This window comes from Myripristis murdjan, chromosome 8 (genome assembly GCF_902150065.1).
Source record: "Myripristis murdjan chromosome 8, fMyrMur1.1, whole genome shotgun sequence".
NCBI classification, from domain to species: domain Eukaryota; kingdom Metazoa; phylum Chordata; class Actinopteri; order Holocentriformes; family Holocentridae; genus Myripristis; species Myripristis murdjan.
In genome coordinates this window covers 35,034,704-35,106,792 of record NC_043987.1, presented here as the reverse complement: position 1 = coordinate 35,106,792, position 72,089 = coordinate 35,034,704, and the positions used below count along the sequence as shown (strand labels likewise).

At 40.9% G+C, this 72,089-nt stretch overlaps 2 protein-coding genes and 1 gene segment (V, D, J or C); 2 read left to right on the top strand and 1 right to left on the bottom strand.

The window, feature by feature from the left end:
* The first annotated feature begins 29,009 nt into the window (after positions 1 to 29,009).
* On the top strand, positions 29,010 to 54,478 carry LOC115363725 (uncharacterized). The gene is made up of 6 exons (XM_030057993.1): positions 29,010 to 29,024; positions 29,119 to 29,201; positions 30,742 to 30,853; positions 32,238 to 32,355; positions 34,190 to 34,647; positions 54,419 to 54,478. Exons 1-6 carry the CDS (start codon positions 29,010 to 29,012, stop codon positions 54,476 to 54,478), a joined length of 846 nt encoding a protein of 281 aa, XP_029913853.1.
* Positions 54,479 to 54,942: 464 nt separating this feature from the next.
* Positions 54,943 to 56,705, bottom strand: coa3b (cytochrome C oxidase assembly factor 3b). The gene is made up of 2 exons (XM_030057848.1): positions 56,502 to 56,705; positions 54,943 to 55,634 (listed from the first exon to the last, which is right to left on the bottom strand). The coding sequence occupies exons 1-2, from the start codon at positions 56,659 to 56,661 to the stop codon at positions 55,528 to 55,530; spliced, it is 267 nt and encodes an 88-aa protein (XP_029913708.1). The 5' UTR covers positions 56,662 to 56,705; the 3' UTR covers positions 54,943 to 55,527.
* Positions 56,706 to 66,880: 10,175 nt separating this feature from the next.
* Positions 66,881 to 68,182, top strand: LOC115363535 (Ig heavy chain C region-like). The segment is given in 3 exon segments: positions 66,881 to 67,172; positions 67,267 to 67,575; positions 67,774 to 68,182. Coding segments are annotated over 3 exon segments (948 nt in total).
* The last annotated feature ends 3,907 nt before the right edge of the window (positions 68,183 to 72,089 follow it).

Below are 72,089 nucleotides of genomic sequence, written 5' to 3'. Positions count from 1 at the left end.
TTCACAACAAGTTAGAAAAAAAAGTTATTTAAAAAAAAAAGACAATACATAAAAAACAAGAGAAAATTATTATGCATTTAAAAAATAATCCAGAAAACAGATTTTTCTAAAAATTATATAACTATATATTCAAAAATATGTTACCAGAAAAAAATATGTATATATTTTGGGCTAATTTTCAGGTCTTTTTTGTTTGTTTGTTTGTTTGTTTTTTGTTTGAATATTTTCAAGTTAGAATATTTTCATTGTTTGTTTTTTTCCTATTTTTTGGGTCATTTTCTTGTATTTTTAAGCTAATTTTGCTCATTTTGGGGTTGTTTCTTGTTCTGTCGCTCGTTGTTTCTGAACAAAATCAAATGAATTGGCTCAGGGGTCAAAGGGTTTGATCACAGAAAGTAAAAACCTGAAGCAGTTGGCTCCTCAGGTGAAACCGTTTCCTCTCTCAGTTTGGACGCCGTGATCTTGCTGTGATCTTTGCGGCATGAGAGTTTAGCCGTCCTGAACTTCTTCCACCTGTAGACGGTTTCACACAGTTTTGCCTGCACACTAAAATGCAAAACTGGATCCTTTCCTCTATAATAAAAATGAGCACATTTAATGTTTTGGTGTCGTTTGTTGAATCCGGTTGCCTTGATCGGGTTTCAGGTCGTATCTCTGCAGAAACACAGAAACAGGCTCGGCTGTGTGTGAAATTTAAAAATTAATCGATCCCGGATCCTGATCCAGGGTCAGTTTCAGGATCCGGGATTCTGTGCTTTCACTTTCCATCTCGGGACAGATTTGCATATGACCTCTCGTCCAATAACAGCTGGATGCACAGGAACAGATAAAAGTGTGGAGGTGGGTGAAGGTTGCATTAGCAGCAGAGCTCTCCTCGCCTCGTCCAGCCTCTCAGCAAGGTAAGAGCTCCAGAGCTTCACATTTTACAGGACAGTTTAAAGGAAAGGAAGAAGGAAAGTTTCACACATGCATCATCTCTTTTCACACAGTTTGTTTTCTTTTTCTCCTTTTTTCTTGTTGCTGCTCGTTTCCTAAGCTGAGAGGACATTACAGAGTCAGTTTGTGTGAGTTTAGGTTTTAAACCCGTGTTTAAACATTAATGTGTTTTCATTTAGTGCTGCTTTTCAACCACAAGCTCTCACACAGTAACAGAGAACACAGTGAACTGGGTGTAACTGCTTTATATCACACCTACACCCACACCCACACACACACACACACACACACACACACACACACACACATCTCTTGCCGTTTAGATGAAATCACATGGCACAGACAGACAGGAGGGGGCTTTAGGGCTTCACTTCCTGCAGACGTTGAAAGGAAATGGTCAGGAAAACACTTCCATTGTGAAGGAAAGCTGCCGGCACTTTTGGTTCTGGCGGGTCAAATTTGACCTGTGATTAAACTCAGCCCAAAATAGTCAAAAAACAACGATTACCATCCAGTACTGTTTTTCATCTCATCAGCGAACTTATTTTTCATTCATATTCATGTAAACAGTGTTTTCAGTTTCATATTTGTTAGCCCCTTGGACCTTTCATCTTACAATACCACTCGTTTTCAATTATAAAAATATTTAAATTCACTCCATTATATTTCATACAATGAAGACAATGGATAATTATGTTATCTGACTATTATAGACTAATATTAGAACATACCTTATTAATTAATTAATTAATTGTATTTAATATTATTAACCATTGTGACATCTGTGGTGATATGGGTCAAAATTGACCCGTATAGATTTACGTCAGGAGGAAGGTAAAAAGTCCTTTTTTTTCATAAAACTAAACTTTATTTTGCTCAAAATAGCAAATGCAAATTGACAATGAAGAAGAAAATGAACAAGGGCAAGTTTCTCTCTCTCAAACAATACAATGTGTGTGTGTGTGTGTGTGTGTGTGTGTGTGTCTGTGTCTGTGTCTGTGTGTGTGTGTGTGTGTGTGTGTGTGTGTGTGTGTGTGTGTGTGTGTCTGTGTGTGTGTGTGTTCAGAAAGATGTATGTAACCTAGGAAGTGACTCATGTCTTCATTTTCACACAGCCAATCAGAGCAGACCTCCTCTGCACTCAGCTCAACCCCCTTCTCACACACACGCGCACACACACACACACACACACGCACGCACGCACGCACGCACGCACGCACGCACGCACGCACGCACGCACGCACGCACGCACGCACGCACGCACACACACACACACACACACACACACACACACACACACACTCCCCTGTCTGCTCAGGATGGAAAAAGCAGACTCAGACGTTTAAGAGCAGAAACAAACTTCAGCCACGTCTGAATCCTGGAATCTGATTGGTTGTTGATTCAGTGACACGGCGTTTCACTTGGTCTTAGAAAACTGTCTCTGTGTCATTCTTCTCTGCCGGGTCATATTTGACCTGTAACACCAAACTTTTGACAGTTTATTTTGCGTTAAAACAGCTGTTTCTGAGGATATCATGAACCCTTGTTTCAATAAGAAAAAGGTAGGCCTACTTTTTACATATCTAGAGTTGAAAACAGGTCAAAATGATCCTAAACACAATAGAAGGGTTAAATTAGTAAAATAAAATAACAAGAAGGTATAAAAGTGTACTGTTTTCTTAGTTTTGATATATCATTAATATGTGTCTTGCCTTTTATCTGTCTAGCTGGTCTTATTGATTAATTATTGCAGAGCTGCTGTTTACCAGCTCACGTGTCATGTGACCATGCAACCAGCAGACAGTAAAGCACAACAATCATACAGCAAAATAATAAAAGAAAAACAAACAAGAACAACATGAAGGAAAAATCAAGAGGTAAACAAAAGATGCAAAACAGTGGAGAGGAAAACAGAAGGCTGCTGAAAGATAAAGATGGTAAAAACAATAAAACAGCAGCAGAAAAGAAAAAAATATATAATAAAATAAAAAACTAATAACTACAACTGCAAGAATAACAGCAATAATAAATAAATAAAAATATACTGTATATTGCTATGGAGACTATGAATCAATGACTTGTCCCTAATGATAAATTTAAAAAATAATACTTCGAAAAGTTAAATTTTAAATAATTCCTAATTGTTAATAATGGTTTTTCAGCCTTGTCACCTCCCTGCAGAACGATGTCAGCCGAAGAGAAGCTGTATGACTACATCATCTCCTGGCTGGATCACAGACAAAAATATGCCGATCATCTGAGAAAGTGCGCAAGGGAGCTGGAGTCCATCAACAAGTTCTGCAACGCCGGCCGGGCGGTGGGCAACAGTGTCAGCGTGGTCGGTGGAGTGGTGATGGTGGGAGCCGGCGTTGCCACGCTGTGTACCGCAGGAGCAGCGGGTTTCCTCTTAGGACTCGCAGGCGCCTACGGGACAACCGGGACAGCCATCACTTACACATCCAAAAGCATCGAATGGCTTCTAGAACGTGACATACTCTTAGATGCAAAGAAGATTTCTGAGGAGCATAAGGAGCTCGGAGAAAAAATCCAGAAATGCATGCAGGAGATGATGCAGGAAAACATGGGAGGCTCTGGTCCACCTGTGGGGGGGGATTACATGGTAGAGTGCATCCTGCGCACCATTGCAAGACGCCTTGAATTACCTTGGATGAAAGTTGTGAGTTGGATGAAGAGCGCAGAATTTGACTTAATCAAGTTTATCATTGATACTTTAAAAAAAGAATTGATATATTTGGGTGTACAGTTCGCTTGCCAATGTGCAAGTGAAGTTGTCAGAATCACGCAGCAAGTGGCAAAACAAGGAGCATTCCAGGTAAGAATTTAAGGAGAAGCTTTAGTTGAACCCTGGTTTATGTCAGTCCATCCATCCCTTTTCCTGCCCATTACCACCGGGTCGCTGAGGCCGAGGTGGCCACCACATCCAGCAGCTCCTCCTGGGGGGTCCCAAGGCGTTCCCAGGCCAGCTGAATCCTCCCAGCATGTCCTGGGTCTGTCCCAGGGTCTCTTCCCCTCAGCATGAAGGGGAAGTAGATCCCGGCGGGCCTGGGAACACCTTGGGACGCCCCAGGAAGAGCTGCTGGATGTGGCCGTGGAAAGGTTTGCCCACCCGAGTAGGCCGACACCATGATCCTCAATAACCTGCAGAAAATCCATGGATGGATATATGGATACTTCATCAAAGGTTGTTTTTGATGGAAATTTTGATATCTCATTTATTTTCAGATTGGGAAAGGAGTTTTTACAGTGGTGATGACTCTTCCAGATACAATTGACAATTACAAGAGGGCCATTGAAAACAACAATGTGACTGGAGCAAGTAAAGAACTGAGAGATGCTGCAGGCAAATTAGAGGAGACAACAAAAAACTTCAGAAAAGCCCTGAATGATATAAAGTAAGTCTTTCTCTCTCAAGTTTACACATACTGAATATTCATTGGCAACTGGAAATGTCCATTTTTACTTGATAAAAAAAATAATGCTGCTGCACAGGATGTGGTGTATTATGTGATGTATTGTTTGTCATAAACAGAATATGAAGAAATAGGCAGTTAGTATGAGCAACGATAGCCACCATGGCTAAGCCACCTGCAGAAATTCAGACTTCATTGACAGAAAGTCCAAGAAAGAGAAAGAACATCCACATCCAAGTGCAGTCGCCCTCTAGAAAGAGCAGTGGAAAAAAGGGAAAAATCTTGTAAGTTACCCATTGGATATTTATTGCTTCAGCTGAATGCGTCTGTTGCCCTGAATCACAGAGCTATATTCATGTCAAAAATGTAAGTTCAAAGAACTAAATCACTAGTATCTGTAGCCCATCTATTTCCATCTGTTCTCTGCTACTTATCCGATACTGGTTCTCGGTCGCTGCAGACTGAGGTCAGCCCAGATGATCTTTTCCAGGGCCACATCCACCAGCACCATTCCCAGGCCAGCCGGGGGAGGGGGCTGTGCGGGTGTAGATGTCCTGGAGGCCGGGCGGTGCTGTGCGGGTGTAGATGTCCTGGAGGCCGGGCGGTGCCGTGCGGGTGTAGATGTCCTGGAGGCCGTGTGGGTGTAGATGTCCTGGAGGCCGGGCGGTGCTGTGCGGGTGATGTGTTCAGCACATCGGATCACTCTGAGCAGGGCCTTCCTGTCCTGGGAGCTGCAGCTGCCGTACCAGGCGGTGATGCTCACAGAGAGCACAGACCCCACTGTGGCGGTGTAGAAGGTTTTCAGCAGCGTGGTGGAGATCTTAAATTTCCTCAGCCGCCTGAGGTGGTACAGGCGCTGCCTAGCCTTCTTCACCAGGGTGGAGGTGTGTGTGGTCCATGTCAGGTCCTCAGAGATGTGAACCCCGAGGTACCTGTAGCTGCTCACTCTCTCCACCGGGGTCCCGTAGATCCTGAGCGGCGCATAGTGGATCCTCTGCCTCTCTCTCCTGAAGTCGACCACCACCTCATTGGTCTTGGCGACGTTCAGGTCCAGGTTGTTGTCCTTACACCATGAAGACAGCAGCTCCACCTCCTCCAGATAGGCCGTCTCATTGTTGTTGGAGATCAGGCCTACCACCACTGTGTCATCCGCGAATTTCACAATGATGTTGGATTGGTGTGTTGCCGTGCAGTCATGGGTGTACAGGGAGTACAGCAGAGGGCTCAGTACGCAGCCTTGGGGGGCACCAGTGTTGAGGGTACGGGAGCTGGAGGTGAGGGCTCCAACCTTCACCACCTGTGGTCTGCCAGTCAGGAAACTCTGAACCCAGGAGCAGAGTGAGGGACTCAGCCCCAGGTCCCTGAGCTTGGTGACCAGTCTGTGGGGAACTATGGTGTTAAATGCTGAGCTGTAATCAATAAACAGCAGACGCACATAATTCCCCTTACCGGTGTCCAGGTGGGAGAGGGTGGAGTGGAGGACATGGGTGATGGCGTCGTCAGTACTCCTATTGGGGCGATAGGCGAACTGAAGGGGGTCCAGGGAGTCCGGCAGTGATGAACAGATGAAGTGATTTGATGAGTCTCTCAAAGCACTTCATCACCACAGAGGTCAGAGCTACAGGGCGGAAGTCATTTAGACCGGCTGGGTTGGTCTTTTTGGGCACAGGGATGATGGTGGACTTTTTAAACACAAATAAAATTAAAGAAATGATCTTTGTCCCCAGGGCGACAGAATGTCACAGCTGTGTTGTAATTGGTGACTGCACTATTGAGCAGGCTGAGTCATACAACTATCTGGGTGTTATTATGGACAATTCTCTTAAATGGAGTGTGCATGTTGATTTTTTATGCTCTAAACTTTCTCAAAGACTGTACTTTCTCCGCAGGCTCAGCCTGTTCGGAGTCAGCCCCAAAATTCTGTTGACTTTGTATAACGTTGTCTTTGATAGCTTGATCAGATACGGTCTTGTTGCTTGGTTCAGCACCCTTTCCATTCAGAACAAAATGGTGATTGAGAAGCTGACCAAATCTGCTGGACAAAAAAACTACTCATCCCTTCAGTCTGTTTTTGAGAAGGTCACTGTAAATCAGGCCCAAAAAATCCTTAAAGACCCTTCTCACATCCTTCACTGTGAATATGAGTTTCTACCTTCTGGGAGGCGTTACAGAGCATGTAAACATAAAACTAATTGTTACAAGATAGATAGATAGATAGATAGATAGATAGATAGATTACTTTATTAATCCCCAAGGGAAAATGTCACAAGCAGCAGCAAAGGGAAGGAATACATGACAATGGAGAGAAAACAACACAAATCATGGGCCACAGAACAACGGGGGAGTCTGTGTCTGTGGCTGAATGTACTCTTGAGACCGTCCAGTGTCCAACGTCACTCTTCTCAACAAAAAAGTCACTTAAACTTTTATTCAGTTTTATATGGGACTGAGCCTTTATTTGGTTTTACTGGTTTCACTGGTTTTATTTGGTTTTATCTGGTTAATATTAATTTCTTATCTTGATTTTATTCAGTCCTTTTATCTCACTGTTGCTTTTCATTTATTCATTGATTTTACTTTATTGTAACCTTGTTTTTACTTGACTATTTGCTGTTGGGACCTTTGTTGTTGGCACTTTAGCACTATCACACTTTATTGTGGACTTTTAAGGTGCCATGATTCTGGATATGTGCAATATTGTGCATCACTGTGACCATTTGACCTTCCTTTTTTGCTATTATTTTTTGTGTCTGTTCAACTCCTGTTCAACTCCTGTCAGTCTGTTTAAATTGTTATGTGTTTGGCAGCTCATGTAGCACTATTGTCTAAAACAAATTTCAAGGGACAATAAAGTTTATCCTGATCCTGACATCTTTTCTCAGTCTGGGTAAGTCAGAAAAGGGGGCTTTGCCCAAAATGTTGGAGTATTCCTTTAAACTTGTCCATTTTTGTGGATGCAGTCTGACGCAGAGATAGCCCTCTGATTGGTCCAGGGTCCTTCTTGACAGCTTTATGATTGACAGGAGAAAGTTTGTGTGTGTGTCTGCATTTACACACACACACACACACACACACACACACACACACACACACACACACACACACACACTGACTGTTATACCAACATCACAATGTTCTGAAGGAATCCAAACTGATGTTTCTGCGGTTTGTCTGCTCCATATTTCTGGTTCTTGCAGGAGACGCATGGAGGAGCAGCGGCGCATGGAGCAGCAGCGCATGGAGCAGCGGCGCGTGGAGCAGCGGCGCATGGAGCAGCAGCGCATGGAGCAGCAGCGCATGAGGGAGCTGCGTTACAGGTGGTGGTGGTGCTTCTTGGTGGTCCTGCTTCCTTTGGCGCTTTCTCTTCTTTTTTATTGGTGGTTTTTGTACTAAATGGTTAAACAGGCAACCTGCATTGTGTCATATCAACATCAGCTCTCTTTAAAGAAGCAAATAGTTAAAACAACAATCAACGCTCTTGCACAATGTGATGCACTTCCGCTTTAAAACCTTCAAACCTGTTTATTTCCAGTCACCTACTGCTTTATTGCTATTGCTATGCACTTTTTTTTTTTTTTACACCTGTCTGTTATTCAGATGAAGATTGTTCTTTTTACAAACAGTATTGATTATATTTAGTGGTAATACATTTAATTTTAGTGTTATATAATGTTTTTGCATATTTGCATAGTTGTCAGCAAGTCGCCATTTTAGCGATGGTATACTGATGTTAGCTTGTGGTTTGGTTGTTTTTTATAAAGTATGAATCATGAGGAAAAGCTCTGTCAAATTGAGGGCAATCAGCATCCAGAGTTTTATTCAACGCTATGATAATTATGTTCTTGTATTCATATAAATGCTTTTCCTTAAAGTCTCTTGTACCCCTTTTTTCCTACTGGCTGTAACCCAAATTGGCCCACAGTGTCATTAAAATTTTACCTTACCTAACATCCACCAACAAGAACCTGTGGTGCTTTCATGGTGCTGGTGCTGGTGCCAGTTCAAGGTTACATAACAGACAAACGTCTTTGGAAGCAGCTTCTGTCCTGCAGGCAGAATGACGGACAGCTGCCCGCCACTAGCATGAGGAAAAACCCTGAAAACACTGTAAAAAGTGTCAGAGGTCGATATCATCTGTCAACAAGAGGAGACAAATGCTGTAGAATCAGAAAAACTTTATTGATCCCTGAGGATGAGTTGTTTCAGGTGCAGTTGCTTAAATCCTAAAGAGAAGAACTGAATGATAAGAAATAGAAAAAGAAATAAGAAATAGAAACATATGTGCCTTAGAAATCTGTAGATAAAAGTGTGTGCATTAAGTCTCAGTGTGTGCCTTAATTCTCCAAGAAATGATAACAATAAACAGAAATAAGAAACTGAGCATTTATTAAAAAAACAAACAAACAAACAAACAAACAGAAAAACCTCTATACACTTTGTATACACAGGGATAGTTCCTCTGTCCTCTGGACCAGAACCAGAGCTTCATGGCTCTTGATGTCCTTGTTGGTGTATGAAAATCTCATATTTATGGATAAAACTATCTGCTCAGTGTGAGCTGTGATTGTAGACCAGCAGAGCTGCTGCAGCTAAGGAGCTGCTTTTCCTGGCCAACAGTCCCCTCTTTGGCTGTCGAAACGTAAAGAACAGACTCCAAACCAACTCCAAACCAACTTCAAACCGACTCCAAATCGACTCCAAATCGACTCCGGACCGGTACCCGACCTCTTAACTTTTTGTTTTTAAGCAGCCAGAACTCATCTCACTTCCTAACTCACTCTATCTCCTGTTTATGATTATAAATGTTGTTATTCCCTGTATTTTGCTGTCATCGCCGTGTGTACATCCTGTCACATTAATAAAGTCATTACAACTGGACTCTGACTGATGTCATTCATTAGATCCTTTGTCTTAAAAGTCCATTCAGTTGCAAACCTGTTATGCTAAATGAAAGATGCTGCACTCCCACAACCACACTGAGCTCCTCAAGTGCAACTTTTTGCAGCTTTTTATTATTGTTTTGCTGTTGCTGCTTTGCTGATATTTTACTTAAATACAGGTAAAAATAACGGTGCAGAAATCAACTTCAATAAAAGTAAAAAGCAGTTTCTTTTTAAATTTATCCTCATGTGCTTCTTAGCCTTGTGTCTGTGCATAAACTGAACAATCAAATCTGACACAACAACTTCATATAATATTCTATTTCAGCAGTTTTCTACTTTTTTTTTTCAACTTCTGCGTCCATATTCACAAAACATCTTATCTTATCACTAGGAGTTCTCTTAAATGTCAATAAAACTTCCTAACTAAGAGTTTCTAGCTGAGACCAATTTTTACTGAGGAACTAAGTGAACTCTTCAGCTCAGAGAATGGGGCGGGGTCGAGCCCGTTGCTATGGGTGATGTCATGTTTCAGGAACAGGTTGCTTTGCTCTGCCTGCAGTGATTGGTTGAGAGGGAATGGGCCTTTGTGAGCGATATGATCTCAGAAATACTGCACACAGAGGAGTTATGATGCTCTTGGAATATTTTAATAAAGCCTCTTATGCATCTGCATCTTGTTAAACAATGAGAAAATATGTATATCAGCAGCCTTTCAATTATTATGTAGATCCCACAGTGATCAAGGCTGATAAAACATCTGAAGCTTTGAGAAAGTCAAACTGGATGCAGGAACAGCGCCTCCTTCTGGCACAACTTGTGCATCAAAGGATATCATTAAAGGGAAATGTGGAGCAGGGCTGACATCAAGATGCAGAAAAGAAGCCTGGGAACAGATCTGAGTTCAGATCAGTGCAGCTTCCCCACTCATCAGCCAGACTGATGACTGAGAAAACAAGATTCAAGATTCAAGATCAATTTTACTGTCATTCAGACACCAACAAGGATACAGTGCAGAACGAAATTACGTTGCATTGACTTCACCGAAAAAAAAAAACAATAAAAATAAAAACACTTTCAGTAACCAGAGTTAAATAAAGTGCAGCAGTTTCTTAAGAGCAATAAAAAAAAGAATAAAAAATATATAAAAACAGGTGGTGAGCTCTTCAGTCTGAGGTGAGGACAGAGATTACAGAGTTCAAACACCAAACACCTGCAACAGGTAACACATCAGTGTATTACTCTCTATCATTCAGTCTATTTAGCATATGGAACAATTAACAAATGCTAAACTGAACTTTGATGCACATCATCAAATTATATTAACTATTAACAAATTATATAAATTTGATATATAAATTAAAAGAAATGTAGGAGTCCTAAAATTAAGACTGACATGCCCATTAAGAGTTTCTCCTAAATATACACGTTAGGAGCAGCTTTAACCTTAGCATGTTTAGTGAATCCGGGCCCAGGACCCCAGGTTGACTCTCAGAGAGCCATGGGCCCCTGTGAGACGGGACCCGGGCCTCGCCCCGTAGGGAGCCTGGTATCAAGACATATTTGGTTTTGTTTTCAGGATGAACTACTTGTGAAAAGTTTATGCCATTTTTTTTTTAAAGCAAAGGTTCCTGTATTTTGTAATTTTGGACTATTTTGTCTTTTTTTCCATGTTTTTAAAGCCAGGATGTGGATACTGAAAAGTACTCTATAAAAACTACTAATAATATCATTATTATTATTCTTCTGGGAGGTAAATGTCAAACGTGTCTCTTCTGCTTGATGTGATTCTACATTCTGTCCTATTTTCATGAATCAACATGCAGCTTCTCACTCATTGGTCAGATATAAATTTAAAACAATAAATCAGAAAGCAGTCCAAAATATAAGTATGTGTGACATAATAATGCAGCCCCGGTGAAGGCCTCATTTATGTGACAGGCCAAATGTTTTTTTTTTTTTTTTTTTTTTGGAGAGATAAACTCATCCAGTGCACTCACACGCCAAAGTCATGTTTACATTTTTATTGTTCTCAACAGGCGACAAATAACACACTTTACAGATAATACATACAAATCTATATTTCACAAACTTCAACATGAGTTTGTGACTTTTCTGTCCATGTCCTCTGCTCCTCCTGCAGGTTGGGGATGAAGGGATGAAGGGATGGGAGCGGGCGGGTCCACTCCAAGAAGAAAAAAAATCTGAATTTCCAAGATTAGATTTGTAAATTTACTAGAAAAAAAAAAACTCGGATATTCTCTGTGAGACTGGTTTGCCCTCTGTGAGAAAAACTCTGAGACTAAATAAAAATTAAATTAAACATTTAAATAATAGTTTTTCTTCTTCCACAGTGGCCTTGACACGCCACATATGTGCTGTTTTTTTTATTTATTTTTTTTTTATTTTTTTATTTTACACACTTTATGGATGTTCATGTGAATAAAACTGTCCTCGGATCAGCCGGGTCAGCGGCAGGTGACGAGGCTGGGTGTGATGTCAGCAGTGAAGCCCCGCCCCCTCCGCGGCTCGGTGTGATGTCAGCAGTGAAGCCCCGCCCCCTCCGCGGCTCTAGGAGTTGGCCCCGGTGCGCGGCCCTCTGAGGATGTGGATCCTCGCCTCGTCGTCGATCTCTTCATGATCTTCTCCTGCCGGACAGACAGGATGGTGTAGCCGACTGACCGCTGAGGTTAAAGGAAACAGCCACCATGACATGACCTCACATGACCTCCAGTGACATCATCATCCTGCTCTAATGGCTGTCAATTAACATTTCAACCAATGAAACCTTCACAAATCTGTAAACATCCTCTCTCATCCTCCTGTCCCTTCAAAATAATATATATATTTTTTTAATCTTAGGGTAAATTTCCGGAAACCTTCCAGGAATTTTCCTTTCTCTGTGTGTGTTTGTGTGTGTGTGTGTGAGTGTGTGTGTGTTTAACAATTACACCCAGTCTCCCCTACATAACTGACATTAGGTAATAAACTGACAGGAGCTGTTAACAGAGATAGAGATACAGTAGAGTGTTAATACAGATGCACCAAGACGCTCTATTACACACACACTGCGCAAACCAGCACGTAAAGTCGGTTAATTAAATTAGGCACTGGCTTGGTGCAATTATGATAATGCCGAATTGAGGATTGGGTCCTGATTAATCATTAAAATATAGGCTACTGAATTTTGTACAGTGAGTAGGTTGAGCATTAGACAGGGACATGCACAGAAAGACACTAGGTGGTGCTAGAGCACCTGCCCTTGCCCTAGTCTGGACCAGCAAGTGCCCTTTTGAGCAGCACTCTGTCTTTCTGGATCATCGACCAGCAGCGAGGAGGAGGAGGAGGAGGCAGAACCCAGAGATGAAGAAAAAAGCTCAGAGTCAACACCAGAGTCATGTTAGGGGACAACTGTCTGGGGAATTTCAAGCTCAGATTTGAAACTGTTCAGTTAGTTAGTTAGTTAGTTAGTTAGATACTTTATTCATCCCGAAGGAAATTCACAGTTTCCAGCAGTATCCACAGAGTACAAGATTAAGTAAATCAAAAATAAAGAATAAGTAAATCAAAAATAAAGAATAAAGATGACCCTCGAGATCTAAAGATCTAAGTACCAATGTGCAAAAAAACAATGTGCAAAAAACCAATAAAACCAGTGTGCATCGATGTATACAGTGTATTTACAGTATAAACAGATGATAAATAAATAAATAGCGCCCAGATGATAAATAGATGATAAAAAGCCATCATGTTCATCTAATTTTATTGAAATATCTTATTAGCAGTCCAATTTATTTTAACTACACAAAATGGTTTGGACATTCTAAATCAAGCATGAAGCTATATTAGCTGAATATTATTTCTGTGTTACAACACTTGCAGTAATTTTGTATTTACCTAAATAGGCTATTATTAAAACATTGCCAATGACAAATAGCCCATTAAAATGTGTCTGCAGAACACAGCTATGTGGCAGGGAATTGAAGTGAGGCCATGGCAGTTACAGTCTGCTGTTATGACACCAAGCAGTCTTCCCCAAATAAACATCATATTCTATTGTGGGTCAGGGTTAATAAAAATGAGCACATTTAATGTTTTGGTGTCATTTGTTGAATCCGGTTGCCTTGATCAGGTTTCAGATCGTATCTCTGCAGAAACACAGCAACAGGCTCGGCTGTGTGTGAAAATTAGAAATTGCCGATCCTGAGTCAGTTTCAGGAGTATTCTGTACTTTCACTTTCTGTGAAAGTATATATCGCCTCTCGTCCAATCACACTGCTGGATGCACAGGAACAGATAAAGGTGGATTGCTGGCTTGATGTTCTGGTGTGAATGTTGTATAAGCACACTCTGAAAACACTTGGGTTATTTCTTTAACCCAATTTCTGCGTTACTTGCGTTGGGTTACATTTCTGGGTTATTTTTCCAGAGCCATAACCATTTCTTGGGTTAACTATAAAATTACACAAGGTGGCAACAGCAGCACAGGCAATGAGACCTCACAGCAACACAGACAGAGGTATACTGGCGCCTTATATACTCTGTCCCTAGTAGACTCAATCGGATAGAATTGAATAGCCTTTATTGTCATTGTACTACAAGTAGTTCCAATGAAATTGCATTTGCTATATGCACCTTATAAAACCATCAATAACAAAAAGATCACAAAGAGGTATAAAATAAAAAAACAATAAATAGATATGAGGCAGTGCTAATTTATAAAAAGTCCGTATTGTAAAGTGCTATAAGTGCTGAGAGGTCAGAGGAGGTCTGAGGTAGCCAGTTTTTTGGGGCAAGTTGATAAAGGTGGTGGTCCGGTGGGATGGTTATGGCAGACTGTCTGCATGTGAGTGTGTGTGTATGAGTCCGTGGGTGTTGGCAGTGAGTATGGTCCAGGGGAAGCAGCTGTTTGTCAGTCTGCTGGTGCGAGATTTGATCGACCTGTAGCGTCTACCAGAGGGCAGCAGGTCGAACCATCACAACTCCTGTGATGGCCTTGATCTTCCTGAGGCAGCAGGATGTGGCCAGTTGTTCCAGGGTGGGCAAAGAGTGGCCGATGATCTTTTGGGCAGTTTTAATGACCCTCTGCACCGTGGTTTTGTCCTCAACTGTGGAGCCTGAGAACCACAGATTCAGACCATACATCAGGACGCTCTCCACCAACGAGCGATAGAAGGCCAGCAGCAGCTTCTGGTCCAGGTTGTTTTTCCTCAGGACACGGAGGAAGTGAAGCCGCTGCTGAGCCTTCTTTACTAGGGCCTTGGTGTTTGGGGTCCAGGAGAGGTCAGCTGAGATGTGCATGCCCAGAAACTTAAAGGTGGAGACAGTTTCCACCTGCTGTCCATTTATAAGGAGGGGGGTATGTGCCGGTCTGTGTTTCCTGAAGTCCAGGATCAGTTCTTTAGTCTTCTGGACGTTCAGGCTCAGGTTGTTGTGTGAGCACCGGGATGACAGCCTTTCCACCTTATCCCTGTAGGGGAGAGTGGGGTAATTTGTGCCAAGGGGCAAGTGGTGCCACCCCTGTTATCTAGAAAACCATAGAAGAAGTTGGTCATGTGACCACATATTTTTGAAGAGGCATCCATTTCACTCATCTTATAAAGAAGGGAGACACATGGCTTGAGAGGTAAGCACATTTCAGTTCAAAAAACATTTTTTTGCCCTCCAAAGTAAAATTTCCATGATCAAGGTTTTTTGATTGCTGTGTTTGAACAATTATAGAAAACTTTGAAAACAGTTCACACAGGTTTTAGTACTTTAGTAAGCTACACCATGAGTCTATACAGTTAGCATGATGTTAGCTCAAAACAGCTGGGGGAGGCATTTTTTTCAAAATGGTGGGCTTGGGGTAATTTGTGCCAAAGGGCCTTGGGGTAAGTTGTGCCAGTGCACAGCTTGTGATTATATACTATATATTACTTTATTGTATTTTATTGTTATTGTACGTTGTCTTCTTATACCTTTGATCACTAAAACTATTCAGATTCAGATGAAGATGATTTGCAGGTGCTCATTTTGGAAGTTTTATTTTGTTCTGGGTATGTGTTCATGGCTCTAGGCCTTGTTATAGAAAAGTGGCCTGTGATCTTGTTAAAATAATAAATAAACGTTAAATAAATAATTTTGTATTGAATTTGTTTTACTTTTATATAGCATTATCATTTGTGAGATTAAAATGATCTGTTTTACTTCAATTATCAATGGCACAATTTACCCCAGTGTATTCTCTCTAATGGCACAATTTACCCCACACCGGGGGCAAGTTGTGCCACAAAAACACTTTTTTTTTCGAAAGCTATATTTCTCAAACAGTTTATATAAGATCCAAAGTGATTGTTCCCAGGGATGCACAACATCCTAAACTATATGTGCATATTTTAGTTGGAGGCATTACTGTAATCCCCTCGCTTTAAAGGCACTTTAAGTAAAAATTGGCACTATTTACCCCACTCTCCCCTACGCTGTTTCATTCCCATTTTGTATAAGTCCAACCATGGTGGTGTCGTCAGCATATTTTATGATGCTGTTGGTTGGATGGGTCGGAGAGCAGTCGTGGGTGTACAGGGCGTACAGTAGAGGGCTCAGAACACAGCCTTGGGGGGAACCGGTGCTTCTACACCCAGGTATGGTTAATAAATTAGGCTATAATAAATTCTTATAAAATCAATGAAGATAATTCAAATGAACCAACATTACAACAAAAAAAATAAATAAATAAACCTAACTACCGGCTCCCCCTATCGTATCCTGCCACTTGGTCCCTCCCGGAACGTTAATCTTGGTGCTCGTACCACCCGGGATTATTTTGGCCGAACACCCTGGAGCAGACACAGAACATGACATGTACCCTGCGTTCCAAATCGCATACTTATACTTTTTACTTTTAGTAGGTACTGCAGCTGCCCTTACAAAGTATATAGTTTAGTATGAAATATGCATGCATATGCATACTACTGGGACACACTACATACGTCCTCCCTGAGCTCCGCCCCTCTCGCTCACTTCCGCCGCCGTCCGTAGCGGCAAATTTGAATGTTGTTGTCAAAATGCCGGTGCTGTTTTATACTGCACTGTCCTCTGTCATATTTATTATCTTCTGTCTTCCTGTCGCTTCTGCTGTCACTGAGCGAGTTTTGTGCGATATGTGTGTTTTGTTGTCGTCCGTATGTGGGCGTGGCCTGTACACGCAACTCAGTCAGTGCGACGTAACGTTCGCTGCACAAAGGATTGTGGGTCAGAATGGCCAGAGCAGCATGCTGACATGCATACTGCGAAATCTGACCGGATGTAGTAGAACATCCTGGTACTCTTGGCATACTGCATCTGACATACTATGTATTGGGACACACTAAATCTTTTTTTCCCTACTAAATAGTATGGTAGTATGAGTATTGGAACGCAGGGCCAGGGACGGGTTACAGACAACTTTCACACAGCATTCTTACTAGGTAAGCACTCTCACATTTATATAATTTTACTGCACGTTTCCACACAGTGGCGTAGTCACTAGCACACATAACGCTATTCAATAATGAATATGCAATCACACGCAACTGCGGTGTCAGCAGCTAATTCAATTGTACATTCACAGGTGGAGCCAAGCCCTGACTACAAGCCAAGCCCAAACACACACATCACTCACGGTTTTACACTGATAAATGATCAAGTCGTAAATTATTCAATAAATAGACGATAAATAGTCCGTATAAAATGTGCAAATATGCAATGTGCAAAGATTTCTGTGCAAACAATAATAAAGTGCGAATATTACAACTAAAGTGCCAAGTGCCATTATTAAAGTGCATAATTAAGTTGTCTGTTTAAAGTGCATTCTCTACCCACCATGTTGTGCAATATTTACAAAGCAGTCACTAGTAAAGAAGTGCTCTTCGTTACAAATTTGAAAAAAAAAAAAAAAAAAATCAACAACAGAGAGGTACAGTTTCATACAAAAGGATGCTAGAATGATAAACCTAAGCACTATGGCTTGTTTCCATTGGGTCCTGTGTATTAAATTGCCCGAAACTTAATTTAGCCTATATATATTTTTTCTTGTCATATTCATGTTTTCTTGTATTTTACTGAGTCATAGAAATATATTTTATAACATGAGCTAATATCACACACTGTCCAATGTGTACACTATAATAACATTGGTGGCGTAGTGGTTATGTGGCTGGACCATCAACCAGAGGGTTGCAGGATCAATTCCTACCCCACCCAAGATGTGGCTGGATCAACAACCAGAGGCAGGATCAAGTCCCACCCAAGACCTCGGAGACGCCATACCCAAGACCCTGCACCCAAAACAACGCAGGATCAATTCCCACCCAAGATGCCAATGAGGTGCCCTTGAGTGAGGCACCTGGAATACCCCTCATGGCTCCCTGAGCGCCGCTCAGTGGCTGCTCGCTGCTCCGGGTATAGCAGTACTACTAGTAATAGTAGTACTCCCTGGATGGGTCAAATGCAGTGGAAGAATTTCCCCAAGGGGACTAATAAAGGCCGGCATGGCTCTGAACATCACCAGTTGGGTGTATATATTGTGTATATATATATATATATAGATTGTAATGCAATACAACACAAATTCTAGCTATAAATAAGTGGTTCTTTAATATAGACTACATTTTGGGTAGGGGTTATATTGACTACAATCCTGGGTTTAATATAACCCAACTTTTGGGTTGTGTGGGCTAAATGAATATGACCTATAAGTTGGGTTATATTGACTACAATCCTGGGTCATGTTAAACAAAAAAATGGGTTATTTATTTAACCCAGATTATGGGTCAAAATGCATAACCCAGTTTCTTGAGTCAAAATAACACAGCAAGTAGTTGGACCCTTCTTGACCCGGGGGTTAAAGTTGGGTTATTTTTTAACCCAGCAGTTTTTAGTGCGTAAACTTTAATCTACAACATTTATTGGCCAGTGCTAATTTATGTCTATTCATTCAGGAGTTATCGTTAGACTTCAATCTATGACATTTCATGGCCAGTGCTGATTTTTGTCTATTCATTTATGAGATATCTTTAGACTTTAATCCATGACATTTCTTGGCTAGTGCTGATTTATGTTTTGTCTTATCTTTATTACCTTCTACAGTGTTGGTATTTTTGGTTTCAGAATTACCTCTACACTTCGCTTGTATCACTTTCAGTCTCATTCTTTCAGTCACTACCCAGAGCTTGTGACCTTAGGTGAGGGTTGGAACAAAGATCATCCAGTAAACTGAGAGCTTTGCCTTGTCAGTCTCCCGCTCCATTCTACCCTCACCCATGAGCAAGACCCAGAGATACTTGAACTCTTCCACTTGGAGCAGTGACTCTCTCCCAACTCGGAGAGGACAAACCACGTTTTTCCTGCAGGGAACCATGGCCTCAGACTTAGAAGTACTGATCCTCATCCCAACTGCTTCACACTTGGCTGTGAACTACCCAGTGCATGCTGGGTAGTCACAGCTTCTTGAGGCCAGCAGAACCACATCATCTGCAAAGAGCAGAGATGCAGTCCTCAGTCAGGAACCAACGAGTAACCTCACACCTGCCAGCCGCCTCTCACCCCAGGAAACTCTGGAAAAGCAGAGTCCATATATATATATATATATATATATATATATATATATATATATATATATAAACCATCATGTGTGATCAATATATATATTGATCACACATGATGGTTTGTCTGCTCCATATTTCTGGTTCTTGCAGGAGACGCATGGAGAGATGGAGAGAAGAGATGCAGTCCTCAGTCAGGAACCAACGAGTAACCTCACACCTGCCAGCCGCCTCTCACCCCAGGAAACTCTGGAAAAGCAGAGTCCATATATATATATGTATATATATATATATATATATATATATATATAAACCATCATGTGTGATCAATATATATATTGATCACACATGATGGTTTGTCTGCTCCATATTTCTGGTTCTTGCAGGAGACGCATGGAGAAGCAGCGCATGAGGGAGCTGCATGCAGTGGCGGTTCTGCCTATGTTGCCGCCCTGGGCAAAATTACTGCCAAAGAAATTACTGGAAGCAGCTTCTGTCCTGCAGGCAGAATGACAGACAGCTGCCCGCCACTAGCAGGAGAAAAACCCTGCAAACACTGTAAAAAGTGTCAGAGGTCGATATCATCTGTCAACAAGAGGAGATAAATGCTGTAGAATCAGAAAAACTTTATTGATCCCTGAGGATGAGTTGTTTCAGGTGCAGTTGCTTAAATCCTAAAGAGAAGAACTGAATGATAAGAAATAGAAAAAGAAATAAGAAATAGAAACATATGTGCCTTAGAAATCTGTAGAAAAAAGTGTGTGCATTAAGTCTCAGTGTGTGCCTTAATCCTCCAAGATATTTTAACAATAAACACATAAATAAGAAACTGAGCATTTGTTAAACAAACAAACAAACAAACAAACAAAAAACCTCTATACACTTTGTAGGCTATTATTAAAATATTGCCAATGACAAATAGCCCATTAAAATTTGTCTGCAGAACACAGCTATGTGGCAGGGTATTGAAGTTAGGCCATGGTGTGATGACACCAAGCAGTCTCACCCAAATAAACATCAGATTCTATTGTTGGTCAGGGTTACAGTTTCACACTTCTATAATAAGGCAGCCGGTAGTTCCGTGCGCTGCAGAAATTAAGTGCCCTTTTTTTTCACTTGAGCACCTGCCCCCCAAAATGTCTGTGCACACCACTGTTTCAAACAGTTTTGCCTGCACACTAACATGCAAACTTGGATAATTTTCTCTATAATAAAAATGAGCACATTTAATGTTTTGGTGTTGTTTGTTGAATCCGGTTGCCTTGATCAGGTTTCAGGAGCGGTGAGAACATCTGATCAGGTTTCAGGTTGTGTCTCTGCAGAAACACAGAAACAGTCTTGGCTGTGTATGGAAATGAGAAATCACTGATCCACAGTCATTGTCTCTTTCCACACAGTTCTTTTTTTCTTTTTCTCCTTTTTTCTTGTTGCTGCTCGTTTCCTAAGCCAAAAGGACATTAAAGAGTCAGTTTGTGTGTGAGTTTAGTGTTTAAACCACTCCAGTGTTTTCATTTAGTGCTGCTTTTCAACCACAAGCTCTCTCCCAGCAACAGAGAACACAGTGAACTGGGTGTAACTGCTTTATCTCTCTCTCTCTCTCTCTCTCTCTCTCTCTCACACACACACACACACACACAAATGCACATATCTCTAACTGTTTACATGAAATCACATGGCCCAATGGTGACATCAATCAATTCTCGATTAAATGCATGTAATAATAATGCCCCCGTTGTAATTTTGCCAGTCAGTCATATAGCGCCAAACAGCTGAGCCTAAACTAACCAACTGCCCACCTGCTTAATAAGCTAGTCGTAATCAATCAATGGATTTAATGTAATGATGACCAGCAATGACAGTAGAATTTGTTGTTGGTACAGCATGTGAAGCTATCAGTAGGCTATAGCTGAGCTACAATTTAATTGATTGTTTAAAATGCTGCTTAATAAGCTTGGACACAACGTTATCTATCCTCACTAAACAAGCACCTGATTTTGTCAGAGGGGCTGCAAGAATCTCGCAGAAATTGGTAAAACATGGAGCATTCCAGGTAAGAATTTAAGGTGGAGCTTCAGTTGAACCCTGGTTTATATCAGTCCATCCATCCATCCCTTTTCCTGCCCATTACCACCGGGTCACCGAGGCTGAGCGTGGCCACCACATTTGTCATTTTTCCCAGCCACATCCAGCAGCTCCTACTGGGGGGTCCCAAGGCGTTCCCAGGCCAGCTGAATCCTCCCAGCGTGTCCTGGTTTAGGGCCAACACCATGATCCTCAATAACCTGCAGAAAATCTATGGATGGATATATGGATACTTCATCACAGGTTGTTTAGTGATGGAAAGTTTGATATCTCACAATTACAAGAGGGCCATTAAAAACAACAATGTGACTGGACCAAGTAAAGAACTGAGAGACGCTGCAGACAAATTAGAGGAGACAACCACAAACTTAAGAGACACCCTGAATGATATAAAGTAAGTCTTTCTCTCTCAAGTTTACACATACTGAATATTCACTGGCAACTGGAAATGTCTATTTTTACTTGATAAAAAAAATAATGCTGCTGCACAGGATGTGGTGTATTATGTGATGTATTGTTTGTCAGAAACAGAATATGAAGAAATAGGCAGTTAGTATGAGCAACGATAGCTACCATGGCTAAGCCACCTGCAGAAATTCAGACTTCATCGACAGAATTTCCCAGTTTGGGATCAATAAAGTATACCTATGTATCTAGAAAGTCCAAGAAAGAGAAAGAACATCCACATCCATATGCAGTCGCCCTCTAGAAAGAGCAGTGGAAAAAAGGGAAAAATCTTGTAAATTACACATTGGATATTTATTTCTTCAGCTGAATGCTTCTGTTGCCCTGAATCACAGAGCTGTATTCATGTCAAAAATGTAAATTCAAAGAACTAAATCACTAGTATCTGTAGCCCATCTATTTCCATCTGTTCTCTGCTACTTATCCGATACTGGTTCTCGGTCGCTGCAGACTGAGGTCAGCCCAGATGATCTTTTCCATGGCCACATCCACCAGCTCCTCCTGAGGATCCCAAGGCATTCCCAGGCCAGCCGGGATACATAATCCCTCCAGCGTGTCCTGGGTCTGCTCTGGGATCTCCTAGTTGGTCATGTCCAGAATACCTCCACCAGGAGGAACACCTCCAAAGGGAGGTGAACAGGAGGCGTCCCGACTTCATGCCAGAACCAACTCACCTGGCTCCTTTAAATGCACAGGTGCAGTGGCTCTAATCTGAGCTCCTCACCTTCTCCCTCAGGGTGAACCCAGGCACTCGATGAAGGAAACTCATTTCCTTCTGATGTGGAAACTTTTGTCCAGATCAGGCCAGATTGACTGCAGAAAACTTCTTAGACTTGGTACCAAAAACACCAGCAAAGTCTTGGAGTCTTCGAAAATGAAGATCAGGAATCAGACAGAGTCTGGAGCAGGCAGATTTATTTTCATTCAAGATCTCAAATGGAAACAAGCAGTGAGTCAGTCCCTCAGGAAGACTGGGGTTCTTACTCTATACACCTGTTTTTATGTTGTCCTAAGAGTCGTCCCAACTCCTGGGTGCCCACCCTCACTATTTCCTTTTTAGGTCATTTTTGAGGACCAAAAACCATGGTGTCAGCAGTTTGTTCATACAAAGAGATCATATCTGATCCCCAAAATACAGGAGTCAACATTCAGCCATTAATCGGTCCAGTATTCACCTCGGCCTTGGAAATATTGGAATCTGGCCAACGCTGAGCGGGCACTTTTTCAGATAAAGAAAGGGCTAATTGGACACACTCAAAAATAGGTCTGGCTTGAACTTGGTTAGAGAAACACACATAAACTTTAATCTTTGACATTTCATGGCCAGTGCTGATTTTTGTCTATTCATTTATGAGATCTTTAGACTTTAATCTATGACATTTCTTGGCTAGTGCTGATTTATGTTTTATCTTATCTTTATTACCTTCTACAGTGTTGGCATTATTGGTTTCAGAATTACCTCTACACTTCGCTTGTATCACTTTCAGTCTCATTCTTTCAGTCACTACCCAGAGCTCATGACCTTAGGTGAGGGTTGGAACAAAGATCATCCAGTAAATTGAGAGCTTTGCCTTGTCAGTCTCCCGCTCCATTCTACCCTCACCCATGAGCAAGACCCAGAGATACTTGAACTCCTCCACTTGGAGCAGTGACTCTCTCCCAACTCGGAGAGGACAAACCACGTTTTTCCTGCAGGGAACCATGGCCTCAGACTTAGAAGTACTGATCCTCATCCCAGCTGCTTCACACTTGGCTGTGACTACCCAGTGCATGCTGGGTAGTCACAGCTTCTTGAGGCCAGCAGAACCACATCATCTGCAAAGAGCAGAGATGCAGTCCTCAGTCAGGAACCAACGAGTAACCTCACACCTGCCAGCCGCCTCTCACCCCAGGAAACTCTGGAAAAGCAGAGTCCAGCCCCCATCCAGGGGTCTGGTTCCAGAGCCGATGCTGTGCGCAGATGGGAGCCAGCCTATAACAGTAACACACACACACACACACACACATATATATATATATATATATATATATATAGGGCAAAGACAAAGGCAAAGGCAAATTTATTTGTAGAGCACAATTTCAACACAAGGTGATTCAAAGTGCTTTACAGAGACATTAAAAGCAGCAAAACACAATTTAAAACAATAAAAACAGTCAATAAAAAGGGAAATAGAATTGGGAATGATAGCGAAAATAAAATACAGTAACATAAAATAAAAAGGGAAATAGAATTGGGAATGATAGCGAAAATAAAATACAGTAACATAAAATATCAACAGGCTCAGTACATTGCCTGAGCTATATGGACTTCCGGTCACCCCCTGCAGGGATGCCGACAGCCCAACCTCTTGATTCCTTAGACTCTGAAACCTCTCCTATTGGAGATTTCAGTCCGGACTCAGTCCTCAGCCCTGGAATCTCTGACATTTGACATCGGAACTTTTCCCGACATCAGAACCTTTTCCCGACGTCAGACTTTTCCTGACATCAGAACTTTTCCTGACATCAGAACCTTTTCCCGACATCAGAACCTTTTCCCAACTTCAGAACCTTTTCCTGACATCAGAATTTTTCATCAGAACTTTTCCTGACATCAGAACCTTTTCCCGACATCAGAACCTTTTCCTGACATCAGAACTTTTCCTGACATCAGAACCTTTTCCCGACATCAGAACTTTTCCTGACATCAGAACCTTTTCCTGACATCAGAACCTTTTCCTGACATCAGAACCTTTTCCTGACATCAGAACTTTTCCTGACATCAGAACCTTTTCCCGACATCAGAACTTTTCCTGACATCAGAACCTTTTCCTGACATCAGAACTTTTCCTGACATCAGAACCTTTTCCTGACATCAGAACTTTTCCTGACATCAGAACTTTTCCGGCATCAGAACTTTTCCTGACACTAGACCCATTCTGACATCGCCCGCAGCGACATCAGGTCCTCTCCCAGCATCAGACTATTTGGCAATAATCCAGCATCACTTTAAGTGGAAAGAAAAGAAGTAGAAAAATAAAAGGCAACAGGTAGTCCTTGGAGTGCGAAGGAGGCATAAAACAACAGTGCGTAGTTAAAGGTACAGGCAATACAACAGGTAAGTATTGAATCTAAGAGTACGCTTCATTGAACAGTAGTGTTTTTAGCCCCGATTTAAAGGAGCTAACAGATTGAGCAGACCTCAGATCTACAGGAAGTTTGTTCCACAGGTGAGGAGCATAATAACTGAATGCTGCCTCATCTTGCTTGGTTCTTGTTCTTGGAACACACAACAAACCAGTTCCAGATGACCTTAGGGGTCTCGATGCTTCGTAGGGAACCAGTAGATCAAGCATGTATTTTGGTCCGAGACCATTCAGGGCTTTGTAGACCAGCAGTAAGATTTTAAAATCTATCCTTTGACTCACAGGAAGCCAGTGTAGTGATTTAATGACCGGTGTAATATGGTCCAGTTTCCTGGTGTTTGTAAGGACTCTGGCGGCAGCGTTCTGAATCAGCTGCAGCTGTCTGATTGATTTTTTGTTAAGGCCTGTAAATATGCCGTTGCAGTAGTCCAACCTACTAAAAATGAATGCATGAATAAGTTTTTCCATGTCTTGTTTAGACAGAAACCCCTTAATTCTAGCAATGTTTTTCAGGTGGTAATAGGCAGATTTAGTGATGAACTTTAAATGGCTGTTGAAGTTCAGGTCTGAGTCAATAATAACACCAAGATTTCTTGCTTGATTTGTAGCTGTCAGTGACATAGAGCCAAGGTGAGCGCTGATCTTTGCCCTTTCATTTTTTGGGCCAAAAATTAATACCTCTGTCATTTCTGGATTTAGCTGGAGAAAATTCTGGCACATCCAGTCATTGATTTGATGAATGCAGCTACTCAATGAGAGTAAGGGACTGTAGTTATGTGATGACACTGAGATATAGAGTTGTGTGTCATCGGCATATGTATGATAGGAGATGTTGTGATGTTCCATAATCTGGGCTAGGGGTAACATATAGATGTTGAATAGAAGTGGTCCGAGAATGGACCCTTGAGGAACCCCACATGTGATCGTAGTTCGCTCAGATTTATGGTTACCAATTGACACAAAAAAGTCCCTATCTTGTAAGTAAGATTTGAACCATTGTAGCACAGTGCCGGTGAGTCCCACCCACTTTTCCAGTCTGCTAAGTAGTATATTATGATCAACTGTATCAAATGCAGCACTGAGATCTAGTAGTACCAGGACAGAGGATTTGCAGGCATCATTATTCTGATGAATATAATTTAAGACTTTGATAAGTACAGTCTCAGTGCTGTGGTGTGGCCGAAATTCAGACTGAAATGTGTTAAAAAGATTGTTTTGCATCATGAAAGAATGGTTTCCAGAATTTGCTGGAAGACAACCTTTTCAATGATTTTCCCCAAAAATGGCAGATTTGATATTGGCCTATAGTTACTAATTGTTGTGGCGTCCAGATTTGATTTTTTTAGAAGAGGTTTTATTACTGCAGTTTTCAAGGCCTGGGGAAACTGGCCTGCTTTAAGAGAAGTATTTATTATCTGCAGTACATCTGGAGCTATGCAGTTAAAAATGGTTTTAAAAAAGTTTGAAGGTAGAATATCAAGGCAGCATGTTGTGGGCTTTAATTTTGAAACTGTCTCTGTTAGAGTTTTGTAATCAAGGAGGCTAAAATGTCCTAGATTAGCCGGAGGACAGGAAGGCACAAGTGTTATCATTCCTGAGCTGGAACTGCACACTGCCTGTCTTATCTGCAATATTTTGTTTGTGAAGAAGGCTGCAAAGTCATTACATGACTTGTTGGACAGTAGTTCAGGAGGGAGTGATGCTGTGGGGTTGGTCAGTCTGTCCACTACAGAAAAAAGTGTGCGGGCATTATTACTGTTTCTATTGATAATCTCTGAGAGATATGATTGCCTTGCATTCTTCAGTTCCTGATTATAGTTGCGAAGACTCTCTTTATAAATGTCGTAATATACCTGGAGTTTGTTTTTTCGCCACCTGCGTTCAGCTTGTCTACATAATCTTTTGTGTTCTTTAACCAGTGTGGCATTCCTCCAGGGTGCCTTTTTTCTGCCTGACAGAACGTTGGTCTTAATTGGGGCGATAGAATCAATAACAGTCATAACATTGGAACTAAAACTGTCTACAAGGTCATCAACTAGAGCTGAGGGCAGGGTTGGTGATGGTGTAAAACCCTGGGTGAATAATGCACAGGTGTTATCATTTATGTAACGCTTACTGATCACCTCTGCTTCACTTTTCATAGTATTAGCAGGGGTGGTCATTTTAAACGAAACACAGTAATGGTCAGATAAAGCAACATCGTTCACCACAACCTCAGAGATATTAAGACCTTTGGAAATAATTAGATCTAATATGTGTCCTCTGTTATGTGTTGATTCTGTGACATGCTGAGAAAGCCCAAAGTTATCCAGGATATTTAAAAGTTCCTTAGCACACCCATCTGTAAGATTATCAACATGAATGTTAAAATCTCCCACCAAAACAACACAGTCAAAATCCATGCACACAATAGACAGCAATTTCGCAAACTCATCAAAAAACCTTGCATTATATTTAGGGTTGTCCCGATCCGATCGTGTGATCGGAAATCGGGGCCGATCACATGACTGAAGACTCGATCGGGACTCGGACGTTATGTCCCGATCAGGTATCGGATAAATAATATATATACATATGTATATTTATTGTCAGGGTTTTCCCTGCCTTATAATTTCTTAGGCGCACCGCCTAGACGTTTTCACCGACCGCCTAGATCAAATGAACGCGGAAAGGGGAAAAAACGCACATCGACATATTCAATCTGCGGCTCCTTTAGGAATCTGTTGTTGATGCTAGCTTGGATTGTCCGGAGGGAGTTAGGCGGGTACTGGGCCGTACGTCATGAAATACTGACAACGGAATTAACCAATCACTGCAGCGAATAGTTTGTGCGTGCACGCTGAGAGGATGGCTTTCAGCCGCGACATTTCCGCTGTAGGCTAGGCGGAGGTGGAATGTATGAATCGCCTAGCGCGAAAAACACAAGCGCTCGCAAATACCAGTGATACAATGACAACATAGCGACTTTCCAAAATATCCCCAAGTGACTTAATAACCTAACGTTAGTCAGAAACTTATTTATGTAACGCTTGTTGTGTTTGTTTTTGTGCCGATATGCCGTGCGCTGGCCGCCCATCTCTCCCTCGTTCCACTTGCTGATACAATGACAACTTAGCGACTTTCCAAACTCCCCCAAGTGACTAAACCCCCTAACGTTAATCAGAGACGGATTTGTGTAATTATTGTGTTCGTTTTTATGCTGCTATGCCGTGCGCTGGCTGCCTTCCCATCTCTCCTTCGTTCCACTTGCTGTTCGCTTCGCTTTTCACACACAAGCACCCAGCCCCCCCGCGCAGTAAGCTATCAGCTGTATACTAGTTTCCAACCGCTTGGTTTTTGTATTAATTTCTGTACTTTATTTTATTTCCTGCTTCTGTTTGTGTTTGTACATATTTTGTCAGTATCTTAGATCTTGCCATTTATGTTTGTGTGTGGAGACATTTGAGAAAATAATTAAAAATAATTAAATTATAAAATGTTAATCTAATGTCCAAATAAATCGGTTAATCAATATCTGCGTTTGCCAATTAACTGCCTTTTATCAAAATGCAGTTTGTTAAACACTTAAATTGTTATACTAGCTTCTTCATTTGTCTCAAAGAGTGCATTTCATTTCCATATTGACCTATCCGGTTGTTTCTTGGCAATCATTAATAACATATCATTTCCTGGTTTTATAGAAGTATCGGATCGGGACTCGGTATCGGCAGATACTCAAAATCAAATGACTCGGACTCGGACTCGGGGGCAAAAAAACGTGATCGGGACATCCCTAATTATATTTGGGGGGTCTGTAGATGGTCACTAAAATTGCTCGACAGGGAGTTTTTAACTGAGTGGCAACATATTCAAAGGAGTCAAACTGACCATAAAACATTTGCTTGCACTGGAAGCTGTCCTTGAACAGGGTGGCAACTCCGCCACCTCTCTTGTGTATTCTCGCTTCACTAAAGAAACTAAAATTTGGAGGGGCTGTCTCAATCAGAACTGCTGCACTATTTTCCTGACCTAGCCAGGTTTCAGTTAAAAACAGAAAATCAAGTTTGTGCTGGTTAATAAGATCATTGATTATGAATGATTTACCAGCCAGAGACCTGATATTTAAAAGTGCTAATTGTAAAACATTATCTGGCCTAAGTTTGGAGACAGACTGTGACTGACATGAGATACATATCAGATTTGATGGGTTGGCTGTCCTTGATTTTCTGCAATTTTTTTATCTTTGTTTTTATGTTTGCCATGCCGCTGGCTGTGTGAAATTGCCAGCATAAGGGGGAAAGCAGCACGGTGACTGTCCTATCTCTTCTTTTCTTGACGTTCTTGCTGGGACAAAGACAATCTCTGCAGGCTTCTTGTAATGTGGAGGACAGAGTCTCAGGCCGTGACGTCATCATTATGGGAGGCGGTTGTTGTTGTGGGAGCAGTAACTGTCTCTCTGTCTGCTCCCTGTGTGCTGACCTTCCTGCTTATCAGTGCATATATGTTCTGATAAGGCGACTCGATGGTGTGACGTATGTTGGACCCAAGATGTCTGGAGCCAAGGTTGTTTGGATGAATCCCGTCTGGCATGAAGCGGCTTTTTATGTTCCAAAAAATATTAAAATTGTCAATAAATCCAACCTGTTGCTCGTGACAGGCTGATGACAGCCATGTGCTTAAGCCAAGGAGTCTGCTGAAGGACTCGCAACCTCTGCCGAGTGTTGGGATAGGTCCAGAGATGTAAGACACTCCTGAGTGAAGTTTTTTAAGTGTTTCCAACAAAAACAAAAAGTCTTTCTTTAGGGTCTCAGACCCAGATTTATTCTTGAGGATGTCAAATGAGCCAGCATGAATAACAATCTTCTTAATATGTGGCCGTGTAGACATGATGTCAGGTAGCATAGCTGCCACCTCTCTGACTGATGTGTTATTCACAGTTAGATTTTCAGTCCTGGCCATTTCCACCTGCCTCGTTATAAAATCCCCAAGCAGAATAGTGTCTATCTTCTTAGCTTTGTTTTTGGCAGAATGCTCTCTGGCTCTCGGCCTGGCACTGGCTTTTGATCCACTAACTTTGTTATTGTTCAGTCTCATAGTCTCACCTTTATGAGTTGAGGGACTCTTTTTCCTTCGTTGCTGCTCTGTTTCCGTGGTGTGTGTGTGTGTGTGTGTGTGTGTGTGTGTGTGTGTGTGTGTGGGGGGGGGGGGGGGGGGGGGGGGGGGGGGGGGGGGGGGGACAGAGCCGTCCACACGGGGGGCCTGGAGGGGGGGGGGCTGCCGGCAGAGGAAGACTCCCGAACTGGGGAGACGTGGGACGGGCTGCATCATCCTTGAGCTCATCGGAGTCCGGCGCTTCGAGCCGTGATGACAGAGGCTCAAATCTGTTGGAGAGGCTGAGGTGGGATGAGAGACCGAGTGAAGTCCTTTTTTTGCCCCTTAACACCACCTCCGACCATTGCAGTTTACGACGGGGCGTTGAGCTGCTGGGCTCCGGAAGAGAAGAGGCAGGATCCCAGGCTACTGTGTCCTGAAGAGCAGCTTTTAACGATGAGATCTGTAGAGACTGCTCATGAGCCACGTTCAGGGTGTTTGACAGCAGCTCAGATTGGGACTTGAGTTCCGCTGAGAGCTTTCGGATGTCCTCTCTGAGGTTGGCAATAATCCTGTCTTTCCTAACGAGTTGGTTTTCATCTGGAGGGCTGGATGTAGCCATCTGCTTAGCAAACCAAGCTAAGTTGCTACAGGCAGTCTGACTGTGACCAAGTAAAGTCACTCTTCAATGGCGGTAAAAATGGTAAAAATAAATAAAAGCCCCACAGAAAGTTATGTGGTGATAGAAAATGATTAAAAATGATTAAAAGCTAAAGTAAAGTAAGTAAAGGAAAGAAAAGCAGAAAAAGCAGAAAGCAAAGCAGAGAGCAAAGAGCGGTGCGTCTGCATATATATATATAAGTCAGAAAAAGGGGGTTTTGTCCAAAATGTTTGAGTTTTCCTTTAAACTTGTCCATTTTAGTGGACGCAGTTTGACGCAGAGATAGCCCTCTGATTGGTCCAGGGTCCTTGACAGCCTTATGATTGATAGGAGAAAGTTTGTGTGTGTGTGTGTGTCCGCATTTACACACACACACACACACACACACACACACACACACACACACACACACACACACACACACACACACACACACACACTGACTGTTATACCAACATCACAATGTTCTGAAGGAATCCAAACTGATGTTTCTGGGGTTTGTCTGCTCCATATTTCTGGTTGTTGCAGGAGACGCATGGAGGAGCAGCGCATGAGGGAGCAGCGGCGCATGGAGGAGCAGTGGCGCATGGAGCAGCAGCGCATGAGGGAGCTGCGCATGAGGGGGTGGCCTTTACAGATGGTGAACAGAGCGCTCGTGGTGGTGGTGCTTCTTGGTGGTCCTGCTTCCTTTGGCGCTTTCTCTTCTTTTTTATTGGTGGTTTTTGTGCTAAATGGTAAAACAGGCTACCTGCATTGTGTCATATCAACATCAGCTCTCTTTACAGAAGCAAATAGTTAAAACAACAATCAACGCTCTTGCACAATGTGATGCACTTCCGCTTTAAAACCTTCAAACCTGTTTACTTCCAGTCACCTACTGCTTTATTGCTATGAAGCTGCACTTTTTTTTTTTTTTTACACCTGTCTGTTATTCAGATGAAGATTGTTCTTCTTACAAACAGCATTGATAATATGTAGTGGTAATACATTTAATCTTAGTGTTATATAATTTTCTTGCATATTTGCATAGTTGTCAGCAAGTCGCCATTTTAGCGATGGTATACTGATGTTAGCTTGTGGTTTGTTGTTTGTTTTTGTTTTTTTTTTACATGAAGAATGAATCATGAGGAAAAGCGCTGTCAAATTGAGGGCAATCAGCATCCAGAGTTTTATTCAACCCTATGATAATTATGTTCTTGTATTCATATAAATGCTTTTCCTTCAAGTCTCTTGTACCCCTTTTTTCCTACTGGCTGTAACCCAAATTGCCCCACAGTGTCATTAAATTTTACCTTACCTAACATCCACCAACAAGAACCTGTGGTGCTTTCACGGCGCTGGTGCTGGTGCCAGTTCAAGGTCACATAACAGACAAACGTCTTTGGAAGCAGCTTCTGTCCTGCAGGCAGAATGACAGACAGCTGCCCGCCACTAGCAGGAGAAAAACCCTGCAAACACTGTAAAAAGTGTCAGAGGTCGATATCATCTGTCAACAAGAGGAGACAAATGCTGTAGAATCAGAAAAATTTTATTGATCCCTGAGGATGAGCTGTTTCAGGTGCAGTTGTTTAAATCCTAAAGAGAAGAATTGAATGATGAGAAATAGATAAAGAAATAAGAAATAGAAACATATGTGCCTTAGAAATCTTTTATAATTATTAGAATTCTAACATTAGATATTTAAAACTATGTTCCCCGAAAAAATATGTCTGTATTTTGGGCAGATTTTTTTAAGGCCTCTGTTTGTTTGTTTGTTTCACACAGTTTTGCCTGCACACTAAAATGCAAAACTGGATCCTTTCCTCTGTAATAAAAATGAGCACATTTAATGTTTTGGTGTCATTTGTTGAATCCGGTTGCCTTGATCGGGTTTCAGGAGCGGTGAGAACATCTGATCAGGTTTCAGGTCGTATCTCTGCAGAAACACAGAAACAGGCTCGGCTGTGTGTGAAAATTAGAAATGAATCGCTGATCCTGGGTCAGTTTCAGGAGCCGGTATTCTGTACATTCACTTTCTGTCTCAGGACACCTCTCGTCCAATCACACTGCTGGATGCACAGGAACAGATAAAGGTGTGGAGGTGGGTGAAGGTTGCATTAGCAGCAGAGCTCTCCTCGCCGCCTCGTCCAGCCTCTCAGCAAGGTAAGAGCTCCAGAGCTTCACATTTTACAGGACAGTTTAAAGGAAAGGAAGAAGGAAAGTTTAACACATACATCATCTCTTTTCACACAGTTTGTTTTCTTTTTTTTCTTTTTCTCCTTTTTTCTTGTTGGTGCTAGTTTCCTAAGCTGAGAGGACATTAAAGAGTCAGTTTGTGTGAGTTTAGGTTTTAAACCCGTGTTTAAACACTAATGTGTTTTCATTTAGTGCTGCTTTTCAACCACAAGCTCTCACACAGCAACAGAGAACACAGCGAACTGGGTGTAACTGCTTTATATCACACCTACACCCACACACACACACACACACACACACACACACACAAATGCACATATCTCTAACCGTTTACATGAAATCACATGGCACAGACAGACAGGAGGGGTTTTAGGGCTTCACTTCCTGCAGACGTTGAAAAGAAATGGTCAGGAAAACACTTCCATTGTGAAAGGAAGCGGCTGACACTTTTGGTGCTGGCGGGTCAAATTTGACCAGTGATTTAACTCAGCCCAAAATAGTCAAAAAAACAACGATTACCATCCAGTACTGTTTTTCATCTCATCAGCGAACTTATTTTTCATTCATATTCATGTAAACAGTGTTTTCAGTTTCATATTTGTTAGCCCCTTGGACCTTTCATCTTACAATACCACTCGTTTTCAAGTATAAAAATGTTTAAATTCACTCCATTATATTTCATACAATGAAAACAATGGATAATTATGTTATCTGGCTCTTATAGACTAATATTAGAACACACCTTATTAATTAATTAATTGTATTTAATATTATTAACCATAGTGACATCTGTGGTGTTATAGGTCAAAACTTACCCATATAGATTTACATCAGGAGGAAGGTAAAAAGTCCTTTTTTCATAAAACTAAACTTTATTTTGCTCAAAATAGCAAATGCAAATTGACAGTGAAGAAGAAAATGAATAAGGGCAAATTTCTCTCTCTCTCTCAAATGATCAATATTGACAATGCAATGTGTGTGTGTGTGTGTGTGTGTGTGTGTGTGTGTGTGTGTGTGTGTGTGTGTGTGTGCGTGCGTGCGTGTGTCTGTGTTTGTGTGTGTGTGTGTGTGGGTTGGGCCATTCTTCTCTGCCGGGTCATATTTGACCAGTAACTCCAAACTTTTGACAGTTTATTTTGTTGCGTTAAAATAGCTGTTTCTGAGGATATTATGAACCCTTGTTTCAATAAGAAAATGAAAAAGGTACTTTTTACATATCTAGAGTTGAAAACAGGTCAAAATGATCCTCAACACAGTAGAAGGGTTAAATTAGTAAAATAAAATAACTAGAAGGTATAAAAGTGTACTATTTTCTTAGTTTTGATATATCATTAATATGCGTCTTGCCTTTTATCTGTGTAGCTGGTCTTATTGATTAATTATTGCAGAGCTGCTGTTTACCAGCTCACGTGTCATGTGACTATGCAACCAGCAGACAGTAAAGCACAACAATCATACAGCAAAATAATAAAAGAAAAACAAACAAGAACAACATGAAGGAAAAATCAAGAGGTAAACAAAAGATGCAAAACACAGTGGAGAGGAAAACAGAAGGCTGCTGAAAGATAAAGATGATAAAAACAATAAAAAGGCAGCAGAAAAGAAAGAATATATATAATAAAAGAAAAAAACTAATAACTGCAACTGCAAGAATAACAGCAATAATAAATAAATAAAAATAAACTGTATATTGCCACGGAGACTATGAATCAATGATTTGTCTGTAATGATGAAGTTAAAAAATAATACTTTGAAAAGTTAAATTTTATTTAATTCCTAATTGTTAATAATGGTTTTTCAGCCTTGTCACCTCCCTGCAGAACGATGTCAGCCGAAGAGAAGCTGTATGACTACATCATCTCCTGGCTGGATCTCAGCCAAGAATATGCCGATCATCTGAGAAAGTCCGCAGGGAAGCTGGAGGCCATCAACGAGGGCTGCAACGCCGGCCGGGCGGTGGGCAACACCGTCAGCGTGGTCGGTGGAGTGGTGATGGTGGGAGCCGGCATCGCCACCCTGTGTAGTGCAGGAGCAGCGGCTCCCCTCTTAGAAGTCGCAGGCGCCTACGGGTTAACCGGGTCAGCCATCACTTACACATCCAAAGGCATCGAATGGTTTCTAGAACGTGACATACTCCAAGATGCAAAGAAGATTTCTGAGGAGCATAAGGAGCGCGGAGAAAAAATCCAGAAATGCATGCAGGAGATGATGCAGGAAAACATGGGAGGCTCTGGTCCACCTGTGGGGGGGGATTACATGGTAGAGTGCATCCTGCGCACCATTGCAAGACAACTTGGATTACCTTGGATGAAAGTTGAGAGTTGGATGAAGAGCGCAGAATTTGACCAAAGCAAGTTTTTCATTGATTGTTTAATTGTTTGCTTGATAGGCTTGGACAAAGCGTTAAATTTCCTCAGTAAACGATCACCTGATTTTGCCAGGGGGGCTGCAAGAATCGCGCAGAAAGTGGTAAAACATGGAGCATACCAGGTAAGATTTTAAGGAGAAGCTTCAGTTGAACACTGGTTTATGTCAGTCCATCCATCCATCCCTTTTCCTGCCCATTACCACCGGGTCGCTGAGGCCGAGGTGGCTACCACAGGTGTCATTTTCCCCAGCCACATCCAGCAGCTCCTCCTGGGGGGACCCAAGGCATTCCCAGGCCAGTTGAATCCTCCCAGCATGTCCTGGGTCTGTCCCAGGGTCTCTTCCCCTCAGCATGAAGGGGAAGTAGATCCCGGCGGGCCTGGGAACACCTTGGGGCGCCCCAGGAAGAGCTGCTGGATGTGGCCGTGGAAAGGTTTGCCCACCCGAATAGGCCGACACCATGATCCTCAATAACCTGCAGAAAATCCATGGATGGATATAAGGATACTTCATCAAAGGTTGTTTAGTGATGGAAATTTTGATATCTCATTGATTTTCAGATTGGGAAAGGAGTTTTTACAGTGGTGATCACTCTTCCAGATACAATTGACAATTACAAGAGGGCCATTGAAAACAACAATGTGACTGGACCAAGTAAAGAACTGAGAGACGCTGCAGACAAATTAGAGGAGACAACAACAAACTTCAGAAAAGCCCTGAATGATATAAAGTAAGTCTTTCTTTCTCAAGTTTACACATACTGAATATTCATTGGCAACTGGAAATGTCCATTTTTACTTGATAAAAAAAAATAATGCTGCTGCACAGAATGCGGTGTATTATGTGATGTACAGTTTGTCATAAACAGAATATAAAGAAATAGGCAGTTAGTATGAGCAACGATAGCCACCATGGCTAAGCCACCTGCAGAAATTCAGACTTCATCGACAGAAAGTCCAAGAAAGAGAAAAAACATCCACATCCATGTGCAGTCACCCTCTAGAGAGAGCAGTGGAAAAAAGGAAAAATCTTGCAAATTACCCATTGGATATTTATTTCTGAATGCTGAATGCACCGGCCTGATGCAGACCGGTGCCGCGCCCCACCAGGTCAGGTCTGCAAGGATCTGGAGGATCCAACTGGCTGTCCATCAAGACACGGGACGATCCTCAGCCCAAATTAAGCTTGTCACTGGTGCCAACTGCAGTCCCATAACCATCAGACAGCATCTGCGAGAGAAGGGTTTTAAGAACAAAAAACGTCTTCAAAGGGCTCGTCTCTTCAGCGGCACAAAATTGCCCGTTTGGAGCAGCTGGCTATGTGGAGATGTTGCAGGGGGCATCCCTCATGACTGAAGGCCATCGTCTGTGTGGTCATGACTGGGTTTTTCAACAGGACAACGCTGCAGTTCACAATGCTCGCCTGACAAAGGACTTCTTCCAGAGAAATAACATCACTCTTTTGAACCATCCTGCATGTTCCCCTGATCTAAATCCAATTGAGAACATTTGGGGTTGGATGGCAAGGGAAGTTTACAGAAATGGACACCAGTTCCAGACAGTGGATGCCCTCCGTGAAGCTTCTTCACCACTTGGAGCAACATTGCCACTAGCCTTCTGGAAACACTAGCATCAAGCATGCTGAAACGAATTTTTGAGTTTTTTGACGCAGAGATAGCCCTCTGATTGGTCCAGGGTCCTTGACAGCTTTATGACTGATAGGAGAAAGTTTGTGTGTGTGTGTCTGCATTTACACACACACACACACACACACACACACACACACACACACACACACACACACACACACACACACACTGACTGTTATACCAACATCACAATGTTCTGAAGGAATCCAAACTGACGTTTCTGGGGTTTGTCTGCTCCATATTTCTGGCTCTTGCAGGACACGCATGGAGAAGCAGCAGCGCATGAGGGGGTGGCCTTGCAGATGGGGAACAGAGCGCTCGTGGTGGTGGTGCTGCTTGGTGGTCCTGCTTCCTTTGGCGCTTTCTCTTCTTTTTTATCGGTGGTTTTTGTACTAAATGGTAAAACAGGCTACCTGCATTGTGTCATATCAACATCAGCTCTCTTTAAAGAAGCAAATAGTTAAAACAACAATCAACGCTCTTGCACAAACCTTAAAACCTTAAAGATTGTTCTTTTTACAAACAATATTGATTATAGGGGAGACTGGGGACAGTTGCAACAAGGGACGGTTGCAACAAGCCTTATTTCTCCAATCAGAAACATGCTAGAGTGATGACACTCACACTGCACATGCTCAGTTAGACCCTCTACCCACAAACAAGAGAGTGGCCATATTGATCATCTGGTCCAGCTTTTATCAAGGCAAAACTGTTTTGGAGGTATGAAAGTAGATTTTTTCATGAGCTGTATTTTTGTCATACTGTCCTGGTCTTTTGTATGAATTAATCCAAACCTACCTAGCTTGAATCACTGTTTTGTTGACTATTCAGTGACACCGTTTACATGTGTCAATGTCACTGTGGCTAGTTAGCACATGGTGTTTTGTCATGACTGATACCACAGGGACGGTTGCAACAGTTGCAACTGTCCCTATGCTAATATCAAAACAGACCACACAACAGTATTTTTGAAGATTTTTAGCTCAAAATAGGCACAATTAATATATTTCATTGCTCATGATGAACAGAACAGGCAATCATAATGAGAAACTAATGCTAATGATAAACAAAATAATTCCCCAAATAACTTGTTGAGCAAAAATGAGCAATTAGTTATTGTTGTATATTGTTGTATGTGCTGTGCTATGGGACAAACTAAATAAATTTTCCTGTGAAAACAGTCATATTGAGTTTCTATAGCTTCAGTAACATCTACACATTGCTTCAGTAACATCTACACATTAACTCAGGGTAGGCCTATGTTTTACACAAAACAAAACTTAGTAAATACTTTAATACTGTATACTGTGCTTATTCAGACAAAAATCAGAAGATAATTGGTGAAATTTAATGATTTTTTAATATGTTGCAACCGTCCCTGATCCGTGTTGCAACTGTCCCCAGGTTTGGGGTCAGTTGCAACGTTTGAATTCCTTTATTCAAATAAATATTGTGATTGATATGTTATATGTAGCCATCTTTAAATGGTATGGGTATATAGCAGACAGATGTAGGTTTAATATGTAAAAATTTGGTGTGCCTAGTCCAAATAGTCTCTGAGTAACTGAGGGTAATGTAAAAAGTGTTGCAACTGTCCCCAGTCTCCCCTATTTAGTGGTAATACATTTAATTTTAGTGTTATATAAAGTTTTCGCATATTTGCATAGTTGTCAGCAAGTCGCCATTTTAGCGATGGTATACTGATGTTAGCTTGTGGTTTGGTTGTTTTTTATAAAGTATGAATCATGAGGAAAAGCTCTGTCAAATTGAGGGCAATCAGCATCCAGAGTTTTATTCAACCCTATGATAATTATGTTCTTGTATTCATATTAATGCTTTTCCTTAAAGGCTCTTGTACCCCTTTTTTGCTACTGGCTGTAACCCAAATTGCCCCACAGTGTCATTAAATTTTACCTTACCTAACTTCCACCAACAAGAACCTGTGGTGCTTTCATGGCGCTGGTGCTGGTGCCAGTTCAGATAGATAGACAGATAGATAGATAGATAGATACTTTATTCATCCCGCAGGAAATTCACAGTTTTTCAGCAGTATCCACAGATTACAGATTAAATAAAGATAAAAAAATAAAAAATAAAAAAATAAAATAAAATAAAATAAAGAATAAGATCTAAGTACAACAGAATAAGATCTGAGTACCCAACCCAGTGTGCAAAAAGCAATGTGCAACAGAAAAAACCGTGTGCATAGGTGTATAAAATGTGCATAGAGGTAGGTCAATGATTTCCTCAGTCTGTCGGTGGAGCAGGACAGTGACAGCAGCCTGTCACTGAAGCTGCTCCTCTGCCTGGTGGTGGCGCTGTGCAGTGGATGCAGTGGATTGTCCATGATTGACAGGAGCCTGCTCAGCGCCCGTTGCTCTGCCACAGATGTCAGGCTCTCAAGTTGTGTGCCCACAACAGAGCCCGCTTTCCTCACCAGTTTGTCCAGTCATGAGGCGTCCCTCTTCTTGATGCTGCCTCCCCAGCACACCACCGCATAGAAGAGGGCGCTCGCCACAACAGACTGGTAGATAGAGATAGAGATAGATACTTTATTCATCCCACAGGAAATTCACAGTTTTTCAGCAGTATCCACAGATTACAGATTAAATAAAATAAAAAAAGATAAAAAAAAAAAAATAAAGAATAAGATCTAAGTACAACAGAATAAGATCTGAGTACAACAGAATAAGATCTAAGTACAAGCCAGTGTGCAAAAAGCAATGTGCAACAAAAAAAAACAGAAAAAACCGTGTGCATGGGTGTATAAAATGTGCATAGAGGTAGGTCAATGTGCAAATTTAGAAGAAATATACAGTATACACATGATAAATAGCTCCTCCTCCTCCTGTCCACATCGGCTGGTAGAACATCAGCAGCAGTTTTTTGCAGATGTTGAAGGACGCCAGCCTCCTGAGGAAGTACAGTCGGCTCTGTCCTTTCTTGCACAGAGCCTCAGTGTTGGCCGTCCAGTCCAGTCTATCATCCAGCTGCACTCCCAGGTATTTATAGGTCCGCACCATTTCCACACAGGCACCGTTGATGCTTACGGGCTCCGGGTGCGGCCTGGTCCTCCTGAAGTCCACCACCATTTCTTTTGTCTTGGAGGTGTTCAGGTGGAGGTGGTTGGAACCACACCATGCTACGAAGTCCTGGATGAGTTTCCTGTACTCCCCCTCCTGTCCACCGCTGATACATCCCACGATGGCCGTGTCGTCCGCGAACTTCTGCACGTGGCAGGACTCCGAGTTGTACTGGAAGTCCGACGTGTACAGGGTGAACAGGACTGGAGAGAGCACAGTCCCCTGCGGTGCTCCTGTGCTGCTGATCACAGTGTCTGACCTGCAGTCCCCCAGTCGCACATACTGAGGTCTGCCTGTCAGACAGTCCATGATCCATGCCGTCAGGTGTGAGCCTACTCCCATATCAGTCAGTTTGTGACCGAGCAGCTGGGGCTGGATGGTATTGAAGGCGCTGGAGAAATCCAGAAATGTGATTCTCACAGCACCACTGCCCCTGTCCAGGTCAGAGAGGGATCGGTGTAGCATGTAGACGATGGCGTCCTCCACTCCCACCTTCTCCTGGTACGCAAACTGCAGAGGGTCGAGGGCATGGCTCACCTGCGGTCTCAGATGGTGTAGCAGCAGCCGCTCCATGGTCTTCATCACATGTGACGTCAGGGCGACCAGCCTGAAGTCATTCAGCTCTGCAGGACGTGGCTTCTTTGGGACTGGGACGATGCATGATGTTTTCCACCGCAGTGGGACCCTCCCCTGCTCCAGGCTCAGATTGAAGATGTGCTGCAGAGGGTCTCCCAGCTCTGACACGCAGGCCTTCAGCAGTCATGGGGATACTCCATCCGGACCTGCAGCTTTGCTGGGGCGAAGCCTCCTCAGCTCTCCACACACCTGGGCTGCTGTGATTGTAGGCAGGGAGGGGGTCTCCTCATCGCGTCTGTCCACTTGTAGCGGGGGGAGGGGAGCAGAGGAGGATGTGGGGGGCAGGGTGATCAGAGGTGAGAGTGAGATGGGGTGGTCAAACCTGTTGAAGAAGTTGTTCAACTCGTTCACCCTCCCCCCATCCCCCTCAATGGTGGCCCCCTGCCTGGATCTGCAGCCGGTGATGATCTTCATCCCGTCCCACACCTCCTTCATGCTGTTGTTCTGCATCTTCTGCTCCAACTTCCTTCTGTACTGCTCCTTTGCCTCCCTGAGCTGGACTCTGAGTTCCTGCTGCACGCGTTTCAGCTCCTGCTTATCACCGTCTTTGAAGGCCTTCTTCTTCTGGTTCAGGAGGCCTTTAATGTGACTCGTGATCCAGGGCTTGTTGTTCGCATAGCAGCGCACCGTTCTTACAGGAACAACAACGTCCATACAGAAGTTAATGTAGTCAGTGGTGCAGTCTACAACCCCCTCGATGTTCCCGCTGTGTGACCCCTGCAGTACATCCCAGTCAGTAGTGCCAAAGCAGTCTCTCAGAGCGTGCTCTGCCTCAGGAGACCACTTCCTGAATGACCGTGTGGTTGTGGGTAGCCTCCTCACCTTTGGTTTGTAGTGAGGCTGCAGCAGAACAAGGTTATGGTCAGCTTTTCCCAGTGCAGGCAGTGGGGTGGCCCTGTATGCATCCTTTACATTTGCATACAGCAGGTCAATAGTCTTATTTCCGCTGGTGTTACAGTCCACATACTGGAAAAAAGCAGGAAGTGTCTTGTCTAGGGTCACATTATTGAAGTCCCCGGAGATCAACACAAGCGCCTCGGGATGTTGTGTTGTGAGTTTATCAACAGCGGAGTGGATGACGTCACACGCGACTTCCGCGTCGGCTCGAGGCGGAATGTAAACAATGACCACAATGGCGTGTCCAAACTCTCTGGGCAAGTAATAGGGACGTAAACTTACGGCCAGAAGTTCTATGTCCCTGCAGCAGATGCAGATCTTCACACTTACATGCCCAGGGTTACACCACCTTGTGTTCACGTACACCGCGAGCCCCCCTCCTTTTCGCTTCCCGCAGGCTTTGTTGTCTCGGTCCGACCTGACTGTGCTGAAGCCGGGTAGCTCCACGTTAGCGTCTGGGATGCTAGTCGTTAGCCACGTCTCAGTAAAGCACAACAAACTGCACTCTCTGTAGGTCTTGACATTTTTCACCAGCGCAGCCAGCTCGTCGATCTTGTTGGGCAGTGAGTTCACATTCTCCATGATCACCGCAGGTACCGTAGGTTTATATCGCCACTTCTTCTCCAGCCGCTTAGCCTCCAGCTTAGCGCCGGCTCTACAGCCTCGGTCTCCTCACCTCGTCAGGTAAATGTGGAACCACGCCGACACGGGACTTGGTCTTCAGAGCAAGTGGTTGTTTTCTCGAGTAAACGAGTTTCACCGGGTGAAGATCCATAGTCAGGTAGCACACGGATACAGATCAGGTACAGCTTAACAAACTAGAAACAAACTAAACTAAACTAATTAAAAACAAAAAACGCGGACATACACGGAGCTGCTGAAAAGGCTGCCACTCGCGTCGGCGCCGGAACCGGAAAACCGGTGGAGATTTTAATTTAGCAGCTCATGGTGATGACCGCTCCAAGCAGCCCTTACCAACAGATGGCGACCTTGCAGCAGCTTTTGAAGAGTTTAAAATTTCTGTGTAACAGATATTTGGAGAGGCACGGGAATATACTTTTTACTCAAATGCTCACGACTCTTACTCCAGAATAGACTACTTATTATTGAATAGCCAGATGGTTCAGAATGTTGTGAACTCAGAAATCCATAACATAGTAATTTCAGATCATGCCCCACTCTCAGTTTTTACCCTGTGTTGGAGATAAACAAAACAAAACAATGGAGACTAAACAACTCACTCCTCAGTGATGAAGTATTGTTAGGTCAGCGCCTAACAATTATGAAGGACGAAAAATGACAAAACAATAAATAAATGAATAAATAAATAAATACACATATAAATATATAAATGCATAAATAATTAAATTAATAAATATTTCTACATGTATTTATTTATTTATTTCTGTTTTTATTCATGCATTTATTCATTTATTTGTGTATTTCTACATTTATTTATTTCTATATTTATTTATTTCTACATTTATTTATTTATTCATTTATGTATTTATGTATTTATTTTTACATTTATTTATTTATACTTTTATTTATTTCTACATTTACTCATTTATTTATTCCTTCTTTTATTTCTACATTTATTTTTTTATTCCTACATTTATTTCTGTATTTCTACATTTCCACATTTATTTATTTCTGTATTTCTGTGTCATATGTTAATGAGGTGGGCGGTGCACGATTGGTTTGTGCGTGTGATCCTATCCACTACTACTGCCTGGACTGGCAGTAATAGTGGATAGTAGTGGACTAGCTAGCTACTAGGACATTAATGACGCCAGACTTTTTCACGTCGACTTTTCAATCAATGACTACGTTTACATGCACACCATATTCCGGTTCGGGTCAATATTCCGGCTAAGGTAACTGCGCCGCGGCAACTGGAATATTCCGTTTACATGTTACTTGGCATGTTCCCGTGTTTCGGTGTATTCCACTCTCTTACGTAATGCGACACTCAGCCGCGGAGGCAGCAGTACGCGTATAGGCGTCTGGTCTGCCGGAAAAGAGGAGGCTGTGGAGCGCCGACCGGGTGGGTGTGTGTGTCTGTGTGTGTGTGTGTGTGTGTGTGTGTTTCTTTGACTTTCGACGGGTCGACCTTTACGTTAATGCCCTACTAGCTACTGTGTAATACACAATGGAAAGCATTTTGAGAGCCATCGTCAGTGATATATGGTCACTGGCGAATGATGTGGTAAATCATGCACCCACCTACTACCATGCCTACTACCTCCAGTTTCGCGTTCATCCATGCATGAATCATTTGCTTCTGTCTGATTCGCTCAGTTGACCAATCGTGCTTAAGACTAATGTAAGAACCGCCCACCTCATTAACATACGACACAGAAATACAGAAATAAATAAATGTGGAAATGTAGAAATACAGAAATAAATGTAGGAATAAATAAATGTAGAAATAAAAGAATGAATAAATAAATGAGTAAATGTAGACATAAATAAAAGTATAAATAAATAAATGTAAAAATGAATACATAAATAAATAAATAAATAAATAAATAAATAAATGCAGAAATAAATAAATATATAAATAAATAAATGTAGAAATAAATAAATATATAAATAAATAAATGTAGAAATACACAAATAAGTAAATAAATGCATGAATAAAAACAGAAATAAATAAATAAATACATGTAGAAATATTTATTAATTTAATTATTTACGCATTTATATATTTATATGTGTATTTATTTATTCATTTATTTATTGTTTTGTCACTTTTCGTCCTTTATAAACAATACTTCATCAGGGTGTGAGTCAGTATTTTTTTTAGTCAATTAGTCAACTGTACATAAGGTTCAAAAAATGAGGAAAAGAAACAAAACCTCTTTCTTAAGCCTACAAAAGCACATAACCAAAGCCAACGGAGCCAAACAACACAAAACCACCACAATGAATTTTCAGATCCAAGTAAATGCAAATCCTAGGCAAAGGAATGAGCAAGAAAAGGTCAGCACAGGAAAAAACAACAGAGAAATCAATTGCTAGTCCATTCTGGAATGGACTGGCAAAAACAACAACAACAACAAAAAAAACAAATCCAGTCTATAACCCCCCAAAATCCCCAACACAAAGTCACTTCCTGTTAAACAGTTCAACTCAGTCCCATCTTCAAAAAATAAAGTAAAACTCAACTCAGCTCATGGAGACAGTTCAATTTCAGTTTGTTGCAAAACAAAAATAGAGAAAAGAATGTAAACGGAAACAAAACTAAACTCCTGGATTTATTGGAGTTACCTCCCAAGGAGTCCAGTCCAGTCAAGTCCAGTCTGTGTTTCGGACCAATCAGTCCAGTCAGTTTCCTCCGGCAGCACTGCCGCTTGAGCAAGAGTGGCTAGCGATCCGTCAGGCTCCAGGACATATCCAACCCGGGTTCCAGCAGGACGACCACACGGACTGACACATGAAAAAAGAAACGGGGAGACGCCAAACACTCCGGCAGGACGGCCTCACCACTTCCTCTGAGTACATTTGAAGTTTGTTGCCTAAAAATCCAGTTTGTTCCTGTATTTTAGCCAGCCTGTACCCCCCCTCTAGAGAACTCTCCTTAAATTAAGCTGTTTCTGTGCCTGTAGCTTTAAATGCTAAAGGTTGTGCAACCACCGCAGAGCCCTGCCACGCACCTCTGAAAAATTGTAACTACGCAGACCTCCCAACGCAGGCCCCCCACTGACAACAAGAACTATGATTGGTCCGCCAAACTACATCATTTCCGTCATTTCGCCCCTCCGGGGTCACGTCCAACTGTTGTGCCGGCAGAGTCATTTTTTAAAAGAACTGCTGTTGTGATCGCATCTTCTCGTCAGTTCATTTCAAATTGTTTGGAAAGTTTGGTTCATGCTGGATCTGGATCTGCTGCTGCACGCTGCACCGCGCTGCACCACAACAGGGAGAGAAGCGACCATACGTCACAGGGTGTACGTAGGTCTGCAGAAAAAAAAATCGCGCCCCATACCGTTTTGGCGGAGAATTGCTCAGCGTGTTTCGTAGAGACACACACGCCCTGCGTGGCAACTGCGTGCGCATTGCATCGAGTGTCCGCAGAAGCATAAATTGGCCTTAACGGTTACGTCTCCGCTGTCTCGTCGGAGTTCTTTTGGTGAATGCGCGATATTGTGAAAAGTGGAATAACGTTATAGTTATCTCTTGTGACTATATTTTTACAGTCTACAGAAAAAGTTTTGTCGTCGGAGGACTGTTACTAGCCTCAACATATGCTCAGTTAGACTGCTTCAAGCATGTAATGTCAAGACTAGTAACATGTAATCGATGCTGACAAAGTAGGCCTAAGCACGGCTAGCTGTGCTCATTTGAGCACATTCTAAACGTCTGATTGACCAATCAGATTGCTCGGTTGGATCTACCTGTTGTATAATAGATATTTCATACGCATGCGCTATGCAATTTAATTTGAGTTCTGCTGCGTTAATTGACCCTTGTCCATGCCAAGAACCCCACCTCACGTTACTGTCTGTCTGTCTGTCTGTCTGTCTATCTCTCTGTCTGTACAGACAGACAGAGAGATAGATAGACACAGATAGATAGATAGTTAGATAGATAGATAGATAGATAGATAGATTTACACTACCTGTCAAAAGTTTAGAACACCCCAATTTTTCCAGTTTTTTATTGAAAATTATTCAGTTTAATGTCTCATTGCACTCTGAAATGAAAGCATAGTACAAATAAGCAACTGGAGTCATGGAATCAATTTATAGACCAAAATGTATTCTAAACTTTTGACTCATCAAAGTAGCCACCTTTGGCAGATACAACAGCTGAACACACTCGTGGCATTCTTTCTACAATAGAAATCAGATATTCTCCAGAAAGCTCTTCCCAAATCTGTTGCAGAGGTTACCATAAATGTGTGGCACTTGTAGGTTGCTTTGCTTTCACTCTTCTGTCCAGTTCATCCCAAACTAGCTCGATGGGGTTTAAGTCTGGAGACTGTGCTGGCCACTCCATGTTTTCAAGTTTACCATCTTGTTCTTTTTTCCTGAGGTAGTTCTGGCATAACTTGGACTTATGTTTTGGGTCATTATCTTGCTGTAGGATGAACCCCTGACCAACTAGGCGCATACCACAGAGTATTGCATGGCGCTGCAGAATTCTGTGGTAGGCGTTTTGGTTCAGGGTGCCTCTCACTCTGTACAAGTCACCGACCCTGGATCCAGCAAAACAGCCCCAGACCATCACACTTCCTCCTCCATGTTTGACGGTTGATGTCACACACTGTGGAACCATCCTTTGGCCTACTTGATGGCGTACAAAGATCCTGCGTGATGAACCAAAGATTTCAAATTAGGGCTGCACGATTATGGCCAAAATGATAATCACGATTATTTTGATCAATATTGTGATCACGATTATTCATCACGATTATTCATCATGTTAGGGAAAGCATCTGTATTTTTACTGCACTACTTTTAAACAAACAATATATGAACAGTTTTCAATGCAAAATGAAACTTTAAATTAGACTAAATGCTTAATAATAATAAAAAAATAAATAAATAAAATTATTTGACTAGTGTGATCGCTCCGTTCCGTGCTTGAATACAGTACACCTGCCCCACTCTGGCACGGCTGGAGGGGGTGTGCTCCAGCACGATACGGGCGTTCATGCACGAGCACATGCACGGTCACGCACGCACCGCGCGAACGTGGATACAACGTAAATCATGCAACTTCCCTCCTGCCTCCGCAAAATCGTTTAATGCGTGCAGCGCCACGTTGTGCAATCAATAATCAACCATGTTGTCTGTCTCGCTGTCCGTTGTGCTGCTGCAACCGTGTATGAATAAAAGTTGATTTATGATCAAAGTATATATGGCAGTCTGTGTGCGCCGTGCACGTGTCAGATCCGGCAGACCTGACCGTGTGGGCACGGTGCCGGCCGCAGCACCAGCCAGCATCAGGTGGGCCGGCCGCAGCACCGCGCTGTGTGCGCGTCCACCCGGTTGAATGTAGCAGCCAGCTGACATGCCGCCCTGGCTGTCAGTTGGACGCTTTCTGAAGGAGGCAGTTACCTCCGAAACTGTCAAGGTAAATAAACATCCCTTAACCTATGTCTGATTAAAAGAAACAAAAACATCTTTTTAGTTAAAAGAAGACATAATGAATGTATTTGAACTATATTGATTCATGATGACGTCGGAACATGCCTGTTGTCGTATTTGAACGTGATGATGTGTATACCAGGGAAATCGTGCTTGGGCGCGTCTGGGCTTGCTTTAGGTAATGTGAGTGCAGCCAGCCAGGGACTGGAGAGGGGGGCATTTTTGCTTCAGTATGATACGCAGCAAATGGCCCTATGTGAGGAGGCCCTGAGGAGCCTTTCTGACGGAGAACTTGTTGCAGGAACTGCCGTACCTTCTTCTCCCGATATGACTCGCTCTCATCAGTCCACAGCTGTGTCCCAATTCAGGGTCTGCATCCTTCGAAGTCCGCATATGAAGGCCAGTTACATCACAACACTGCGCGAAGGCCTGTCCCAATTCATCCAAAGCTGAAGGATCCTTCAAATGCGGCCTCCTCTTCAGCCGTTGGTAGCCGATTCGGAGGACGCACCGCAACTATCCTTCTCGGCCTCCCGTATCCCAAAATGCTTTGCGTGCTGCTGCTCAGTCGGAGAAAAGTTCAGATTTCACATTATAAATATTCGTTTTCTACTCATTTGAACATCCAACGCCATATATGTTAAACCAAAACCCCTGTTCTGTCTTGTCTGACAGAAAGAAACGTTATATTTCGGTCTCCGGAGTTTGTTGTCATGGAAACGGCGGTAACGCCGGTTACGCAACCAGGAAATACTCCGAAGGCTAGACTGTCCCATTTGGTTGCCGTTAGTTGACGGGGGAGGATGCTTCGGTTGAAGTCCGGGTCCTCCGAAGGACCCGGACTTCGGAGGACCCGGACTGTGAAGGATGCAGACCCTGAATTGGGACACAGCTCATGAGTAACTTGAGGCTGCCGCTGCAGGGTGCGCTCGCTTGTTATATAGGCAGCTTAATGAAGCCTTAACCGTGCGTTCGCCCCCTGGTGGTTGGCTGACTACTGGCTGAGAAAGTGCTTGATTAGATATGCAGCAGAGCCCGTATTTTAAATGTAAATATCGCCGACGATCAGGCTCATTTAATCGTGGCAGCCAAAATCGTGATCACGATTAAAATTCGATTAATTGTGCAGCCCTATTTCAAATTTTGATTCATCAGTCCATAATACCTTCTTCCAGTCTTCAGTAGTCCAATGGCGGTGTTTTATGGCCCAGGCAAGCCTCTTTGTCTTATTCTGACGTCTTAGCAATGGCCTTCTTGCTGCAACTCGTCCTGTTAAACCTGCAGCTCGAAGTCTTCTCTTCACAGTTGAAACTGAGACTTGCTTACTACGACCACTATTAAGCTGTGCTTGAAGCTGTTGTCCTGTGAACCGCCTATCACGCAAGCTGTTAACTCTCAGAAACTTGTCCTCTGATTCAGTTGTGGCTTTGGGTCTGCCAGACCTCTTCCTGTCAGAGTTTCCCCCAGTTTCTGAGTGCCTTTTGATGGTGAAGGAAACTGTACTCACTGAGACCTTGACTTTCTTTGCAATTTCTCTGTAGGAAAGACCTACATTTTTAAGTGTTATGATGGTCTGTCTCTCTTCCATAGTTAATTGCCTTTTTCTCGCCATTTTTGTAGCAACACACTAACTTTCTGCAGTACAATATTGTCCAAATGATGCTCATGAGGGTATGGTCCTACAGTGTGTTCCAACACTGCTTTTATGCAGACAGAAGGGGTTGTAAGCAATCAAGAAAAGTTGGAACACCTGCAGTAATTAGTAGCACCAGCTTTCAAGGCTTGATCAAGCTCCATTGCTGCAGAACAGCTTTAAATTGTTAACACATTTTGTGTACCCTGAAAAGGGCCTTTTTGTATAATTCTGAAATATACATTATTTTTCAGTTTTGGGTAACCTTACCTTTGTTTTTAACCTCTGGCAGTTCACCACTTACCTTTGTACCATTTCAAGCTATTCATTGGACTTGAACGACTTGAATTGCAATAAATAACTAGAAAAATTGGGGTGTTCTAAAACTTTTGACCGGTAGTGTATGTCAAAACACAGAGGTAGGTGTGGTGAGAACTTAGAAAAACAATGAGAAATGAGATATCCCTCTAAATCTGGCTGAAAAAAATGGCTCAAAATTTTTTCGCAGGCGCAGCCCCCAGTCCGCCCCTGTTTGGAACTATATTTAAGCCATCAAGAACAGCTATTTCATCTTTTTTTAATTGAAAAATGTAAAGATTTGATTGGCCGATATATCAGTTATCGGATTTTTTTTAATAACTAATGTCTGCTCCATATTTCTGTTTACTTGTCCTACATTGAGAGCTTGATCACCTTTTCATTTATTTGCTGGTTCAGGGGCCTATCCGTAAAGGATAGGAACAGTCTGAACCACATGGTGAAGGTCTGCTCCAAAATCATTGGAAATAGGCAAAATAATTAAATGATCTCTGGGAGAAATGGGTGGTTCAGAAAGCCAAAGGAATCATAGGCCGAGGCACGGACCTCACCCTGGCCAAGGAGTTCTCCCTACTGCCCCTAGGGCGGCGCTATTTGGAGCCCTCAAGAAAAACCAACAGATATGCCAACTCTTTCATTCCATCTGCCATCAGCCTATTGAACAGTGGTAGCCTTAATTGAGGTTTTTTTTTTGTTTGTTTGTTTGTTTTTTTTTACTTTTATGGAATAATACAGCAGACCAGACTATGAAATTATTAATGTAAGAATGCAATGCAGTGTAAGTACTGTATGGTTCCTGCACCCCAGAATTTGCACTGAGCGCCTATTTGACCTTTTGCACATGTAATGTTTGGAATGTGTTTTAGTGGGTTGTCTACCCAGTTGTTTATTGTCTTATGTATTTCATGTTGCTGTAGAAACTGGATTGCCACTGAATCTGAATCTGAATCTGAATCCTAATATCGGACTCGATAATTAATAATTGTTTTTAGGGTATTTTATGGCTGATTTAAGACACAGGTCAAAACTGACCCGTTAACATGGGCGAAAGTAACAGAAAGTTAACACGACAGGAAGGCTAGATTAGTGTCAGTACTTTGTGGTTGTATTGTTTGTTTTGTATGTCTTTAAAAATATTAATAAAAAAATATAAAGAAAGGGCTAATTGGACACACTCAAAAATAGGTCTGGCTTGAACTTGGTTAGAGAAACACACATAAACTTTAATCTATGACATTTCTTGGCCAGTGCTGATTTATGTTTTTTCATTTTGAGGCATCTTACCTTTATTACCTTCTACAGTGTTTGTATTTTTGGTTTCAGAATTACCTCTACACTTCGCTTTTATCACATTCAGTCTCAGTAGCTATGTTTACATGGACACAAATAATCGGAATAAAGGCCAAATCAGGTTAAAAATGCTTCATGTAAACACGTCAATCGGAAGATTGTGATCCGATACGGTCCATTCGGAAAGAAATTTCATTCCGAAAGAGAGAGGTGGTTTATGCCGATCATTATTCCGAACGGTGTCCATGTACACATCCATTCGGATCCTGTCTTCCCGGTTGGGGTAAAATTATCTCCACTGCGCATGTGTGTTACGTCAGCGTGATGCGTTTCCACCTTTGCGGCAGCCGGTTGTTTTTCGGCAAGCAGCAAACGGTCCAAAAGGTCCATATTAAAAAAAAAAAAAAAAAAACTACATAAACAGACACTGTGCCAGAGGGGAGGAAAATAAAATGTGAGAGGCACAAAGAGTGAACGAACTGAGGACGTGCAGACAACGCGGCGTTTGTTTACAACACAGGCGGAAGTACAGCTTCTTCTTCTACTACTATTTCCAGAAAATTAGACAACTCCGCGCATGCCCAAATGATTTATTCTGATCAAACGCTTGGTGCATGTATACGCACGTCATGATCGGATCATTTTATTTAGTGTACATGTAAACAGTGGATTTGGAATTTCCGATCAACCAAGGTTTAGATCGGATTGGAGAAATTTTGCGCATGTAAACATAGCCATTCTTTCAGTCACTACCCAGAGCTCATGACCTTAGGTGAGGGTTGGATCAAAGATCATCCAGTAAATTGAGAGCTTTGCCTTGTCAGTCTCCCGCTCCATTCTACCCTCACCCATGAGCAAGACCCAGAGATACTTGAACTCCTCCACTTGGAGCAGTGACTCTCTCCCAACTTATTGAGGGCAAACCACGTTTTTCCTGCAGGGAACCATGGCCTCAGACTTAGAAGTACTGATCCTCATCCCAGCTGCTTCACACTTGGCTGCAAACTATCAAGTGCATGCTGGGTAGTCACAGCTTCTTGAGGCCAGCAGAACCACATCATCTGCAAAGAGAAGAGATGCAGTCCTCAGTCAGGAACCAACAAGTAACCTCACACCTGCCAGCCGCCTCTCACCCCAGGAAACTCTGGAAAAGCAGAGCCCACCCCCCATCCAGGGGTCTGGTTCCAGAGCCGAGGCTGTGCGTAGACGTGAACCCAACCATATCAAGTGGGTATTGCTCAACCTCCCATGCTAGCTCTTCCCCCACAGAGGGGACATGCCGTGCTGATGTAAGGTTTATTTACTGAAAATGATATCAAACATCTTTTCTCTGTCTGGGTAAGTCAGAAAAGGGGGCTTTGCCACCTAGTGCTTTATTGCTCTGAAGCTGCACTTTTTTTTTTTTTACACCTGTCTGTTATTCAGATGAAGATTATTCTTTTTACAAACAGTACTGATAATATGTAGTGGTAATACATTTAATCTTAGTGTTATATAATTTTCTTGCATATTTGCATAGTTGTCAGCAAGTCGCCATTTTAGCAATGGTATTCTGATGTTAGCTTGTGGTTTGTTTTTTTTTACATGAAGAATGAATCATGAGGAAAAGCGCTGTCAAATTGAGGGCAATCAGCATCCAGAGTTTTATTCAACCCTATGATAATTATGTTCTTGTATTCATATAAATGCTTTTCCTTAAAGTCTCTTGTACCCTTTTTTCCTACTGGCTGTAACCCAAATTGCCCCACAGTGTCATTAAATTTTACCTTACCTAACATCCACCAACAAGAACATGTGGTGCTTTCATGGCGCTGGTGCTGGTGCCAGTTCAAGGTTACATAACAGACAAACGTCTTTGGAAGCAGCTTCTGTCCTGCAGGCAGAATGACGGACAGCTGCCCGCCACTAGCAGGAGAAAAACCCTGCAAACACTGTAAAAAGTGTCAGAGGTCGATATCATCTGTCAACAAGGGGAGACAAATGCTGTAGAATGAGAAAAACTTTATTGATCCCTGAGGATGAGCTGTTTCAGGTGCAGTTGCTTAAATCCTACAGAGAAGAACTGAATGATAAGAAATAGAAAAAGAAATAAGAAATAGAAACTTTATCTCCTTTCAGTTTATCTCCTGTTTATGATTATAAATATTGTTATTCACGCTATTATGCTGTCGTCGCCGTGCGTACATCCTGTCACATTAATAAAGTCATTACAACTGGACTCTGACTGAAGTCATTCATTAGATCCTTTGTCTTAAAAGTCCATTCAGTTGCAAACCTGTTATGCTAAATGAAAGATGCTGCACTCCTTCAACCACACTGTGCTCCTCAAGTGCAACTTTTTGCAGCTTATTATTATTGTTTTGCTGTTGCTGCTTTGCTGATATTTTACTTAAATACAGGTAAAAGTAATGGTGCAGAAATCAACTTCAATAAAAGTAAAAAGCAGTTTATTTTTAAATGTATCCTCATGTGCTTGTTAGCCTTGTGTCTGTGCATAAACTGAACAATCAAATCTGACACAGCAACTTCATATAATATTCTATTTCAGGAGTTTTCTACTTTTTTTTTTTTTCAACTTCTGCGTCCATATTCACAAAACATCTTATCTTACCACTAAGAGTTCTCTTAACTGTCACTTAAATTTCCCAACTAAGAGTTTCCTTTTAAAAGCTGCTGTGACCAATTTTTACTGAGTAACTAAGTGAACTCTTCAGCTCAGAGAATGGGGCGGGGTCGAGCCCGTTGCTATGGGTGATGTCATGTTTCAGGAACAGGTTGCTTTGCTCTGCCTGCAGTGATTGGTTGAGAGGGAATGGGCCTTTGTCAGTGATCTGATCTCAGAAATACTGCACACAGAGGAGTTATGAGTTATGATGCCCTTGATCTAAAAATAAAAATGTAGACCAATAAAGCTCATGTTCAGGTAACTGCCAGCAGCCTCTTATGCATCTGCATCTTGTTAAACAACGAGGAAAATATGTATATCAGCAGCCTTTCAATTATTATGTAGATCCTACAGTGATCAAGGCTGATAAAACATCTGAAGTGATTTGAAGTCAAACTGGATGCAGGAACAGCGCCTCCTTCTGGCACAACTTGTGCATCAAAAGATATCATTAAAGGGAAATGTGGAGCAGGGCTGACATCAAGATGCAGAAAAGAAGCCTGGGAGCAGATCTGAGTTCAGATCAGTGCAGCTTCCCCACTCATCAGCCGGACTGATGACTGTGAAAACAAGATTCAAGATTCAAGATCAATTTTACTGTCATTCAGACACCAACAAGGATACAGAGCAGAACGAAATTACGTTGCATTGACTTCACCGTAAAAAAAAAAAAAAAAAAAAACAACAAAAATAAAAACACCTTCAGCAGCCAGAGTTAAATAAAGTGCAGCAGTTTTTTTAAGAGCAATTAAAAAATAATTAAAAAAATATATATATATAAAAACAGGTGGTGAGCTCTTCAGTCTGAGGCCAGGACAGAGATTACAGAGTTCAAACACCAAACACCTGCAACAGGTAACACATCAGTGTATTACTCTCTATCATTCAGTCTATTTAGCATATGGAACAATTAACAAATGCTAAACTGAACTTTGATGCACATTATCAAATTATATTAACTTGTAAACTTTTGGTCTAAATCTGTTATATAAATTTGTTATAAATAAAATGTAGGAGTCCTAAAATTAGGACTGACACGCCCATTAAGAGTTTCTCTTAAATACACATGTTAGGAGCAGCTTTTAACCATAAAATGTTTAATGGATAGGGGCCCAGGACCCAACAGTGCAAATTTTCCTTAGACATTGGGTGGGACACATTTAGTGGGGGTTCAGGGGGTCCTCCCCCTGGAAATTTTGAGCATCAATGAGCATTAATTTCCTGCATTCTGGTGGATTTTTATGCACCCATTTACCATTTTTATGCATCAGTTTACTAGGAAAATCTTATTTTTATAAATATCTATTATAAATTATATAAATATCTATCTAGCTTTCATAAATATTGGAGGGGACTTGTCCCCCCTGACCCCCCCTAAATGTGCGCCCTTGCCAGGACCCCAGGTTGACTCTCAGCAAGCCGTGGGCCCCCGTGAGACGGGACCCGGCCCTGTAGCGAGCCTGCTATCAAGACATATTTGGTTTTGTTGTCAGGATGAACTACTTGTGAAAAGTTTATGGCATTTTTTTTTTAAAGCAAAGGTTCCCGTATTTTGTAATTTTGGACTATTTTGTCTTTTTTTCCATGTTTTTAAAGCCAGGATGTGGATACTGAAAAGTACTCTATAAAAACTACTAATAATGTCATTATTATTATTTTCTTCTGGGAGGTAAATGTCAAACGTGTCTCTTCTGCTTGATGTGATTCTACATTCTGTCCTATTGTCATGAATCAACATGCAGCTTCTCACTCATTGGTCAGATATAAATTTAAAACAATAAATCAGAAAGCAGTCCAAAATATAAGTATGTGTGGAATAATAATGCAGCCCCAGTGAAGGCCTCATTTATGTGACAGGCCAAATGTTTTTTTTTTTTTTTTGGAGAGATAAACTCATCCAGTGCACTCACACGCCAAAGTCATGATTACATTTTTATTGTTCTCAACAGGCGACAAATAACACACTTTACAGATAATACATACAAATCTATATTTCACAAACTTCAACATGAGTTTGTGACTTTTCTGTCCATGTCCTCTGCACCTCCTGCACCTCCTGCAGGTTGGGACTGAAGGGATGGGAGCGGGCGGGTCCACTCCAAGAAAAAAAAAATCTGAATTTCCAAGATTAGATTTGTAAATTTACTAGAAAAAAAACTCGGATATTCTCTGTGAGACTGGTTTGCCCTCTGTGAGAAAAAAACTGAGACTAAATAAAAATTAAATTAAACATTTAAATAATAGTTTTTCTTCTCCCGTGGGATTTAGTCAGAAGAAAAACTAGTTTTTCCCCACAGTGGCCCCGACACGCCACATATGTGCTGTTTTTTTTTTGTTTTTTTTTTATTTTACACACTTTATGGATGTTCATGTGAATAAAACTGTCCTTGGATCTGCCGGGTCGGCGGCAGGTGACGAGGCTTGGTGTGATGTCAGCAGTGAAGCCCCGCCCCCTCCGCGGCTCGGTGTGATGTCAGCAGTGAAGCCCCGCCCCGTCCACGGCTCTAGGAGTTGGCCCCGGTGCGCGGCCCTCTGAGGATGTGGATCCTCGCCTCGTCGTCGATCTCCTCCATGATCTTCTCCTGCTGGACCGACAGGATGGTGTAGCCGACTGACCGCCTCGGTTAAAGGAAACAGCCACCATGACATGACCTCACACGACCTCCAGTGACATCATCATCCTGCTCTAATGGCTGTCAATTAACATTTCAACCAATGAAACCTTCACAAATCTGTACACATCCTCTCTCATCCACCTTTCCCTTCAAAATATTTTTTTTCCTCTTGGGGTGGCAAAGGGGCAGAATTTCATTTCCAGTAAGTTTCCACTGTTAACAGAGATAGAGTGTTAATATAGATGCACCAAGACGCTCTACATTCACACACACTGCGCAAACCAGCACGTAAAGTCGGTTAATTAAATTAGGCACTGGCTTGGTGCAATTATGATAATGCCGAATTGAGGACTGGGTCCTGATTAATCATTAAAATATACTGAACTATGTTTTGTACAGTGCGTAGGTTGAGCATCAGATGTGGAAACATTAAAGTGTCGGATTTTTCTTTGGACTTTGGTGACGCGTCTGGCTCCAGCGCCGCTGACAAGTGAAGGTGAAGTGTAAAGACACGGAGCTACACACGGTGCTCACGTGTGTGTAGGTGTGTTACAACACACACACACACACACACACACACACACACACACACACACACACACACACACACACACACACACACACACACACACACACACACACACACACACAGCCTGGACCAATGACATTTCGCACAGGGAGGTCAAACGACATTCTGCGATCTGGGAAAATAAAACAAAACCAAACACAACTCAAACGTCAGAGCGTCTTTCCACGGTGTTTTTCTGTTTTTCTGATCTACTCTGGAGAGGAAAAGCGGCTCTGGTCCGCCTGGCTGTTCCTCAGCTGCTGTTACGTCAGCCTCCGGCTCGGCCAAAGGATACACATGCCGAGCACGAAGGCTCCGATGGCCAGGCCCGTCAGCCGGTTCCGCCGCCGCAGCCGCTCCGCGTTCTGCTTCCAGTAGTCGAGCTCCTGCCGCCGGCGGGGCAGCTGCTTCTCCGCCGCCGTCTGCGCTCCTCCTGCGGCTTCTTTCTCCGCCATGACCGCCTGTACTGTATTTTTTCTCGAATGGAAAACAAACCTTTAAAGGTGCATAGCGCCACCTACTGTATCGGAGTGTGCACTTTCATGGCAGTGTTTATATGTTCATACTCCGATTACATACGACAGCGTGTGGCGGCCGCTGTAGGGAGGGAAAAATGTGTAGGGATAAAAAAAAAAAATAAAAAAAAAAAAAACTTTTGTGGTGAAGGAACACTTTGTTAAATCACTGTTAAATCAAGTTATGTATTTGTCAATACAATCAAAAAACAAACAAACATAGAAATAACTTTTTCATTTCATTATCCCATCCCTTCCCTACATCGTATATATATCTTCTCAAGTTGTCAAAATTATCAACAATCCAACATAGTCACAATTCAGAATATCCAAAAAACAAAAGTAGAACAAAAACTAACACATAGGCTACAAAGCTAAATTCATTTATATCAACGACTGTCCCTCTATTATTTGTATGTTATTGATAAGTTTACCCCATACCCTGTTAAACTTTGCTGGTTGCCCTTTAATGTTATACATGTTTTTTTTTTTTTTTTTTTTTTTTTTTTTTTTTTCTGGAGTGCAATATGATAGTAATTCTCTCCACCATTGTATAACTGGAGGTGAATGATTGGATTTCCAGTTGATTAATATGCCTTTTTTTTTTTTTTTGCTGCTGTCATCATTAATAGTATTAATTTCTTTTCATCATTGTTGACATCTTACAGTATTTCTACATCTCCTAATAATGATATTCATGTATGTGGAGTAATTTCATCTGACATATATTTATAAATGTTATATCACTATCATCTACATTACATCTTGGGCATTTAGAAAATGTGTTGGGGTTGAATTTATGGAGTCTGTGCGGGCTATAATATACACGGTGAAATATACAAAATTGCATAAGTTGTTTGGTATTGACCAGAGTTTTTTGTGCTTTTTCCAGTAGTTCTTCCCACTCTTCCAGCATATAATTATATCCAATGTCTTTTTCCCACTTATGTTTATGCTGATTTCTTCCACTATTCATAGCATTATATAACTTTGAGATTAATCTTTTTTGTGACTTCAAAATAGTCATAAATATTCAAAATAACTTTTTCGATTGGAGTTTCCGATATAGCAGGATAGTTCTTGATAATGTTTGTTTTGCTGGAAGATCACCTATTTTAGGAATTCCTTTTTCTTTCCATCTGGCAGTGATACCGTCTAGTAGATCATCTGGGACTAGGGCATTATTCCATAGAGGGGTGTGTTTGAATAAGATGTTGCGTAATCCCGATATTTTATGGCTTTCCTTCCAACACTCAAATGTATGACACACAATCTGGTTTTTGGTAAATTTATATAAGTTTTTTAGTGAGCCTATAAATGGGATTGAGCTCAAAGAGATAGGATTAACCATCTGTTGTTCTATGGTTTTCCAGGTTGGATTTATGGTATCCTTCTGAGGCCAGACCCATACGAATTTAGAAATCATTTTATTTATTTCTGTGAACATTTTGGCAGGACATTTTATTGGGACTGACTGGAACAAATACATGAACTTCTGTATAACACTAATGATTTTTACCCTACCAATGAATGATAGACTACTAAATTTACCCATCTCTTTACCTCATGCTTAACCTTCTCCTGTAGTGGTAAATAATTTGCTTGATATATTTTGCTTAAATTAGGCTATTTGTTATAAAAAAAAAAAAAATCAAAACTTTTGATTGCCATTTGAACTGTGTGAGCATTTAGCAGCATCACTTCTGTTTTTTTTTTTTTTTTTTTTTTTTTTTTCGTAATTAAGTTTATATCTGTGATCCAAAGTATGCAAATATAATTCAGCCTGGCTTGGTTTCCAATTTATGGTGTAAATACAAACAAAGCAAATTGCTTGAAGATTGAGTGAATAAATAATTTTTCTTTCTTATTTTTTAAGACAACAATTGGCAAGTCATGCTTTAAATCAGGGCTGCGCAACTCGCGGCCCCGGGGCTACATGTGGCCCATATGTCATTTTTATGCGGCCCATCACTGTCAGACAGGGTGTCCACAAAGTCTCTTAACAATTTAAAAAATCTATTGATCACTGATGCCATTGCCACCATTGATGAGGCTCTGCTAAAGCCAGCATGGCAAGAAATCGAGTACCATCTTGATGTGCTTTGTGCAGCTAATGGTGCCCGCATAGAGATGTATTAAATGAGGCCAAAAAAAAAATATCTACTCCTCATTTTGTAATAATTTCCAAAGATTTGTCTATCCATTTGCTTTTGTAATAAATTTGTAAAATTGTAAAAAGACTTTATGCACACCCTGTATAGAAAATATTATTCATATATTATTTATATATATTTAAATATTATTTTTCTAACTAATTGTTACTTATTACTTATTAATTATTGACTTTCAGTCTGTGGACAATTCATTTCTATCACTAACCACAAGAGGGAGATAATGCATCGGCTATTGAGCTGATGTGATGAACTTGTTTTGACCTCCTGATCAGAAATGGGCGTGCCTCACCTTACACAGCTGATGTACACTGTGACATCAGCTGTGTCTGCCGTGCGTTGTGTACCTGTTGTACGACAAAGTATAAGCCGGGCTTTAGTGGTTGATGTTTCAATTCCAAACCGAAAAGAAAGACAGAAGTATCACATAACACTTCACATTTTGTGAATGAAGCCTGTTTATTTTATAATGTTTCAAGGGAGTGTGATGTGGCCTAATTTCAGTATTCCCTTACGGAAAGAAAATATATTTACCAATATATGAAATGCAATGTATTGTAATGTATTAGAATATATTACATTTAATATGCGAACAACAATGTATAGAAATATATTATATATCTGAAAATGTCTCAGAAATAAATGGTGTAATATATAGGTGAATCATATATGTGGCATATATTTATATATTGCATCAATATATTGCAATATATGTTAATATATGGAAAAATACAGCAACAATTGCGCATTTCATATATTTGCCATATATTGCAATAAATATATAATATATGTGTTCATATATTGACTTTTATTTGTATAAAAGTCCTCCATAATGTATTTACATTTATGTGATGAACACTGGGTTAATATATTTATAAATACATGATCTATGACATTCCAATTATATGGGAACATGTATTGGAAATATACGTAAAATTACAGCTGCTGCGCAGCGATGGGTCGGGTCCAGGCATTTTTAGGAAGATGCTGCTCAGTGATCAGTCACACTCACGAGCACATGATTAAGATGTTCACATTACAATGTGGATTCTGCACCAGTCGAGGTTTGAACCTGCAACCTCTGGAGCCAAAGACAGTCACTTACCTCTCTGAGCTAATTGGCAAGTAGCAGCTCAATAGCAGCTTGACAATTTGACTAAGCCAGTGGTTACATCGTGTTTTCCTTAACTGAATAGATACCAAACATAGCAAAATAAAATTGCTCTGCTTGCTCAATCATGTTGTAACTAGAATATCTGCTGGAAAAAAAAAAAAAATTTTTTCATGGACTGATAATTATACTTCTACCGACTTCTCAGTCATTTTTAACTGGCAGATGTTTCATTTCAGCTGGGGGTGTGTCATTCCAATTTAACATCAGCTCCGATTAATGTGGCTATGCAGCAGAAGTAAGGACAGTAAGCAGCCACATTAAGGCTGAACAGAGTTATATAATCACCTTTTCAGGCTGTTATCAATTTACCTCTGAAATCAAGACAACAGTTTTCACAGATGAGTTGATTTATTAAAAGTTAATTTCAATGTACAGACGCAAACAAACTGACAAATTAATTAAATAAATGGCCCAGGAAACTCATAAAGATTAAACAAATGAATAACGATTAATAGGCTAATTAATAACTGATAACAATATATAGCCGCACATCTCCGTGGAAAATCTTACAGGTAGCCTACTGTCCGTGGTGCTGACTCCACTGAGGGACTTAATTATAGAAATTAAAATTCACGGAGGATCTTGTTTAGCTCTTGTTGATGTTAATTTGTTTTTAACAATGATTGATTGGCTCCATAAGTGAAAAATTGATGTTTAAAAATGCAATTTTTACATTGACTCCAATTGTTCACATGAGAGCAAAATTCAAAATGCTGTCAAAAATTCAGTTTTTGAGATACAATTCTAAAATTTGCCACACATCATCGACCCTGACTCCAGAATTTTGTCATTTTTTTCATGAACATTGAAGATTTATTTAGCAAGACTTTGCAGGTATATGTTTACAGTAGCGTTTCCAGTAAAACATTTTGATGCACTGTAGGCTTAATTTTTGATAAATCAAAAATCTGTGAACATCGTTTGTGTAGGACAGTCTGAAGATGCTCTGTAGCAGGTTTGGTGACATTTGAGCAAAAATTGTGGGAGGAGATAGGTTTAAGAAGTTTTACAGTTTTTGAAAAAAAAACAGAGTGATGGCTTCATAATTTTCAATAGGTTTAAATGTACAAAAGTTTCTTCTATATTGAGGCTACAGTTTGATGAAAGTTATGAAGCTGTAGCACATATGGTTGATTTGTTATGAATTTTCAAAGTTTTGAACTTTAGAGGCTTGCTATAGCGCCACCATCAAGACTACTGGCTTGAGTTTGCAGCTGAGGTAATCTGCCATGGAACTGGACCTTTGTGCAAAGTTTGGTCAGTTTTCACCCATGGGAAGTATGATTTCCTTGGAAGAAAGAAGAAGAAAGAAAGAAAGAAAGAAAGAAGACCTGGGAATACAATAGTGTCCGGTGTCCTAAGCTGCCCGGACCCTAAATATATGCCATACGTGGTCCATGCATATGTTATGGTTGTTTATTGGAAAATATGCAATGTTAAGAAAAATCCCAATATATTCTTTTATATATTATGTTGTGATATATATACATATATGGTATATGCATATATTGCAGTATATTTGAACATATAAAGACAAACTATTGCATGTAAAAATATAGTGCCGTTTTTGGTCTTGATTGCAATATATTTTTTTATATGTATCAATATATAGACATGTATGGTCTATGCATATATTTCAATATATTGTAAAATATAAAGACTAGTTCCCATATATGGAAATGTATTATCTAATATATCACATGATATTTTCCAGTATACTGCAATATATTTTTGTATCGTAAGGGATAGCGCCACCATCAGGACTACTGGCTTGAGTTTGCAGCTGAGGTAATCTGGCATGGGACTGGACCTTTGTGCAAAGTTTGGTGAGTTTTCACCCATGGGAAGTATGATTTCCTCAGAAGAAAGAAGAAGAAAGAAAGAAAGAAAGAAAGAAAGAAAGAAAGAAAGAAAGAAAGAAGACCTGGGAATACAACAGTGTCCGGTGTCCTAAGCTGCCCGGACCCTAAATATATGCCATGTGTGGTCCATGCATATGTTATGGTTGTTTATTGGAAAATATGCAATGTTAAGAAAAATCCCAATATATTTTTTTATATATTATGTTGCGATATATATACATATATGGTATATGCATATATTGCAGTATATTTGAACATATAAAGACAAACTATTGCATGTAAAAATATAGTGCCGTTTTTGGTCTTGATTGCAATATTATTATTTTTTTTATATGTATCAATATATAGACATGTATGGTCTATGCATATATTTCAATATATTGTAAAATATAAAGACTAGTTCCCATATATGGAAATGTATTATCTAATATATCACATGATATTTTCCAGTATACTGCAATATATTTTTGTTTCGTAAGGGTTAACCTCTGAGGCTGCCCATTCTGTTCACATTTTGGGAATACTGTAAAGTGTAATTTTTTTGTGACTTGATCATTTCATCATTAATCATTGCATGACAATCTTTTATTCAGATTTGAGGTTCAAGCCTTGGAAATGTAGCTGTTTCCTGTATTTTTCACAAATTTTTAGATCAGTTATGTAGCCTGTGAAAAATTATTGTTTAAACGTCCAAAATAGGACAGACATTTTTAGCTTGTGGCCCTTGGCCGCTGAGCCATCTTAAGTTGAATAGCCCTGCTTTAAATACATGTGATCCAACAGTCCATCCTCCTTTTCTGTCATGTGAGTGTGGTGCTCTATGCAAAGCTGACTTCCTTCTAGTCTGCTATAAACAGCTATCACACTATCACACTGTCAGCTCCCACCAGTTCACCTTCAACACCAACCATGTTCTCTGTGGCTCTGCTGCTGCTGAAGACACTGCTGTGTGTTATTGTGCCAGAGAGCCACAGTGACACAAACCTTTGGTAGAGCTGTACAAAAACCCCTCAGTCCCTGAACACTTGGAACCTGAAGCCACCAGAGGAGGCAGCCTCACACCACCAACACATTCAAGGCCACTTCCCTGATGAGGAGGAAAAACAACCACTGAATATATATGTTTATTGGAACACATGTTCCAGAAATAAGAAAAAAGAACAAAATGGAAAGAAAAAATCAATAAAAGTCTTCATTAAAAAAAAAAGTCTTTTTTTGACCAAAAATGATGAATATGAGTTTAATCATACACTGATTTTGATTCATAAGTCACTGAGTTTTGTTTCTTGTTGTTGTTATTGTTTTTTTTCTATATTTTCATGTGTTTTGCACTTAAAGCCTTATGTTGAAAATTGTGAGTGAATGAATGAATGAATGGATCAATGATGGAATGAATGAAGGATTTAATAATAAACAAACAAACAAACAAACAAATTAATGAATAATAGAATCATTAATCACAACTGATTATAACTTACCATTATTCAGTAAAGTGTGTCCTGATTATATAATCTGATTTGATTATTTAATAATAATAATAATAATAATAATAATAATAAAGTATAACTTTCATAAACGTTCAGTCGTGTGATTGTCTTGTTCAGCCACTGGCAGTGGGTTTGAAGTGTCACATCATAACCATGTTCATCCTGCATAATGTTGGACCTTTACTTGTTGGAGCCTTTACTCTACGTGTTCATACAAAAGACGTAATTGAGCGTTTTCCACCCACATGATGCACAACTCAAAACAATCAGTTTCTAATCTCCCCTCTCTCACAACGTTTTCTCAGTTCTTTGGAAATTGAATTAAAGACAAACGTCTTTCCAAGATAATTCAGCTCAGTCATTTTAACAAATTACGGCTTAAATTTTAAATGTTGAACTGAGTGTTGTTTTCTGGTTTCAGTCCCATGTCTTTCACCATTGTACCATGGAAACCACAGTATATGTGCTAAGATTGACTGATACACATGTTGGTGTTATCAGTGTAAATGTGATATTGTGACATGTGGTCTTTGGCATGTTGAGTGCATCTGACTGCAATAAGACACACAAGGAGTTTCCTAACGGACTAATCAATCAGTCAAATACTCGATCAATTTAACAAACAAACTACACATTCCAGTGCCACCTGATTGCAAGAATACAGCACTGGAAGAAATTCAATGAACCACATGAAATTACAAAGACTGCTGTAAATACATTTATTAAATTAATGAACGTTTCTTTCACTTTTTAACAAATATTGGGAATTAGAAGTCAAATTCAATCCATTCCTTGAATACTTGTAATGCAACAGTCCATCCTCCTTTTATAGTGTATGAGTGTTGTGCTGTATGCAAAGCTGACTTCCTTATAGTCTGCTATAAACAGTTGATATCACACTGTCAGCTGATATAAGCTTTTTTTTTTTTTTTTTTTTGCTTGACGTGTTTCTTTATTGTCAAGCCTGCAGAGGGAAGGATGATTTAATTGAGCATGCAACAGGAACTAATGCAGTTTAAATCCAATTAGTGAATATCTGGAGTTAAGGAAAGACTGATCTGTCCAGAGGGATGTATGATTTAAGGTGATATTTGAAGGTGTGTTTTGAAAACCGGATTGAAAATGAAACAAAATGCAGAGTGCAATAATCATACTTTTATATTGATTGATTGATTGATTTTCTTTTATTTAAGCGTCATGCTTCAATTTCAGAAGCCCAGCCCATATGGACTTACAAGACAATCTTGTACACATTACAAAACCATGCTCAAACATGCAACAACAACAACAACAACAACAACAACAACAACAACAAAATACGCATTAGAATAAATCAGGAATACGAAGTCAAATCCAAATCCAGGCACTTCCAAAATATACCCCTCAAGTTATGTATCAGTTAAACAAAATATGCTGCCTTCTATTGCAGGCCTTGGAAATAAAAATGTGCAGTCTTAAATACTTCAGCATTAAAGAGCCATTTCAATTTTCTTCTTCTTTTTATATTTGGAATATCTGGAATGACTCACACACATCAATATTGTCATAAACATTTTAGTTCATTTTTTGGCTCAGGTGTTCAGTTGTGTGAGCTGAACTGCAGGCTGGGGGGGTTTCATGAAACCCTCTGAAAAAGAGGAAGTTTTCAGCAGCTCTGGACAAATAAGCTTGATATTAAGTAACCTAGGTTACAGGAAGTGGTAAGAGATGTAAGCTATATCTCAAGGGGATATGGCTAATAAACAATGTCAAGACGATATTAAGTGGAACTTATATGTTTGTTTTTTTTTTATATTTGTACAAGTGGCACATCACAATCTATCATTGTGTTGACTACTTTGACTACTGAGGGAAAGGAACAACAGTCACAGTAACTTCTGGTAAGTCATCATCTGATGAGTGTTGACATTTTTATGTGTCAAAACTCATATTTTTTAATATAAAAATGTAAAATATTATGACAAAAATAGAAATTTTCCTTCAGCTGGGATACAGTGTAGGCCTTCAGCAAAAAACAGACACGATCAGGGCAAATGTTAGAGATGTTGTGTATTGAAATAGTTTTGATAAGATGATTCCAGTGGAAAAGTATTTTTGCACTCAAGTGCTATTCAAACTGAACACTGTGACTATTACTACTTTGACTACTGGGGAAAAGGGACAACAGTGACTGTAACAACAGGTAAAAATGCCTTTGTTTTATTTTCATCTTCACTGTATCAATTCTAATATTTAATAGTAGAGAACCTGGACTTTAGTGATGTCAGCAGACGGCATCTTTTAGATGGTCGTTTTTGTACATTGCATGTGTCTGATTATTACACTGTGATGCTTTTGACTACTGGGGGAAAGGAACAACGGTTACAGTTTCATCAGGTAAGTCATCAATTTCTTTTTATAAATTTATGGAGTAAAAAAGAAAGGAAAAGTGTTTTGTTGAAAATTCAAACTTGACATCAGGGATTTCACCGAGACACAGAACGTGTTGAAAAAGAAGGACAAGAGAGAGTTTCCACTTGTTGTCACTGAAGTCGGTTTAGAGTTTGAGGTCATGTATCTGATGTATTTAATTTTATTCATAAACACTTGTACAAGCAGAGAAAATGTATTTATGAGATGGCAGAAGTGTAGGTTTGTGGACGCAGGTTTTTGTATGCAGTAGATAGTAAACTGTTAGGCTGTGACTACGGTGTGTTTGACTACTGGGGAAAGGGAACAGTGGTCACCGTCTCCGCAGGTACGTAATATCAATATTCCTGATTAGATACATAAATTCTTAATACATCAGTCATAAATATTGTATCATTTACAGGTAATCACAACTGTTGTCTTGTGATAAAACAGTAATTTGTAATCTGTCTAACTGGGATACGAAAGCTGCAGCACGAAGCTGCCATGGGCTTCTCTTTGTTATCACTTACGTTAAAAAAAAAAAAGTTGTTGTTTCTAATCTGGTCATCTCTGCTTCTGCACATTTGTTATCCCCTGCTTCTGCGTACCAGCGTATTCAGGCACCAACTCTGAATGTGTTGGGCTCCTCTCCCGACGATGAATCGAAGGGTTCCTTCTCCTGCTTTGCCATTGATTTTTCTCCTGAAACACATACGATCACATGGCTAAAAAATGGACAGGAACTCACCAACCCAGTGTCTGAGATCAAGACACCAACTGTCCGCAAAGAAACTGAAAATGGACCTCAGTACAGCACCGCGAGCTATCTCGAAGTTAAGGAGTTGGCTTATGGTGACATATTTACGTGTTTGTTTGAAGGACCTAAGATAAACAAGAACAAATCTGTGACCTATAAAAGTGAGTATGTTATTATTATTATTATTATTATTATTATTGTTAGTAGTAGTAGTATCGTCGTTGTTGTTGTTATTATCATGACAGCAGTTCCAATGGCTTTATAATTATGCATGTTTAGTTCCTCTCTCAGAAGCTTATCCTGATCCTACTGCTTGCCCACCTTGTCTGGACATAAAAATCAAACCAATCTCACTGGAGGACATGTTTCTCAACAAAAAAGCCGAGCTGATCTGCGAAGTCACTCCTAAAGAGGGAGCGTCTGTTGAGTGGCAGGACAAGGATGGACAAGTAATAGCTGCAAGCAGAAACCTGGGTGAGAGCAATGGGAAAAGCAAATTTGCCATAATTGACGTCCTGTATGAGGAGTGGAGCAAGGGGATAGAGTACAACTGTGTGGTTGAACATTCAGATTTGATTGAGCCTAAGATGGAACCTTATCAAGAGAGCGGTAAGCAAAGTTTCATTATTCTGCAGTTGTGCAGCAGTTCCAGTGGCTTTATAATTATGCACGTTTAGTAAATGCCCATTATTTCCTCCCTCAGCAATTAATAATAGTCGCCCACCTTGTCTGGACGTAAAAATCAAACCAATCTCACTGGAGGACATGTTTCTCAACAAAAAAGCCGAGCTGATCTGCGAAGTCACTCCTAAAGAGTACGTGTCTGTTGAGTGGCAGGACAAGGATGGACAAGTAATACCTGCAAGCAGAAACCTGAGTGAGAGCAACGGGAAAAGCAAATTTGCCATAATTGATGTGCTGTATGAGGAGTGGAGCAAGGGGACAGAGTACAACTGTGTGGTTGAACATCCAGCTTTGTTCGAGCCTAAGATGGAACCCTATCGAAAGAGCGGTAAGCAAAGTTTCATTATTTTTTCAATTGTGCATTAAAAATCTGTTTGAGTGCCGCTGACAGATCTCTGTCCATGATGATCATGTGATCACGGAGGTGTGTGAGTGTTGTTTATGAATGCTTCTTGTAGAAGAAATGTTGTATAACAGCTGCTCTCGTCTGAGCCAGGAGGGCCTAACTGTTCTGTCATGCTTGCAGGAGAAGTGCCTCAGCGTCCATCAGTTTTTCTGCTGCCTCCAGTAGAACAAACTCGAAATAACATGGTGACCCTGACTTGCTATGTGAAAGACTTCAAACCCAAAGAGATTGAGGTGTCTTGGCTTGTTGACGATGTGGCAGCAGATTCAAAAATGTATGCGTTCAATACCACAAACCTGGTAGAAAACAACGGAGTCTACTCTGTCTATGGCCAGCTATCGTTCAGCCTTGAGCAGTGGAACAGCAGTGAAGCGGTGTATAGCTGTGTAGTTTTCCATGAATCCGTGATGGACACATCCCGAGCCATTATGAGGTCCACAGTGAGGAGAACAGCTGAGAAATCCAACACAGTCAACCTCAACATTGACCTCCCTCAAACCTGCAAGGCCTAGTAGATGTTGTGTTGTGTCGCTGTGTCTTACGCCCTGTTTGTCATGTTTGTTGCTTGTGATATGACATGTTGTTTGTCTTTTAAATGCAGATTCAAAATCAAAATAAAAAAAAAAAAAACCACTTCATAACAATCATATTGTTGATTTATGTTGACATCCGTGTTTAACCCATGTAGAGAGTTGGATGTTTAGTTGAACGATGAGGTACAAGGTGTACCGAGTGGCAGCACAAGAGGACAAAGAAATAGAAAGCAGGCATGAAACAATTTGTCATACTGTGGTAACACAAAGTCTACAAACTACAAACAAGGTGTAGAGAGCAGAATATTTACAACAGAAAGTAGCAGTAGTACAGCAAATGTCCCACATTAAAATTTCATTCACTTTAATAACCTCCACCCCCACTGATCAATGACTGTAAGAGTAAATCATATGTGTTCTTTGTTCTGTGTCGTTGGTGCATGAACACTGTTCTCATGCTTTGTCTTTGTGTGCGTATGTTATCTCTACTGGGTCTTGCCTCCCTGCCAAGAAAAAAAAATCTATTTAACATCTAACCGGGTCACTGGTCTCAAAGATTATTATTGGGCATTGAGGATTTATGAAACCAATTCACAAGCCAAGCCACAGACAGTCCACAGCAAAACATGGGGTCTTTCAAAAGCAATTCAGGGTCATTGCCACTGCTACTATTACCACCATTTAACACACTCTCTATATATGGATATTTGATAGTAATTACATTTAACACCATATCCATTTGATAAGAAGTATACAAATACATATTGAGAGGACAGGCAGTTTGATTAAAAGATCCATAGAGAATTATCATCCAAAGTCTCAATGACCGGCAGGTGGACTGAAAAAAAAAAAAAAAAAAAAAAACACAACAGAGAAAACACTCACACACCACCGTCAGTCACATCTCAAGGTCTTTTTTTAAATGAGAAAATGATTATTTCATGTCAAAGGTTAGACAGTTTGTGAGTGTACAAAGTGTGTCAGAATGACTGTCGGGTCAGCTTCTCCCAGTGCTGCTGTCACTGCTTTAACAAAAGAGAACAAGAAAGAAAGAAAGCAAGAAAGAAACCCAATAATCAGTCTCATCCCAAAACAGTCTTAACTATGGCTGTGGAAGTTAACGCGTTATTAACTAATTAACGCAAAATCCTTTTAACGGCGACAATTTTTTCAACGGGCGAATAACGCGGTGGTGTTTGAACCTTTGCGCAATCCATACTTTGAGAAATCAGGAGGTGAAATCATGCAACTTTCCTCCTGCCTCTGCAAAATTGTTTAATCCACACAGCACGATTACCGGCGAATGGCCAACCCTAATCAACCGTGTTGTCTGTGTCATTGTCCGTTGTGCTTGTAGAAAAGTCAGATTTGGCATCAGATTTCTGTCTTGAGCGTGAGAACGTGAGATTGAGGCTGAATGCGTGACTGTCACGGCCAGTGCATGAGAGTTGGCAACCCTGCCAGTGGACACCTCTACCACCCATAAACTTTCCACAGTGGTCGCCGCATGAGTGGCTACATCATTACAATGTAATGCTGCAGTTATGCCCATCTGTTATTTGTTGGGCTTGAGTTTATAATTTCAGCCTTTTTTTATTTTTTACTATGTGCGCCTTATTTTTTTATTATAATTTTTTTTCATCTTTTGTTACTTGGAGATTCTGGACAGTATTTGTCATCATTGCAATAATAATAAACATGCTGCATTCGCAGAAAGCAAATATTTGTCTACTCCCATGTTGATATGAGTATTAAAAACTTGAAAAATATCTGTTTAAGGTACATTTAGAACAGATAAAAATATGCGATTAATTTGCGATTAATCGTGATTAACTATGGACAATCATGCGATTAATCTGATTAAATATTTTAATCGATCCACAGCCCTAGTCTTAACAGATCTATATGGGTCATAGATATTGTGTAGTCTTGATGGACGTGATAAAATGTGTCATTCATCAGCAGAGCAGAGGACCACAGATGTGACTGTCAATGTAACTTCACTTCCATCTCCACATGCAGAGTGTGAGTTTGTGACTAACAGCGGCTTGGATCATGCCTTGGAAACAGATCAAGACAGCATGAGGAGCACAGCCCTCACCTTCATCATCCTCTTCCTCATCACTCTGCTGTACAGCATCGGGACCACTGCTATCAAGGTAGTAATGCTTTTAAAAGTTAGGGCTTCACCCGACACAGATATCATGTGAAATCTGGATTTAACTCTTTACACTCCAAATGAAATAGCCTGGATAAAGAAAAGCTAAAGGTCATTAAAGAGTGGCTGCAATAGAGGACAGAAAAATCACCAACATGCTGTTGGTTATTGCATATCATAAGACAATCCTGTGCACATCATATAGATGTGTTAAAACAACTGCATGAGAAAATGTTGTAATGCATGATGACTAGATAATGTGGATGTTATAGGTTAGATATTCATCACTGAGACCAACTACTAAACAGACCCACGCCCACACGCCACTGCCTTTCTCACATCTCTTTTCCCGAGCCTGGCTATTTTATATTTAGCCATTATTTGCACACTGCTGGTCTTCAGTGCAGCTTCATGATGGCTCCAGCCATGGTTGACTGACATTTGTGACACAACTGCACCAAAAGCTCTACAGGGTGGTGATTATCTGCCATCAGTGTTAGATGCATGCACTGTTTTCCCCATCTGCCAACAGAGTTAAAATAATTCCCAAATTAATTAATAGTGGAACTTCAGAAATATGATCTACAGTACATACCATGCAACAATTATGTTACACCTCGTTGAGTACAGATGCATGTTGCAGTGTTTCTTGCTTCACTTAACAATGATGTGCCTCATTTCACATTCACTACTTTAGATGATGTCATGATTTTTTACTTACTTATACATTATGGCACAATAATGAGACTTTCTCATCATATACATCATAATGTATTATCACATGTTTTAATTTAAAATTTATGATTTAATTTTAACAAGCTGATGGTAGGTTTCATACACTAGCATATGTATTACTCAAACTTTATGGTGCATTAAATTGTATTATGGCATTTTCTAATGCAGTTGTGATGAAACTGTAATGCTTATGATGTGCACAATGACTGATACCTCATAATATCCAGCAGCCAAATAATATGTACTGTAAATGTTAGAGCTACTTACAAATTGTTGTATTTTGATCATTTTTTGATATGAAAGCTCTGATCTGTATTTCTTTGTTTTTTTCTTCCCTTTTCAGGTCAAATGAAAAAAGAAGAAAGAAAAAGGAATGCAGAGATTGTCTGTGTAAAAATATCACATTTCCACATATTAATCCTTTGTCTTTTCATTGTCCACTGTAAGTCTGCATAATTGCTCTTTTTGCCTTTTAAGAACATTTGTGTTATGTCTTTGGTGAAAATAAACCTTTAACTGAAGAGAACCATTGAAGCTTTTGTGGCTGCTCCTCCAATATTTTTCCCTCCTGCAGAAAATGTTTTTGTTATGTCCTGGTTATTATGTCAAGGCTCTCATTATGCTTACTCTTAAATTGTCTGTAGAGCCAACCAACACCAGAACCTAAAGTTTCTTTGAGCTATTTTTAATCAAAGATTATTTATTAATGTATTTATTTATTCTTTCATTCTTTCATTCATTACTCTGTTTATATATTTGATTTTGTCATAGCTGCATCAGTTTTGTCCACCAGCTCTCCAGCACCTGGAGCCAACAGACCGTGTTCAACTGAATATGTAAATATAAAGATGTTCCAAGGTGATGGTAACAACAGACCAGAGAACTAAAACCCTCAGCAAAGTTGTGAGAAGTCACCAAACAAAATCCGAGAGGTGCCTGAGAATGTAAATAGTTATAAGATATTTACATTTTCAGTGCCTTTCCTTTCCTGGCATGAGCAGGCGTCACAG

Excerpts from the sequence above, each read along its gene's own strand:
- LOC115363725 (XM_030057993.1), top strand. Across the intron at positions 32,356-34,189 it reads TCGTCCAGCCTCTCAGCAAG|CCTTGTCACCTCCCTGCAGA; the intron begins GTAAGAGCTCCA and ends ATGGTTTTTCAG. Across the intron at positions 34,648-54,418 it reads CTGTGGGGGGGGATTACATG|GACCCCAGGTTGACTCTCAG; the intron begins GTAGAGTGCATC and ends CGCCCTTGCCAG.
- coa3b (XM_030057848.1), bottom strand. The coding sequence starts at position 56,661 with ATGGCGGAGAAAGAAGCCGCAGGAGGAGCGCAGACGGCGGCGGAGAAG. Across the intron at positions 55,635-56,501 it reads AGCCTTCGTGCTCGGCATGT|TCGGCTACACCATCCTGTCG; the intron begins GTATCCTTTGGC and ends CGAGGCGGTCAG.